This window comes from Cervus elaphus, chromosome 21 (genome assembly GCF_910594005.1).
Source record: "Cervus elaphus chromosome 21, mCerEla1.1, whole genome shotgun sequence".
Taxonomy (NCBI): Eukaryota; Metazoa; Chordata; class Mammalia; order Artiodactyla; family Cervidae; genus Cervus; species Cervus elaphus.
Window position 1 is genome coordinate 20,564,549 of NC_057835.1, and position 56,138 is coordinate 20,620,686.

At 41.5% G+C, this 56,138-nt stretch overlaps 2 protein-coding genes across 5 annotated transcripts; both read left to right on the plus strand.

The window, feature by feature from the left end:
- Nucleotides 1-1,957: 1,957 nt before the first annotated feature.
- Nucleotides 1,958-25,227, plus strand: ZHX1 (zinc fingers and homeoboxes 1). Of its 4 annotated transcripts, XM_043879862.1 has the most exons (5): nt 1,958-2,362; nt 8,816-8,932; nt 12,800-12,849; nt 17,919-20,770; nt 23,336-25,227. In XM_043879862.1, exon 4 carries the CDS (start codon nt 18,146-18,148, stop codon nt 20,765-20,767), a length of 2,622 nt encoding a protein of 873 aa, XP_043735797.1. In that variant the 5' UTR covers nt 1,958-2,362; nt 8,816-8,932; nt 12,800-12,849; nt 17,919-18,145; the 3' UTR covers nt 20,768-20,770; nt 23,336-25,227. The 4 variants fall into 4 exon arrangements, with proteins under 4 accessions (XP_043735797.1, XP_043735796.1, XP_043735798.1 ...); XM_043879861.1 differs by lacking the exon at nt 12,800-12,849; XM_043879863.1 differs by lacking the exon at nt 12,800-12,849 and having other exon boundaries at nt 1,958-2,275.
- Nucleotides 25,228-34,397: 9,170 nt separating this feature from the next.
- On the plus strand, nt 34,398-49,193 carry C21H8orf76 (chromosome 21 C8orf76 homolog). Its single transcript, XM_043880451.1, has 6 exons — nt 34,398-34,921; nt 37,695-37,790; nt 38,510-38,653; nt 42,635-43,083; nt 44,974-45,106; nt 48,897-49,193. Exons 1-6 carry the CDS (start codon nt 34,679-34,681, stop codon nt 49,092-49,094), a joined length of 1,263 nt encoding a protein of 420 aa, XP_043736386.1. The 5' UTR covers nt 34,398-34,678; the 3' UTR covers nt 49,095-49,193.
- Nucleotides 49,194-56,138: the final 6,945 nt, after the last annotated feature.

Sequence of the window (56,138 nt, forward strand, 5' to 3'; positions counted from 1 at the left end):
TGTGGGTTGGCACAATCTGCTATGCTAAACATATATTCATATTGCTTAGGTCTGCAACCAGTTTTTTCTTTTTTGAGTGATGATAACAGTCTTGCTTTGTACAAGGATACCAAATAATTGGCAGCAATTCAGCTAAGGACACTGTTCTCAGCACTGAGCTATTGAAATTGTTTTCCTGGACAGAACTGCCCTCTGGGCATGGCCCTAAATTGGGAGAACTCTGGGCTGCTGGCACTGGGCAGTGAACCAGGCAGACAGCTTATAGAGAGAAGAAGGCCACACTATAAAATGATGCTAAAGAAGAGGGGGAGGGGAAGGAGGAGTGGGAGAAAAGAGAGAAGGGGGGAAGGGAGGGAGAGAGAGAGGGAAAGAGGAAGGTAAGATTTATATTCATTAATCATACCCTTAAAGGGGTCTCTTGATACATTTCTCCTTGATCTTTCTGACTGCTCACCTTGCTTGATGTTTTTATGCTCAACGTTTTTTGCTTGGTTACTAAACTGTAATCTACTTGAAGACAGAAACGTTGCCTGACTCAACTTTTCAGCTTCACAGTGCCTGGCATACACTGGTACTCAAAAACCTAGTTGTTCAATGCTCCAACAAAAGATGAATTTCCCTTTCTGAAGCATTTCCTTTCCTCAGATAAATCCTAAGCAGGTCTCGGGGGGCACAGTACTGCCCCCTAGGGGGCGTGTTGAAATTTTGTGGGGGCATGTTTTGTATTGTAGTTCTCATACTGGTGCCCGGTTTCCCCACAGTGAAAAATATTTTCTGATTTTTATTGAAACTAGTATAATATTTTATAATACATTACTTTTGCTTATCTCACCTTTATATTATTAGACTATTACAGTGGTTTCTTGTACATAGTTTACATGTCAATAAATTGAATTCCAGGAGAGTAATGTTAAATTTTTGTTTTGTTGCATACAGGGTGTGGACTATGGCAGGATTGAATGCCTACGTTTACAAGATTAAGCTTTGCTTGCTTCTGCTTCCACAAGTTCTGGGGTTCTAAGACGAACCATATAAGTAAAAAAAAGCTGGTGTACATTGATTTCAACCATCAAGCTTTCACTTTAAGCAACTGCATGTTTGGGGATTAATGTGGCTCAGCGGAGCGCTGCTGTCAAAGCACAGAGGGTCCAAGACAGGGGTGGCGGCTGGGAAGGAACACTAATCCACCAGAGTTCTCACACGTCCTGGTCCGTGAATCTGAGCCGACTAGCTTGAGGGTGAGCCGTTTCTCTTTGCTTTGGTCTGACTTTTCTCCATTTTAAAAATGATGTGGGGGCGGAGGGAAGGAGAGGGGTGGGGAGGGGCCATTTTCCCCAAAGCCTGGGTCCCTCGCTGCGGGGCTGGTTCCCATTGAAGCTATCGGGATTTGACGACCACAGCTTGAAAAGAAAGCCCTTCAGAAGAGTGACTCGTGAGAAGGCAAAGGAGGGCTTTCGGGAGCAGAGGGTGGCTTGGTCTTGAACGGCGGTTCCAAGTGAGGTTGAACGGAACTTTCGGTGTCAGACGGTGGAGGGGAGGCTTTTGGCCGAATAGGAGGCAAGGGGAGGCGGGGCGGCAATTGACAGGAGGTGGGGCTTCGGGCTAGAATCAAGAAGGGTCTCAGGAAGGCGGGGCTTCTATTGACAGTAGGTGGGGCTCCCGCCGAAAGGGGCGTGGCTTGGGGTAGTATTGCCACCAAATGGAGCTCATGATGACAAGGGGCGTTTCTCGCGATTCAGCGGTGACACTAGGAAGGTGGAGCGCCCAGGGGGCGGGGCCACAACTGGCAGAAGGCGAGGTGCCTTCTGGATTGACCTGAGTGAAGATCAGGCTTCTGCCAATAGCGGGAGGAGCTATCACCGGCAAGGGGGCGGGGCTGCTCCGAGACCTGGAGAAGGCGGGGCTTCTGTTGACAGAGGGTGGAGCTTCCGTAGACGGGGGCGGGGCTTCTGTTGACAGAGGGGCGGGGCGGCTCCCTACCTCCCGCCGTGCGCCAATCCCGGGGGCAGAGACCCGGGTCGAACCCCAGGGGAGCAGCAGGGTCCCAGGGTGGAGAGCCAGGCGTGGAGCGGGGTGGGGGCGCGCGGAGGGCGCGCGCGCGGGAGGGCCCCGCCTTGGCCGGCTCTTCCCCTCCCCCCTCCCGCCCCCGGTCGGCTCCTGGGGCGCGCGCCTCGCCTCGCACCCCCACCCCCGACTCTCTGCGCTCCGCCGGGTCCGCCGCGCTGCCGAAGCCGTGAGCCGGCCCACCGAGCGGTTCCGGGTATAGGGTTCACAGGTCAGAGTTGACTCCCTGAAAAGTGCAGCCGGTTTGAAATGCAAGATGGCGGCGGCGGGGCTCTGAGAGGCGCGGCGGCCCCTGCAGGTAGCGGCCCGAGCGGGCTCCGCGACGAGCGGCCCAGGGAGTCCGGGGCTACGGGTGGGAACCGGCAGAGCAGAGCTCGCGGCCGGCGCGGCGGGCCGGGAAGGCGAGCGGCGCGCGGGCGGGACGGAGGAGGGCGGCCACGGGGCAGAGCCCCCGGGGGGCTGAGCGCGCTCAACGAGGCGGGTGGCAGGACGGACCGGCGCGGGGCGTCCGAGGGGCAAGGACCGGGCCTGCCTGGGCCGGGATCGCCGTCGGGGGACAGACCCCCGAGCCTCCTTTGCGCTCTCGGGTCTCTGCGGCCGTGGAAGGAGCTGGGGGTGGGCTCTGTAAGGAAAAAATCTCAGCCCGCCTGCGTACGAGAGGACTGAGCAACTTGGGATTGTTGACGGGAGTGAGAACGGGGTCTCCTTAGAAGGGGGGCAGGCGCCGCGGGGATGGACCACCCTAGGATGTTGAGGGTCCTAGGGGAGGGAGATCGGGTGTCCTGACCTGCGGGGGCATGTGGCCTCGTGGGGACTCAGTCTCCCCGAGAGGAGAGGTTCTCTTGCTGGAGCTAAGCGCACTGGCATTGGGGTTGGAGCCCCCAGAAACCCTTCGGGGAGAGGCTGTACCCCACTTCAGGGAAGACTGGGCACCCATTTCAGGACAAGACTCAGAGTTGAGTCCTTAACTATGTTATGTTTTGAAGAAGCCCTGGGACTTAAGGAGAAGTTGATGAAAGGGAATGGAAATGTTTTCCGTCCCTTTCGGGAGGGAGACTGGGAAACTGACCAGGAACTGCTGCGAGCCTTAGGGCCTGAAGGGAACATGCTCCTGACCTTTGCGGGGAATGAGGGGCTAGGAAGCAGCTCTGAGAGGAAGGGGGTCAAGTGGCAGGAAAGAAGAGCCCTGGGGGATGCCCTTTCCCTGTGTATTTACACCAAAGTTCTAGAGAAAGGGACTTGAAATTCTTTGTTCCAATATACCCCTCCCCATCTCTCTGTGGGTAATAGTAAGGGGAAAGCAGAACCCCAAGAAGAAAAAGGTTCCGTTGCGTATCCTTAGTTTAGGTTAGGGAAGGATCAAACTCTCTGGAAGGGCTTCAGTGAGCGATTCGGGATAGGAGGATTAAGAAGCGGGAAAGCGGATGGATAGAAGAGGGATGTGGGGAAGAGATTGGGCAGAGCGGGTATGCCACCGCGCTTTTCTGTCATCTCACCCCAGCTCTAAAGAAAAACATGAGAAGGGGCTCATCTTTGCTGGGAGAAAACATGCCTGGAACACTACTGATAGAGAATTTGTATGTAACATGTTTAAGTTGGGGTTCCATGTAACTTGAAAGGAAGAAGCAGTTCTCTTGGAGAGTGAGAGTTTATCTGAAAAGGGAAAATCACAGGATTGAGAAATAAGAGTGGTTCCCAGTGAGGGAGGGAGAAGCAGCTTTATCCCAGGAACAGTGGCTGTTTGTTGGGTTGGAGTGTTTGTGTGTGCCTAACCTACAGGCACGCACCTTAAGATTTGTTGGTATTGGTCATTGTTTCTCAGTCTTTGTCTGAAAGCTTTAACTTGTGTTATATGGTGCTGTGTGAATTATCCTTGCTTCTGAAAAATTATCCTGAAAAAGTCGTTTGTTTTTATGCCAGTTGGTGAGGGTGATGGAATTTGGTTCTAACAGCGATATTGACCCTAGCACATTCTTAGATTTTTTTTTTTTTTAATGTCTTGAGTAGCAATTCTGACTCTTGATCTTAAGCAAAAGAAATGTAAGTGCTGCCAGAAACAGTAATGCCGTAACAGGATGTAAGAGAAAAAAGGGCTTTCATGAGTATTTTTTTCTCTTAGTTTTCCCCTCCTTCCTCTGAGCATTTTAAGGCTAAGCAGACTAATTTTGTGCAAAGTAAGTTGCAAAAAACCTTGGGTCCTTTCATTATAGAATTGATAGTGTTTCATTTATCAGTAACTCTTTGTAGAGGAATCTCTTCAAATGGTTTATTTAGTGATCAGGATTAAAATCAGAAAAAAGAATTTAAGACTTGGGTAACTGATGACAGCAATGATTCATACAGATTTCTTGAACCATCCTAGTATTTTTAAAAGAGCTTTAACATCTTCAATAGAAATGTTTTTAAAAACACCTTTCAAGTATAAACTAGTTTAGAGCTGCACATTTAGAACATTATTATTCATGTGTGCTGTTCTTTGGTTTCCCCAAAGTGCACGTAGGTCTAGTTTTTTTGGTTTTTTTTTAGGTCTAGTTTTATATTCAGTTCTGAACAGATTAGGCTGGGTGAACCAGAAAGGCATTGCTGCCAGATGGTTTCAAAATATGGTAAGGCTGAAAACATAAATGTCCCTGTGCTGGTGAGCTCTCCTTAGTAGACGTCACTCCAATCAAGTGAGTTGATTATTTCACTGGACTGGAGGACAGTTCATGAATGATGTCGAACTATTTCACCTTTAAGGATACTTCTGAGTTCTTTTTTTTTTTCAATAAATGTAAATTAAGTTTTACAATTCTTTATGTTGTTTTGTTGTTATTGTTTTTTGGGGGGTTTACAATTCTTTTGTTAGTAGGTGAGGTGGCTCACTTTGGAGGTTTTTTTCCCCTATTAGTATATTTCACATTGAGACTGAAAGGTGATATTATGACATACTATACATTTTCTTTCTTGTAATGTTAAATAGGCACAAAAATGTGATATTTGGGAACTAGTTTGCTTTCAGTTATTGCTTTATACTCAAATGGAAGTGCTCCTAAAATTACTAAAATTATTTCAAGTGTAGCTTAGGAAATAACCTCTTTATGTATATTACAGCATTGTGAATTTGGACTCAAAAGACTTCTTATTTGAATATTAACAGTGTAGAAATTTCAGTGCCTAAGCTAGTTTTTAATCTAATCATATTCGATCAATTCAGGGAGATGTCCAGAAATATCTGTTATACTGTTTGTAGTAATAGTCAGTATGGCACATTCATTTGTATGTTTAAATTTTTTCTGACTTAAAATCCTCTTAAATCATTCTGTGTAATTTCAAAAGTAACTCGAATTACATTTATTTGAAGGAAAAAAACTATGGTACTAGCCTTTAGTTCTTAATATTATTGTATCCTGTTGCTCTAATATAGTCATAGTGGTAAGTAACAAGATTTGTATGACTGAAGCTGCTGATTTAGATTACCAATCAGGATATACACATTTGCATTTATATTTTGGAGATTTGTATTTTATACGGTTAATTTATTTTTAAAGCAAATACTTAGGTAAGTTTTTATGTAGGTTGCCAGGTTTTGGTCTTAAAGGGTACTTGATCTTTGCAATTTATATAGTCAGTATCCTGTAATGTATTTAAAAGTTATAAACATGGTCTTATGTACCTTTGGTCTAAACAAATAAGATGATATACTTTGGAAAAAGAAGTATGTGTGAGCAAATTAAGAATGACATTTATTCAAGGGAGTCAAAATTGAATAAATAATTTTTTATGCAGGATTTTTGTTTTCAGCTTTGAAATTTAGATTTAAAAATCATATTAACAAAGCTTATCTAAAAAATTAAAACATTAAAGTTGATATATCATATACATATTTATCATTTAAAATAAAATAACTTTGTCATTAAATTTTAGTGATTTAATATTTCTCTTAGTATTTCTGGCTCCGTTTTTCCCCTTTCTAAAGGTCTTTCCCTTTTTTGTTGTGAAGAATGAAAAGACATAGGAGTATTCTGATATTTCTAAGCACTTCACTAATAATTATGTTTTTCTTCTTTACTAAGTTGATTCCCTTTACCTTCGAACATTGTAAAAAAAAAAAAAAGAAGCTTGTTAAAACTTGGCTGGACTTAGACTATACTTGGGAGTGGGGGTTGGTGAAAAAAGAAAAAATTCTCTTTATTACTATGACAAGATTATTTATATCAAAAGCTTGTTCCTTCTATGAAACACCCCTGAAATGTGTCATATATTAATGATTCATCTTGAGGCTTAGATCACAGAAAATATGTGTATGTTGGAGTTAGGGGCATAAATTATGATTGATCAATGTCTAACTGTTAAAGCCAGCTTATTCTAACACTGCTTAATATGCTCAAAGCTATGAAATGGAAAATAAAATTGTTTTGTGGACTTTGAAAGAGTTTATACTGTTTCAGCATTTAGCAAATTGTGTGTATTTGTGATGAGAACTCTTAGGATTCAGTCTTTTGACAACTTTCATATACGTACAACAGTGTTAGTATCTATCATGTTGTCAGTATATCCTTAGTACTTACTTAATGGCTCAGCGGGTAAAGAATATGCCTGTAATGCAGGAGCACAGAACATGGGTTTGATCTCTGAGTCAGGAAGATCCCCTGGAGAAGGAAATGGCAACCCACTCCAGTATTCTTGGCTGGAGAATTCCATGGACAGAGGAGCAGCCTACAGTCCATGGAGTCACAAAGAGTAAGACACGACTGAGCACATGGCACATTTTAAAACTGCAGGATTGTAGATTTTGACCACCTTCATCCAATTCCCCTCCCTGAGTTCCCTACCCTGCCTCAACAACCACAAATCTGACCTTTTTTCCTATGGGTTTGTTTGTTTTTTGAAGTATAACTGACCCAGAACACTATGCCAATCTCAAAATTTAGCAAAATTTAAACAAAGACTTTCTTTGTTGTATAATTTAAAGGTTATTACCCTAAATAAGAGTCAGAAAAAGTCTAATTTGTAGGTATACCATGTGCCAGCAAATATTCCAAGCCCTTTACATGTATGATTCCTTTCAATGCCTATAGCAACCCTATTAAGTAGATAATATCATTAGTCCCATTTTACAGATAAGGGCGCTATGCCACAGAGAGGTTAAGTGGCTTATCCAAGACCACACAGCTAGTAAGTGACAGAACTGGGATTTGAACCCATTCACTCTGATTCCAAAGCCCAAATCCTTCATCTTTATTTCCTGTCCATCCTTTCGTGCCAAAGTAACCAATCTGTTTTATTACATAATGTATATGGTCAAGATGACTTCTTTAATTTTTGAAGTTTAATCCCAAATTTTAAAAAGATACTTTGAATTAGAGAGGTGCCATAAAGTAATCCAAGTATCAGAAACTGAAATAACGTCAGGTAAGTATGCTTTTCATCCAGAAACACTGAGGAACTCGTTTGTTGATTCTCTGCTTGCTGTGTGCATGTCTTGGCAGCTCTTCTCAGGAGACTCTCGTTTGGTAAAACATCTTGCTATTACTGTGTGATTTAAGAATGGATTCAAATAGGTTATCAATTTCCTATAATATTATCAATAACTCATTTTGGACAATAACCTCCCTACTTTTGGCAGCTGTTTCCTATCCTTTCTTCTACTCCACATCCTGTGGATGGCTGGCTAAGGAGTGTCCGAACAAGGAGACACCAGGAAATGAAATTGTAGAATCCTAGGCTACCAACAGAACAGGATTGCTCCACTGGGCCCACCAAGAGAATGCTCTTTTGCTTTCATGAAAGCAGTGTTTCAGCCGAAGCTTTAACTCACCGTACAAGTATTTTACTGAAGGACTGGTGTGTTTACATGATTTCTTATCTTAAAAGGGCTCTTCATAAAGGTGTGTGTCATAATGGCAGGAATCAAAAAGAATAGGTACTGAGGGAGATCACCCTACTTCATATTCATTCACTGTGGTTTACAGAGCTTCAGGGCTTCAAGAACAATAACAGAAATCCTTCAACTCTTCAAAAGCATGATTTACTGTTATTTAATATGACAAACAATAATAGTTTTTATTTAATTCTCCTGATTGGTTTACCTCCTCTGAGTAATATACCACAGCATTTTTACACACAAATCTGAGTTTTCAGAGAATGATTTTCAGTTTGTACCATCTAATGTTTCACAATGCACTGATTAAAAAATCATTTAGTAGTAACTTTCTTGCTAAAACAAATACCAATCATTGTATCAGATATACCATATGTTTAGGAGTGGGGTACCACTAGTTTATTTAAGTAGTATTGGCTTGTCCCCAGCATTAATGATCCATTCCACTTAATACATAGTAAATTAGGATATAAATATAAGCCTAGTGAGGCTTATATATAAACATATAAACCCACCTTCTTCCCACCTCTTAGTTTAACTAAGTTTTCTTTCATAACTTGTGTGGTACTAATTTTTTACAATTCTCAATTTCTTCATCTCAGCTTTAATATTATACCCTGCATATAGTCACATTTTGAAATTTTTTTCACATTTTGAAAATCTGTATTGAAGACAGAATAATAGTGACTTTATTATTTTATAAAATATAAAGTTTTCAGTTTTGCATATCTTACTGAGTTTGGCATTTCGATGATTCTTTTAAAATTTCTAAGAGGAGAATAATTTTTTTAAGTTACTTGCTTTTAAAAACCCAAGGCATAGGCTTTAAGTTTCCTAATAAGACTGAATCATATCTAGAATAGTAAAGCAATATTGCTTTTTTTGTAGGTGATGGCAGATAGGTACTTTGGACCTGTTGGTAATGATGGCCTGAGCTAAACACCTCCTAATTTGAAGGGACACCCTTCCGTGTCAAAGAACAGAATGGGGAGGAGACTGTGGCAGGTATGTGTTCCATCCTTCTGTTGTGGTAAAACTTGGAGACGGAATTGCTCAGTTAATATAGTGATAACTATATTTGGCTAAAGTCTTAAAAGGTTTCCTTTAAAAAGCAGCAGATACATTCTTAACTCTTTTTTAAGAAATGTACTTTCAAACTTTAAAAATGTAGAAGTATTGGCTGCTTTAATTTGAAAGGAAACAGCATCACACTTCTTAATAAATCTATGTGGTATATTTAGAAGTGATTTTTCAATTAACATTTGCTGAAATCCATTGTGTATCAGGCACTGGACCTGTGGTAATTACAGTGGTAAACCAGACAAATGAAGGGTAGAGACCTTTTGTGTGGGGGAATTTTACTGTTCTTTTCCTATATCCAGAAAAATGCTTCCAGACGTCAAGAACAATTCCTGAAAACACATTTTTAGTATACAGATCTCTAATAATAGTTAATTACAATGATAAAATTTAAGATATTAATAATTAAATACTTTGATTTAGGTTAAGCATACCACTATTTAAATGTATTTGTACATAATTACTTTTATATTTTACTTACTTGATATAAATTGGCTTTTTGAGAAGCATTAGATTACATATTATGCTGTTTGAAATACTTATACTTTAGTCCATTTGTTATTGCAGATGATTCCAGAAAGTACTAGGAAAGATTCCATAACTATTAATGTGGTGGTTCACTTTCATTTTTGTGTTTTTTTTACGAGTTGACATTACCAGTGCTAATTACTATTATCCTTCAAATTGAATTATTGTATCCTGAGTAAAATAGGTAGCAGTTACTTTATTTTATAAATGGGGAAGATAATGGACAGATGAGTGACTTTTCAGCCTTTCAGTGATAATGTCACTTGGAATCAAGAATAGCATTCTTGTGTTAGACTTCTGTGAAAGATTTAATACACTACCTTGAGAAAAGTAGGGGGAAGTTACTTTCAGCCAAAAATTACTTTTGAATCATATCCACAAACTTTAATGATAAAGATAAGATATTTCATTATATGACTAGTTTGTGTTTCACCGTCAAATTATGTTACATAGTTACCTATATGCCAGCAGAAGGTGCACCACCAGGATGTTAGTGGCCTAAAGATCTTTCAAAAAAAACATTTCACTCCTCAAATCTGGGGTCAGAGCTTCCCTGGAGAAATCTGTCCAACTTAGAGGCTTTTAATCTTTAGCAGCATTAAAGTCCGTTTTCTCAGGTAGAAAAAACAGGTAGAGAGGATAGAGTTTCTAAGCCTCTAAGCCTCAATTAGCATTAGCAAAGGGATCTTCTGAAATTAGATTATCTTTGGCCACAGTTTCTTAGATGTTGTTACTTGGATCACATTCACTCCTGTCTGTATTCACCTCGATACTTGAATCTGTATTATCTTGAGACCATTTTGGCAATTTTATTGAAACTTGTCTCTCAGGTAATGATTCCAGCTTACAGTAATTTTTACAAACTCTTGTTTTGGATACAAATTTGGGTTGTCAGATTTCTCAGTTAATTTTTTTTAAGAACTTGACTATTGTTTCTAAATATTTTAACATTAACGCTTTGAAAAATGCCTCTACTATGTAAAGACCAAAAAAAATTTGTAATTAAGAAAAGTATACTCTTGGATACCTTTTTTAAAAAAAGTGGTAGCTATCCTTGTCTTCATTTGGATTCATTATTCTTTGTTGCTACTATTATTTCAGGCATTCTGTGATTTTGGTAGATTTGTAACTTTTAGTTTGAATACAAACATGTAAAAGTAAGTATTTTCAGCTGGCTAAACAGAACTCTGACTCACAGAGGGAGAAGTGAAACTAAATTGAATACAGAGTCCTAAGAGTTCTCAGTATATGTGTGAATACAGATTTCAAAGGATTCTCAGTTTGTGTATTTTAGCGGCCTTAAGAACGGTTTATTTAGTTGGTACTAAGTCAAAACTAACATGATACTTAAAAATTATAGTTATCTTCTAAAATCTTCTAAATGTTCTTATTTGACCCAGAATTGGCATAAAAAACAAAGTCTGTTTTTCTAAACATAAAATCTTACCAAAATAACATGCTTTTGTGGCTAACTAGGCCAATAAAATGTTAATCATTTAATTTAAAGTACAAGACAGCCAAAAAATAGAGGCTTAGAAATTCAGTGTAGCTATGACCCTGTATAATTATAAAATTTTTTAGACTTTTTTTTCTGTGCCAAGCATACAGTTTGAAACAATCCATTAACTTTATAGAGTGTATTACACTGAGAACCTGTTTTTAAGTCTCTTTTAAAATATAGAACATCATTAAAATATAGTTTTCTCTTATAGAGAAATAATGGTTCTAAGTTCAGATTTGCACTTGTCTATCTTTATAAGAAGTATGTCATTTTCTCCTGAATTCCACCGCAGAACTAATTCTTTGAAATGAATTTGTCACCTATATAGACTACAAATTTGTTTTGTTTATATATAGTCTACAAATTTAGGTGTACCCTATTCAGACATAAAACTGATTTGTTACAATAGAATTACAGATAAATTGGTAAATATTTGTTGAACATCCATCGCTCTATTTTAATAAACAGAATGTTTTATATGAGACTGTTTTTGAGCATGTTTTAATGTTTTAATGACTAAAGTACTTTGTTAGTAAGAATTTTACCAGTGAAAACGAACTCACTTGTTTTGTGTAGCTCCTCAGTAAATGAGTGCTTAATGAAGGAAAATGTATGCTCTAATACAAAATACAGATATAGTTTAAAGCTTTTTCCCCCCAACAAATATTAATAGGCACTGTGTCTGGCCCTGGGGATATAGTAAAGAGCTAAATAGACATTCTTACTGATCATGTAAGAACTACTTTTAGAACTGCCCCAAAGTTTTATACTGTGATGAAATAAATTTTGTTTCCATTAAATGCTTTTATGCAGAGAAAATATGATGTAATTCTTTTGATGAATTAAGAATCGTGAATTGATTAAGGAGCATCTGACCTTCAGGACAAGAGCCAATACACAGAACCATGAAAATTGGCTTGGCCTAAATCTATTCTCTGGAGACTAGGGGTGCTCTTGCGGGCTGTTAGAACCAGTCTGATTTCTCTACCATGGGACAGCAGCCCTCCAGAATGTGGGGAATACACCTGAATGCTATACATACTCAGAGATTCCTCCTCCCCCTGAAAAAACGTTTAGGTAGCACGTGTTTTTGCTTTAAAAACAGAAAGTAAATTTTGTTTCCAGCTTGAGACAAATGACCACAAAAATAGTTTAGCCTATTTGCAATTTTAAGACCTTGAAACTATTGTGTTTTTTTTTTTTAGAATATTTACTGATTTATTTGGCTGCTTCCAGTCTTGCAGGATCTTTAGTTGTGGCATGTGGGATCTATTTCCCTGACCAGGGATCGAACCCGGGCCCCTTGTGTTGGGAACATGGAGTCTTAGCCACTGTACCACCAGGGAAGTCCCTATTTGTTGTATTTTGTAATCAAGCAATGTCATAACGCTATTAAAGAAAATGTAAATACCACACACACCATAAAAATTTCACCCATAATCTCAAGTGAAAATTTCATTTTTTAATGTTTTCATCTAATCTTTGTCCACCATGCATACATATTCTCCCATAGGTATTTTATAGTTAGTATGAACATTTTGTTCTGATTATTAAAATTTAACAGTAAATGGATACTTTGCCGTATCCTTTACTTTTTTGAATGTCATTTTTAATGGCAGTATAATGGATTTGATTATTTTTTAACATCTTTCTCTACTGAAAATGGCATTCAAACATAATTATATTTATAGTGCTATATGCATAAAGTGTATAGTTTTTTCCTTTTATGGGCAGATTTCACTTTAATTATGTTTTAACTGCAGAGCCACCTAGCTCCTCAGTTGTGCAACTGGACTCTAACCCTCTTTTACAGGTAAATAGTGCAAGGTTTCCCAAATTGATTTTAAGCTGTTTTGACTTGACCTTCAAAGAGAGGATGAGTTGCCTATCAGCTAATAGTGATTTCTGTGTGGCAGTTTTCCTGTCTCAGCCCCATTACACTCACTGTAATGAGATGTATTGAAAGCACATCATGGCAGTTCTTACTCTACATTTTTACCCCTTTTGCTTTTACATTCAATTTGTGTGCCTTGTCATCTGATTAAGCTGCATGAAAGATAGAAAGAAAGAGAATAATAGTAAATAAATGGTATTTATTCGTTCCCCAATTAATTTTTCAGGGACTGGAACGTAGCATTAATTAGGCACCTACTGTATACTAGTGTGTATGAAGCGTTTTTATTTGATCAGTATCTGAGGTGGGATACCTTTATGTTTATTTTCTCCAGAGCAGCCTTCTCTGCTTCTTTTCTAGAAGCCTCCTGTAATGTGCTTACATAGTTCCCAGTACCTCCTCTCATTGCGTTGATCATAGTCATTCTAAGTAATCGCTTAAGCCTGTTTTCCTTGTTAACAGCTAGAACCTGGCAGACCAGAGACTATCTGTCCTGGTGACTGCTATACCCGAGTCCCCAACACAGTGCCTGGCACATGGTTGACCTCCAACAAATAGTTGTTCAGTGGATTTGTTGAACTGAAGAATCTTGGTTTTATAGATGAGAAAGCTGAGGTTGATATTGAGCAACTTTTCCAGACACCTAACTACTGAGTACAGAGGAGACTCTCAAACCTGTGGTTTTAGCCTTTACCCCAAAGCCTCTGTGAATTTATTCCCTTGGGTGGGTTTCTTCTTCCATGAAGAATGGGAAGATTGTACTGAGATCCCTGCTTCCCCTCAAATTATGACTATAAAATAAGGACCACGAGGCTGCCTTTATTTGTGCTTTGACTTATTTTTAGGTTGTATACATAATAATAGAATTGAGTCATTGGGCCAAATCTTGAGGCACTTTTGGAAGTTCTCAGTCTCCCTTTAGAAATATGTTAAATAATGTACTGATTATGGTTTTGTTAGCAAAAGATGGGCAGTTTTAGGAATAAAGAGGAAAGAGTATTTCCCAGGTCTACGTAGTTGGGTATAGAACTAACCCAGGTTGAGACAACCTAGGATACCCAAGATAATCAGATTTTAGTCTTTTGCATTACTGAGGAATTTTTTTTAAAGCCTTTCTTTTAAGTAACTTATTTATAGCTTTAAAATTATACATTTAATGTAAAATTTTAATTTAAATAAATTTAATTTATAATTTAAAATTTTCAAATTCCTCAAAAACCAATACTTTCAAAGGGAAAAAGCACAACTGTATGTATATATCATTAGGTTATAATATATGCATATTTTATTATTTTCATGACTTTAGCAAAGATACTCTGAAAATTGTATATCTGTTTCAGTTCTTACAACTTGACCATTCTGAGCTAGTGAGCTATAAGGAAAAGAAATAAAAGTAACAACTTGGTAGCATATTCCCATATTTATACTGGATATGATGAAAAGTAAGTTTAACCCAAGAGCTACAGAACCAGAATAATAAAATATCTTAGCTCCTCAAGTTTCTCTTCTGTATCTCTTATTAGTAGGGGCTACTCTGTTCTATCTCAGGGTGCTCCAAGCCTGTCTTTTACAGTAAAAAAGCCTAAAAGGACACATTATATTCACTTTAGTTATCACATTTCATGACTTAGCACTGGCAAGCTGAGGATTTTTGATGAAACTATTTATGTTTTTAAGGCAAAGGCTTCAAACACATCTCAGAACCCATCAGAGGTGAAAGCAGGGATTGTGGGGTCCATGGGATGGGGTCAGCAGGTAGTTTAGCTTCTCTACTCTCCAATCAGATAGCTATTTTCTTTAATCAGTTATATACTTGGGTTCCTCATAGAATTTTGTTTGAAGAAAGGGCTTTTTTGCTTATAACAATAAGTTTCAAAACCACCACTTCAAGAAATACAGTTTCAAGAAAAACTCCTCCATTAAGACTTTTAGCTCTTAATATACCCCATCTAAATATCATCTAAGGTTCTAGGAGAATAAGTCAGGAAATAGCTTACCCCCTGCCTCTCATAGTTCTCCTGCACTGTCAGAAATGTGAGTGATGCTCATTTGTTACTCTTCCACTTACTTAAAGCTATTTGAGGAAATCCTTGTTTCTAATGAGGAAAAAATGGTCAAAAATAGTAGTGTTCCCTATTAAATTGAATAGGAAAGATGGAATTATCTTAGTTTATAGCAGTTAAGAAATCATTTTAAATCTCATTATTTAAGAAATCATTTTAAATCTCAGTGATAGATTTATGTTCCCTTAGAAATCAAAGTTTTTTTTTATAGAAAAAACAATGACACTTTTAAAAATTAATTCTTTTTTGGAATCTAAGGCTTCTCTGGTGGCTCAGTGGTGAAGAATTCACCTGCAGTGCAGGAGACAGGGGTTCAGTCCCTGGGCTGGGAAGATCCCCTGGAGGAGGATATGGCAATCCACTCCAGTATTCTTGCCTGGGAGCTCCCATGGACAGAGGAGCCTGGTGGGCTACAGTCCGTAGGGCTGCAGAAGAGTCGGACACCACTTAGCAACTGAACAATAGTTTCTTCACAATGTCGTGTTAGTTTGTACTGTATAGCAAAGTGTATCAGCCATACATATACATATATCCCCTCTTTTTTGGATTTCTTTCACATTTAGGTCACCACAGAGTACTGAGTGGAGTTCCCTGTGCTGTTTGATATGCTCTCATTAGCTATATATTTTATACATAATATCAATAGTATATATATATGTCAATCGCAAACTCCCAATCCACCCCACCCCTGCCAGCATTGACAGCTTTGAGAGTGGGTTTTGGACTGTTGATATTACTATTATTACTAAAGTGATGCTCTTTATTTTGTAATACGGGAAATCGGAGAACAAGTGACAATTAGTCCAACTTTCCGACTGTTGCTTGGATGCATCAAATGGAAATGTAGTATGATTTGAATAATCCTAGTAAGAAGGATCTTAGCACCTTCAAAGGTGCAGGACATTGTCTCTTTGGACAGCTCTGTTTCCTAAAAATATTCCTCCTTTTACTGAGTCATGGAGACTTAGTTTTGCTTTATAATCTTTGAAATAAACTTTTTGTCCTCAGTTCAGCTAGGACAAGGACTATGTTAGTAAATGAAAATAGTTCCTTTGTGGTAGAAAATAAGTGATACCATTTATTGTATTCATTTTCATTTGTTTTAGACTTTAGAAGCACACCAACTTTAACCGATTTAGCATCAAAATTATATTTTAACTCTTTTGGGTGCAAAAGTATTAAAATGTATTTGTATGAAAATATTTACTTTTTCTTGATGATTCAAGGTTTTTCTTGTGAATTTCAGCTTTGTTCGCTATAGTGATGCTTTTAAGGCATTTTGAGTTTTATAGGACTCTTTTTCTGTTCATTCTAATTCAGGTTGGAGGTAACATTTTTGGGGGGGTTGGGAGGGGGCCATGCCACTCGGCTTGTGGGATCTTAGTTCCCCAACAAGGGGTTGAACCTAAGCCACGACAGTGCAAGCGCTGAATCCTAACCATAGACCACTAGAGAATCCTGTTTCAGGTTAATAAGCTTTTAGTGAGTCCCTACTTCCAGGCTTCTTTTTTTTTTAATCAAAGATTTATTATTTCTTAATGGCTGCACTGGGTCTTTGTTGCTGCGTGCAGGCTTTATCCAGTTGCAATGTATGGGCTTTTCATTGCAGTAGCTTCTCCTGTTGTGGAGCATGGGCTTTAGGCACAGGGGCTTCAGTAGTTGTGGGTCCTGGGCTCTAGAGCACAGGCTCAGTAGTTGTGGTTCTCAGGCTTAGTTGTCCTGTGGTGTGTGGGATCTTCCAGGACCAGGGATTGAACCTGTGTCCCCTGCATTGGTAGGCAGATTCTTTACCACTGAACCACCAGGGAAACCCCCTTCCAGGCTTCAGTATACCAGAGGGGATACAGAAATGAATGAGCAGTCAGTCAAGAGAACTCAGCTGAGAGAGCTAGATTGATGGTATAAAGGAAGCTGGCTCCATTCAGAGTTTCTGGAGCTTTGTTGTGTCTCAGTAAAGCTATCCCTTTAAAAAAGAAGAAAAAAATAAGGAGATTGGAGGTTTCAGGACAGAAATGCAACATTCCCCTGGTACAATACAGTAAGTGATAGGAAATAAACCGGAAAAGAGGTTGGCCGAAGCTAAGGGTGATCTATAGGACAGATCTGAGAGATCGTCACACCCAATGTGTGCACAAACAAGTGTCCATACACAAGGAATGGCCTGCATGGGAGTCCCTGGGACAGTGATCATTTCTGCTCTGTGCCTAAAACATAAGGGAATAGGAGTCAGGGGAGAGATGATAGAAAATTGAGGTTGCAGCCGGGACGTGGAGGGAGCTACATGGCGAAGTTTGAACTTCATTCTTTCAGCATTAGGGACCCATTAGAAGCTTTGAGTCAGGAAACTGATATGATTAGACATGTTTTACAAATTCTGATAGTGTTGTGGAGAATGATGAAGATAATATTTCTGAAACCTTGATCATTTAATATTCTACCTTTGCTGCTTTTGCCATACTTGGGCATGCTTTTGGGGTGGTAAGACAGACCAGGAAGAAGAACAGGGCATAACTGATGGACTGAATTCCTTATACACTTAGTGGTCATAGTTCTGAGTATCTGTGGCTGCTTTTTATAGTTTTAAAGTTCCTCCCCTGTTAACAGATTATCATTTCACATTGAGAGTGCCTGCCAAAGGAGACACTTTCTTCCCTTTCCCTTCCGATATATAGCCAGCTGGCTGAAAAATCCAAATACACACCAGCCTGCGGGCTGACCCATCAGATACAGTACATGACCTTCAGTGAGTTGGCTTGGAGACATCTATTCTGATCCTCAGAGAAATTTTTTTCTGGTTCTAGTTTTATTCTACATCTTTACAACTGAGCTCTCCAACAACTTCACGTAAGTGAAATAGAGCTGTAATTTGTTGAAAAGATCATAACCACTCATTTTAAAATGTTTTTTTAATTTATCTTAATATAGGTGATTGGAGTTGTGCTTCAAAAATTTCAGCAGTTCTGCAGTATTTTATTTGCCAACCATAAGCTCTTTACTTGATTGCACCATGAAAAAGCTGCTAATGAGACTTGTTGAGCACAAAGACAGACTTGAAGAACCAAAAGCCATTGTTTTCAAATGAAGGATACTGAACAGTTTTAAGCCCCAATGCTTTATAATCACCACTGAGATTTTCCCCCCATAACATCAGAATGGCAAGCAGGCGAAAATCTACAACACCCTGCATGGTCCTTGCCAGTGAACAGGATCCAGACCTCGAGTTGGTATCAGATTTGGACGAAGGTCCGCCTGTACTTACACCTATAGAAAACACCAGAACAGAGAGTGTCTCAAGTGATGAAGAAGTTCATGAGTCCGTGGATTCTGACAATCAGCAAAATAAAAAAGTTGAAGGTGGCTATGAATGTAAATACTGTACTTTCCAAACTCCAGATCTAAATATGTTTACTTTCCATGTGGATTCAGAACATCCCAATGTTGTGCTAAATTCATCCTATGTTTGTGTTGAATGCAATTTTCTTACCAAAAGGTATGATGCACTTTCTGAGCATAATCTGAAATATCACCCAGGAGAAGAGAATTTTAAGTTGACTATGGTGAAACGAAATAACCAGACAATCTTTGAACAAACAATAAATGATCTGACTTTTGATGGTAGTTTTGTTAAGGAGGAGAATTCAGAGCAAGCTGAATCTACAGAAGTTTCTTCTTCAGGAATATCTATCAGTAAAACTCCTATCATGAAAATGATGAAAAATAAAGTGGAGAACAAACGGATTACAGTTCATCGTAATTCAGCTGAGGACGTTCCAGAAGAGAAGGAGAATGAAATCAAACCAGACCGTGAAGAAACTGTGGAAAATCCAAGCTCTTCAGCTTCTGAATCGAATGCAAGTACTTCTGTTGTAAACAGAATCCACCCACATGCCGCCAGCACGGTTGTGGCCCCGGCAGCAGTTCTTCCTGGGTTAGCACAGGTGATCACGGCAGTATCAGCTCAGCAGAATTCCAGTTTGATTCCCAAAGTCCTAATCCCTGTTAATAGCATTCCTACCTACAATGCTGCCTTGGATAACAACCCCCTTTTGCTTAACACCTACAACAAATTCCCTTATCCAACAATGTCAGAGATAACTGTTCTTTCTGCTCAAGCAAAATATACAGAGGAACAGATCAAGATATGGTTTTCAGCCCAACGTCTAAAACATGGTGTTAGCTGGACTCCCGAGGAAGTAGAGGAGGCAAGAAGGAAACAATTCAACGGAACAGTACACACTGTACCTCAGACCATAACTGTCATTCCTACCCACATCTCCGCGGGGAGTAACGGTTTACCATCCATCTTACAGACGTGCCAAATAGTTGGCCAGCCAGGTCTGGTCCTCACACAAGTAGGTGGCACGAACACGTTGCCAGTAACGGCACCTATAGCCTTGACAGTGGCAGGGGTTCCAAATCAAACGAATGTTCAGAAAAGTCAGGTCCCCGCTACTCAGCCGACCGCAGAGACCAAGCCAGCAACAGCAGCAGTCCCATCCTCTCAGCTGGTCAAACATGAAGCCACGTTGGCAAACCCTGATTCTTTTGGCATTCGGGCTAAAAAGACTAAAGAGCAGCTGGCAGAATTAAAAGTCAGCTACCTGAAGAATCAGTTTCCCCATGATGCTGAAATTATCAGACTGATGAAAATCACAGGACTGACCAAAGGAGAGATTAAAAAATGGTTTAGTGACACAAGGTACAACCAGAGAAATTCAAAGAGTAATCAGTGCTTACATCTCAACAATGACTCCTCTGCCACTATCATCATAGACTCGAGCGATGAAACCACAGAATCCCCAGCTGTTGTGACTTCACCGCAGAAACAGTCCTGGAATCCTCTTCCCGACTTTACTCCCCAGAAGTTTAAAGAGAAGACGGCAGAGCAGCTTCGTGCCCTTCAGGCAAGTTTTCTCAACAGCTCCGTACTTACAGAAGAAGAACTAAATAGGTTAAGAGCGCAAACCAAACTCACCAGAAGGGAAATTGATGCTTGGTTTACAGAGAAGAAGAAATCAAAAGCTTTAAAGGAAGAGAAAGTGGAAGTAGAGGAAAGCAATGCAGGTAGTTCCAAAGAAGAAGCTGGAGAAACTTCTCCTGGAGATGAATCTAGTGCACCTAAGTCAGGGAGTACTGGCAAGATATGTAAAAAAACACCCGAGCAGCTGCACATGCTTAAAAGTGCATTTGTCCGAACACAGTGGCCGTCACCAGAAGAGTATGACAAGTTGGCTGAAGAAAGCGGGCTTGCTAGAACAGACATAGTTAGTTGGTTTGGGGACACCCGTTATGCTTGGAAAAATGGAAACTTAAAATGGTACTACTACTATCAAAGCGCCAATTCCAGTAGTATGAATGGTCTGTCTTCTCTTAGGAAAAGGGGGAGGGGGAGACCAAAAAGCAGGGGGAGAGGAAGACCTCGCGGGCGGCCCAGAGGAGGCAAGAGAATGAACAACTGGGACAGGGGGCCGTCCCTCATCAAATTTAAAACTGGAACTGCAATACTTAAGGATTATTACCTGAAGCACAAATTTCTTAATGAGCAAGACCTCGATGAACTTGTTAACAGATCACATATGGGTTATGAGCAGGTCCGAGAATGGTTTGCTGAAAGACAGAGAAGATCGGAGTTAGGTATAGAATTATTTGAGGAAAACGAGGAGGAGGATGAAGTTATTGATGATCAGGAAGAGGAGGAAGAAGAAACAGATGACAGTGACACTTGGGAACCCCCACGACACATGAAGCGGAAGCTTTCTAAGTCAGATGACTGAAATGTAAGTTTTTAACCTGAGTGTATATTCACCGACCACATACATTTAGATCAGCCACCTTGTATCTGTCATCTTCACCTTTGACAGTGTTTTTTCTAAAATAGTTTCTCTGATGCCCAATTAGAGGACTAGGTGCCATGAGTGTAGCCCAAGAGATACATGATTATCATGTGTAGCCTGATTTTTATGTTGATTATGTTTATTATATAGAGTTTAATGTTGCCTGAATTATTTATTTTTTATGTGAAATGTTTTTTTGCTTTAAGGGAAAGTTACCCATTCTCCAAGAAGGAAGACTGGTGGCGGGTTGGAGATTAACACGTACTAAAGATAACTAAAATGTACATATATCTTGCAACGCTCCTTCACTAAAGCTTCACTTTTTGCTTATTTAAGGAAAGAATTTAAAAATGAAAACTAAAAAGAGGGAAGAAAGTATACTGAAGGAAAGACTTACCACAGGGGTGAGAATTGCTCAGCTTTAGGGAACTAGGTGAAAATGGGTATCTTTTTTAATGTTTTATTGCCCCCAAACTATCAGATTTTTAACTAGAGTTTAAAATGCTTTATGTGTTAAAATTACTCAATATTTTTCTATTAAAGGCCAAAGGTCTGTTTTAAGCAATATATAATTTCATATTCACTTGGGTGGCATCTGTCTTTGAAAACTGTGATATAAATTAGTTCTGTTTTAGAGATCAGTGGTGAATAACAGATTTGATATTAACTCAGTTGCCTAAAATGTCTTTTCATTACTTAATATAAAACAAACCTGCCACCAGCAAAAACATATCAGTAAGTTAAAAGTATCTCTCTGTGGGCATAAAAGTGCAAGTAAATGTGCTTTAAATTTGAAAGGTTTGGCATGTTCCTTGAGTCTTAATTCTGTTACAGATTGGAATAATTAAAATTTCACTGTAGTTGCAAATCGGATACCTGATTTGGAATTAGAACTTCAATTCTGAATACTTTCAGAATTCAGTAGCACAGATTGTTTCTTTTCTGCTCTCTGATTTGGTGTGTTCTAGGATAAGTCTGTACTTCTTAAAAAATAGTGCAGTTGTCATGAAGTGTTTGTATCTGTCCATCAGTTGTTCAAAAGCATCTTGTTGACAGAAATCATTGCAGTATTTTCAAATATCAGGGGAGGGAAAAAAGACTTAGACCCCCCTCATATGAGCATATTTACTTATTTCCATAGCTTTTTGCATCTCTACCCCATCCTCTACTTTTATGCTCTTATTCTGCACAGAATTTCCTTAATTTCCCCACACCTTCCTCCATGATTTTATTTATTTTAACAGTTATTTATAGAGAGCTTATAAGTACCAGGCACTATTCTTATTGCTTAGCAATCTTTCTCCAGCTTTTCTTTCATTAATAGTTTTTTTTTCAGATAGAAAAATGCACGTATTTTAGAATGAATCTTATTCCAGGTTTTAGAGCATAAATATATCCTTATGAGTCACAAGAAGTTAAGCAGTCTTGTATGGCTATATCCTGAAACACCGACCTTCATTTCCTTATGTCAGAAACCTTCAGGACAGGCTTGCTTCTAACACAGATGCAGAAAATATTTTTAACAGGCTCTTTTTATTGCTAAACATAAGAATGTGCACTCAGCCAAGATTACATCAACAGATTTGTTGCTGCAGTGAATTGTTGTTGTTGTTGTGCTGTAGTAACCTCTGCGGTGATTTTGGAGGGAGGTAGAATCTTATTCTAAAAATAATGTGAACTTTTTTCTACAGCTTAGTTTGACCTTTTAAGTTTGTGGATGGTTCTTAAGTTGTATATGAATATGCTAATAGACCCTACGATCAGAAGATTCACACAAAGCCATGGTTTTCAAAAAAGTTGTATAATGTATATTTACCTGACTTTTGTGGTACATATATTGGCATGCTCTGCTTTTAAAATATGCAGAAGTTAAAACTATAAAAGCCATTAATCAGCAAGTTATCATTGGCTTAACAAAATAATTTTTCATCTTATGAAATGATACACCATAAATTTCATTTAAATACTTCTTCATTTAAGTATGGTTTATTTAGAAATAAAGGTAACCAAAAAAAAAAAAAAAAGAAATAAAGGTAACCAAAACCTTACCAAAATAGTTACAGGAAAGAGTGATAAATATATGTCTCTTTTGTACAAGCTAGCCCTGTATATAAATAGAAAAGAATGTAAGAGTCTTTAGATTTCATAGTCTGTTTATTATAAATATAGTACTTATTTTACTAACTCTATAGTAAATAGGATTTACTACATATTATATCACATACATTACAATCCTATGAATATTTTTTTATAAATTATTACATGTAGGTGAAAAATGTCTATAAGCAAATCTGGTACATGCAAAACATATACACTGGAGTTACACAGAAAATCTACTGCATTATATGTTAATAAGATACATGTGGCAAGTGATCTCAGGATTAATAAGCAAATACAGAGGATGCATTTTAATGGCTAATTTATATCACTTTTGTTCCTAAAAGTGGAAAATGTTAAAATATGGTTATCTTAAAAAGTTTAGTTTTTTATTATGTTTTTCTTTTATAGCTGCCTAAAACGTTGGAGGAGAATCAATTCTTCAACTCCAGATGTCTGATTTACTGTGAATGGCCCAATCTTTGATGACATTGAAAACATTTGGGGGCATATACAATCTCAAAAAATAGGATCCAATACCCAAAAGAAATGGAATTCAGTGTTGTGCCAAAGTAAACTACTGCAAATGGCAGAAGTCCTGCGATGTACATAGAACACTAATTAAAAAACAACTTGTAAAAATTCAGATTTTAATACAGTACATTTTTATTCTGATATGATGGAGACATTCTGATTCTTATACTTTCTGAGGGAGTTTAATGACCACTAGAGCTTGTCCTCATATTTTTTTCAGCTTAATAGTGTATGTCTCGTAAGATGGGCCTTATTGCCTGTATTCTTTGATACGTGATTAAGCCTATAGCTTTCAGTGACCAAACATTTTACAGAGTAAAAATTGTTAGAAGCAGGAAAAAGAAAAATCTGATTTATTTCTATGTCTCATTTATCTGGCCCTGCACTAAGATTAAGAGTTGTGCATGGGTTTATATAATTTCAATGTAAGTAAAAAACTATTGACACATGTTGGAGCAAAGAGGTTTTGTGGTATCATTGGCACTTAATGATTGGACCTTTCATTGAAACATTCATGGATACCACGATTACTATTTGTAATACTCCGTTACTATCTTTCGTTAGAAACTGAGTTAGCTTTTTTTTTAAACCGAACATAATCAGTACTGAAGAAGGGAAAGAAACTGGCATAGGAATTTCAAGAGGGTGAAACTCTGAAATAAACGTTGTACCAGAAATGTGAAAAGGAATCATGTAGTAAGTGTTAACTTACTCTTTTCTTACAATCATAGAGAAATCAGAAATGTTTGTACAGGTGTCAGATCACAGCTTTCAAAAATTATCTTTTGGTGAAATTCTACTTTGTGTAACAATTTCAGTGAATAAAGAAAAAAAATTCTGAACTGATCAGAATAAGTTAAAACTTAGCTCTTCACTTATGAATTATGGGAGTGTTAACTGTTAACTCTTGCCATTTCAGGAGACTGAAAGTTCCTCCTAACTCATAAACTTTGTAAAGACCGGTGCTGTTCATTCGTGTTGAGAAGGATCCTTTTCTTTGTGACTATAGGACCATTTTTCAAAATGTGCTTTCTCCATAGAAGAAATGTTCAGTTTCATTAGCTTTGGATTTTAAGATGTTTTTCTGAATGACCAGATGTAGTGGGCTTGGCCAGTTTATTTTGTCTAATTTAATGAATAATAAATATTAAGCTCTTGTTTTTACCTTAATGTTTTGTCAGCTAATGAAAATGTTATGAAAAAGCCTTGACTATGCATGCTGCTTTCATTTTTATAAACTTTTCATTTTTAACTATAGCTTTATTAGTAATTCCAAAATGCTGCAATTTAGCTGATTTCTTCACTCAGACAGCTGGCTTTGTGGGTGGCTTTTTCATACTACTGTTAACTTTTTAAAGAGAAGCAATGTAAAGACTGTAACAATTTAATGCACTAAACTGTTCTTTCTTTTACACGTTTAAAAACTTCTTAAAGCACTCTGTATTATAAAGATTAAATTGCTCCCTTTTTTAAACCATTGCCAATGTGGTCTGAGTTTTGTTTGACAATAATTTTAATGTTTTCAAAATTTGAAATGTCAAGTATTGGAAATGAAACCTTTGAATATATTTATATTATGTTTCCCTTGCAATATGTTAATTTTGTATAGCTGTAAATAACTATTAGTAGTTTTCCCCCTGTCTCTTTTATAGATTTGGCACTTTGCTCTGATGTTTGCTAGCTTTTAAATATATTTATTTGACAGAGCAAAGAACTTTTCTCTCCTGGTTGACTGTGTCCTTCAATACAAAATAAAAAATTAGCAGTGATTAGTAGTTTTCAGTGATTTTTTCATTTTATTAACTGAATTTTTTAATGTGGTAAAATATAATAAAATTTGCCATTATATCCATTTATAAGTGTACAGTTCAGTGACATTAATTATCTACACAATGTTGGGCAACCGTTGCTACTATTTCCAGAACTTTTCATCATCCCAAACAGAACTCTGTAACCATTAAGCAATAACTTTCCATTGCCCCCCTCCCCATAAACCCTGGTAACCTTTAATCTACTTTCTAGATTATCTATGAATTTGCCTATTCTTGATATTTCAAATAAGTGGAGTCATACAATGCTTGTCCTTTTGTGTCTGAATTATTTCATTTAGCATAATGTTTTCAAAGTTCATTTGTATTTAGCATATATCAGAATTTCATTCCTTTTTAATGGTTGAATATGCACGCACATGTATGTGTGTGTGTGTGTGTGTGTGTGTGTGTGTGTGTATTCAGCTTGGGTTGTTTCCATTTTTGACTAGAAAATTGCTTCAGTGACCATCAGCATACAACTCAGAAGACGAGTCCCTCTTTTTAGTTCTTTTGGGTATGTATCTAGGAGTGGAATTGCTGAATCTTATAGTAGTTCATGTTTAACTTTTTGAGAAGCCATCAGAATATTTAGTACAGTTGTTTGTAGCCATTTTACATTCCACCAGCAGTGTATAAGGGTTCTGATTTCTCACTATTCTCACCAACACCTTTTATTTTCAGTGTTGAAGATTATCATTAGCACCATCTTAGTAGGTGTGAAGTGATACCTCACCTGTGGTTTTGATCTGCATCTCTCTAATGACTAATGATACCGAGCATCTTTTATGTGGTCGTTGATCATTTGTATATCTTCTTTGGAAAAATGTCTATTTGAGTCCTTGGCTACGTTTTTAATTGGGCTGCCTTTTTGTTGTCGAGTTTTAGGAGTTTTTCATATATTCTGGATGTTACACTCTTATCAGATACACAATTCATAAATACAGCCAATTCTCATTCACAGGTTCTGTATGTGCAAATTTGACTACTCATTAAAATGTAATTGTAACCCCTGAATCTATTCATGGCAGTTTTGTGCTCATTCATGTGCTTGTCCATAGTAGCAAAAAATTTGAGTTGTCCCATGTGTATGTTTCCAGCTGAGGTCAAAAAAGGTAATGCTTTGCCTCTTATTTTAGCTGTCAGGATGTAAAGAACCATCCTTTTTGAAATCTGTTTAGTGCCACTTTTAAAATAGTTTGTGTTTCTTTGTTGGTAATTTTGCTGTTTAAAATGACTCCCAAGTATAGTGCCAAAGTGTCTTCCAGCATTACCGAATGCAAGGAAAGTGTGACACGCCTTGTGGAGAAAAACGTGTGTTAGATAAGCCTCATCCAGACACAAGGAATATGCTGTTGAACGTTAATGAATAACCTATATGTATATCATATATATATAATATATATAATAACCTATTTTATATATATATATATAAAATAAGGTGTCTAACATTAATGAATAACCAATATATATCAATATGTATTAAATAAGGTGTCTTTAAGCAAAAACAGGTTTCTCAGGTGGCACAAGTAGTAAAGGATCCACTTGCCAATGCAAGAGACAGAAGAGGAGTGAATTCAATCCCTGGGTTGGGAAGCTCCCCTAGAGTAGGAAATGGCAGCCTACTCCAATATTCTTGCCTGGAAAATTCCCTGGGCAGAGGAGCCTGGCGGCCTACAGTTCATGGGGCCACAGAGAGATGACACAACTGAACGTGCACACACACATACACACACACACACAAGCAAAAACACATGAACCAAGGTGTATGTATTGATTGATTGATGAAACTTATGACCGGAAGCTCTCAGGATCTTAACCCTACAAGCATTTGTTCAGTGTCTGTGGTGACTTTATAGAATACAACTGCTGTGAGTAATGAGAATTGACTGTATTCACTTCTGTGGGTTGTCTTTTCACTTTATTTATAATGCACACAAAAAAGAGGCACACACAATTTTAATTTTGGTGAAGTCCAATTTATTTTTCTTTTTTTTGCTCATTCTGAGCAAATGTTTTGTAGTTTTTATTGTATAAAAGAGTAAAATGCCTATAAATAAATGCAACCAAGTCTTGCTTTCATCTCCGTGGTTGCATTTATTTATAGGTATTTTATTCTTTTAAGATGTTACTGATACTGGAATTGCTTTCTTAATTTCTTTTTCAGATTGTTCATTGCTGCTGTATAGAAGCACACAAAATTTTTGTTTGTTGATCTTTTAACCTGCAACTTTGCTGAATTTGTTTACCAGCCCTAGTTAACTTTCATGTGGATTCTTTAGAATTTTCTATTTGTAGCATCATGTTATCCATAAATAGATATAGTTCTACTCCTTTCCAATGTGAAGGCTCTTTTTCTTGTCTAATGGTTCTGTTTAGAACTTCTAGTACTGGGTTGAACAGCAGTGGTGATAGAGGCTTGTCTTGTTCTTGATCATAAGAGAAAACTTTCAGTCTCACATCAAATATGATGTTGCTGTGGGCTTTCATTAAATGCCTTTTATCATGTTAAGGAAGTTCTATTCCAAGTTTTCTAAGAGGTTTTATCATGAAAGGGCATCAGTTGAAATGAGCTTATTTTTACCCTTCATTCTATTAACATGATGTATTACATTGTTTAATTTTCTTTTGTTGATCCACTCTTATATTCCTAGGATAAATCCCACTTGGTTATGGTGTGTCATACTTTGAAATATTCTGTTGTCTCCCATTTGCTAGTATTTTGTTGAGGGTTTTTACACTTACATTCATAAAAGATATTGGTCTTGATGTATCTCTTCTTGTGATTTCTTTATGTCATATGATAAAAGTATGTTTAGTTTTGGAAGATATTGCCAAATTATCCTCCAAAGTAGTTATACCATTTTATATTCCTACCAGCAGTGAATGAGATTTCCAGTTGCTCCATATTCTCACAAGCATTTGGTATTGTCAGTATTCTAGATTTGGGCCATTCTAATAATGAAGAAAGCTGAGCACCGAAAAATTGATGCTTTTGAACTGTGGTGTTGGAGAAGACTCTTGACAGTCCCTTGGACTGCAAGGAGACCCAACCAGTCCATCCTAAATGAGATCAGTCCTGGGTGTTCATTGGAAGGACTGGTGCTGAAGCTGAAACTCCAGTACCTTGGCCATCTCATGCAAAGAGTTGACTCATTGGAAAAGACCCTGATGCTGGGAGGGATTGGGGGCAGGAGGAGAAGGGGACAACAGAGGATGAGATGGCTGGATGGCATCACCAACTCGATGGGCATGAGTTTGAGTAAACTCCGGGAGTTGGTGATGGACGGGGGCCTGGCGTGCTGCGATTCATGGGGTCGCAAAGAGTCGGACACGACTGAGCTACTGAACTGAACTGAATAGTGTGTAGTGGGATCTCACTGTTGTTTTAACTTACATTTCCTTGACTACATACTAATGTTGAACATCTTTTCATATGCTTTTTTGCCATCTGTATATCTTTTCTGGTGAAGTTTCTGTTAACGTCTTTGACCTATTTTTTTAATTTATTTATTTTTAATTGAAGGATAATTGCTTTACAGTATTGCGTTGGTTTCTACCAAAGAGCCACAGGTGAATCAGCCACAGATATACCCATGTCCCCGCCCACTTGAACATCCCTCCCACCTCCCTCCCTATTCCACCCCTTTAGGTTGTTACCAAGGGTCTTTGACCTATTTTTAAAATCAGGTTGTTTGTTTTCTTACTGAGTTTTAAGGGTTCTTTCTATATGTTAGATAACAGTCCTTTATCAGATTTGCCTTTTATAAATATTTTCAGCTGAGCTATAGCTTGTCTTCTCATCCTTTTGAAACTGTCTTTTGTAGAGCAGAAGTTTTTAAATTTAATGAAGTCTAGTTTATCCATTATTTCTTTCATGGATAGTGCCTTTGGTGTTTTATCTAAAAAGTCATTGTCATCCTGAAGATCATCTCAGTTTTCCCGAGGTTATTTTCTAGGAGTTTTATAAAATGCATTTTACATTTTGCATTTATGGTCCACTTTGAGTTACTTTTTGTGAAGGGTGTAAGGTCTGTGTCTAGATTCTTTTTTTTTTTTTTTTAAAAACATGTGGATGTCCAGTTAATCCAGCACCATGAAAAGATGATCTTTAAATATAAAGTACCTTAATGGAATTAAGTTCTCTTTCTTTTAGACTTCCTTTGCACTTTATATTTCTCTTAAGGGGTTCATTACTTTCTATCTTGTATTATATTCAGTCTTTTGTTCATTAATTGCATTTTTTTACACAGTAGGTACACAGCTGCTTTGACTGAAATAATGTTGTTATTTAGTCACTAAGTCGTGTACAACTCTTTGCGAGCCCATGGACTGTAGCCCACCAGGCTCTTCCGTCCATAGGATTTCCCAGGCAAGAATACTGGAGTGGATTGCTGTTTCCTTCTCCAGGGTATCTTCCTAACCCAGGGATTGAACTTGTATTCCTGCATTGGCAGGCTTATATGAATGTTATTCCTTCTCTCTGACTTGTCCTTCTGATGTCACCACCATAGTTGTTGCCTTGCCTCAAGGGCCTCCCTCATTCCTTTCCTGCTGTAGTCAGTACTAACTGCCTCCCCTATGTCCACCCAACAGGTCTTGGTTGACTCTGTATGTACATCTATTTCATTAGCTTACAGCACTTTGAAGGCAGAAAACATTTTAAAAATTCTTTTTAAAGCTAACATTTGCTGAATACTATGTCAAGCACTAGAATGATAGAGTTAAATGATCTATCTGAATCCCCATGCATGATGCATGAAGTTGCTCAGCTGCTAATTCCTGTCTGACTCTTTGTGACCCCATGGACTGCAGCACACCAGGATTCCCTGTCCTTTACTATCTCCTGGAGATTGCTCACACTCATGTCCATTGAGTCGGTGATGCCATCCTACCGTCTCATCTTCTGATGCATGAAGTCGATACTATTATTACCCCCACAGTACAGATAAGGAAAGTGAGCCTCAGTTCAGTTCAGTTCAGTCGCTCAGTTGTGTCCAACTCTTTGCGACCCCATGAACTGCAGCATGCCAGGCCTCCCTGTCCATTACCAACTCCTGGAGTTCACCCAAACCCATATCCATCGAGTCGATGATGCCATCCAACCATCTCATCCTCTGTCGTCCCCTTTTCCTCCTGCCTTCAATCTTTCCCAGCATCAGTGTCTTTTCCAATGAGTCAGCTCTTCGCATCAGGTGGCCAAAGTATTAGAGTTCCAACTTCAACATCAGTCCTTCCAATGAACACCCAGGACTGACCTCCTTTAGGATGGACTGGTTGGATCTCCTTGCAGTCCGAGGGACTCTCAAGAGTCTTCTCCAATACCATAGTTCAAAAGCATCAATTCTTCAGCACTCGGCTTTCTTTATAGTCCAACTCTTGTATCCATACATGACCACTGGAAAAACCATAGCCTTGACTAGACAGACATTTGTTGGCAAAGTAATGTCTCTGCTTTTTAATATCCCATCTAGTGCCTCACACAGGTTCAAATTCACACACCTAGTAAGTGTTAGAGATGTCAAACTGTCTCCAGAGCTCTCACCCTTAACCACTGCCTCTAGTGCCTAGCCAGTGTCCTCACAAAGTTGTTCAGTAAATGTTCATCAAATTGAACTGAAGATTACGAGTCCAGGAGCCAGGAGAGAAAAAAGCAATGCCGGCTAGTTGTGCCCATAGCTGGTGTTGGCAGGCAGTGTTTGTCTTTGGGACAACAGCCTGTGACACTGGAATGAAATAATCTCAGCAAGAGACAGTACACTCCACAAGCCCTGAGAAAATTTCATTTGGCTCAAGAGTTGCTGACCTGAATAAAAGGGCATGAAATTGAGTTTTGTAGCGGAAAAGAGCAAAGAGGCCAAAATTCAGCTACTAAGTCAGATCATATGACAACCACGGGGGTGATGGGAAAATCCTGTGACATCATGGGCACCAGACACAGCAAATACAAGAGATACAGCCAAGAAGCTAGTAAGATACAGTACTTGAAATCTGGGGTCATTAGATCATTTGTTCATTCAGTAAATGTGTAAGGAGCACACGATTTGCTACTACCTGCTTCACTCTCCTGTCTCAGGCCACACACCAAGCTCTCCTGCGAGCTCACTTGGCCTCAGGACTGAGGCTCACTTCCCACTCCTCATTCTTGCCTTTCAGTTTTTCAGATGCTCTTGTTACAGATGTTCTCTTGGCCAGCTCCTTCTCTTCACTCCTGACTCAGCTCTTCAGAGGTACCTTCTCTGACTACCCAGTTACCTGAAGGAGTCCCTTATACATCATCCCCCAAATTTTCTTTGTAGAACTTACCATGGTCTAAAGCTACCTCTTTCATTTACTTGTTCATTATCTATCTATTCACTAGAACCGAAGTTCCATGACAGCAAGAATTTCATCTGTCTTATTTATCACTGTATCCTCCACTCAAAACAGTCCTTGCTTATAGTAGGTACTCAATAAGTTTTAGTTGAATCAGTGACTGTACCTCCTATAAAAATTTACAGAGACTTTCCTGACTGTCCAGTGGGTAAAACTCTGTGCTTCCACTGCAAGGGGACATGGGTTCTATCCCTGGTTGGGAAACTAAGATCCTGCATGCCTCTCGGCATTGCCGATAAAAGAAAAAAGAATGCTAACTTTGGCAAAGGCTGTTACAAATATTGTTTCCTGGGTGCTAGATAAGTGCAAACTAAAGTCGCTTTGTCTCCTTTCCTGCCGTCCGAGTGTCTGTCATAGGCACTCCCTACCACCTGGCATTTCCTAGGTGTCTGAGGTGTGTTTAACAGTTCCAGAGCACTCTTATACTGGTTTGCACGCCTCTCTCTCTTTTTAAAGAGATTTATTTTAAAATTTATTTTTGACTGCACTGGGTCTTCGCTGCTGCACTGGGCCTTTCTCTAGTTGTGGTGAGCAGAGGCTACTCTTTGCTGCAGTGCATGGGTTTCTCATTGCGGCTTCTCTTGTGGAGCATGCGCTCTAGAGCATTGGCTTCAGTAATTGTGATGCACGGGCTTAGTTGTTCTGTGGCATGTGGGATCTTCCCAGACCAGGGATCGAACCTGTGTCCCCTGTATTGGCAGGCAGATTCTTAACCACTTGACCACCAGGAAAGCCTTACTCTCCTCTTTTAAAATATTATTCCAGGGTCTATCAATTGAGGTAGTGGTTTACAACTTGGGTTACCAGACCCTGGGTCCTTGATAACAATCTTTGAGCTGTTTTCATTATTGTCAATGACCTAACATCAATCATATTTAATCTTTCCTCAAGCTTCCCAGGGTCCTTGGCAGTTACTTCTTTGCTTTCATAGAATCCTAACACGTAGTGGGGCAATGCTAAAGGAAAATGAAGCAATCGTTAGTTAGCATATGCAAATCCTCCATATGCAGTTTTACTGCATATGCAAATCCTCCATACTTTGGAGGAAAATAACTAAGAGGGTTCTTAGCGGTAAAAAGGCTGGAAACCCCTTAGCTCAGGGAGCCTGAGTTCAAAGGGCAAAGAACTCTCCTTTACCCATAAACTCTCCTTCCATGACCTCCTGATCATTTCAGCAAAATATCTACCTCAGTTAGTTGTAGGGCCAGGAAGAGGCTAGACTGGAGGCATCTCAGAACAGGGGAGAGCAGAAGTTCCAAAAACCAAGCAGCCCTAAAAAAGGGAAAGGGGGGGGGGGGCGGGAAACCCTGCCTGCTTTGCTCTTTGCACCTGGGACAGGAATTTTGAATGAACATGCATTACTCAGTTGCTATCCAACCGGCACCTTACCTGCACTCTTTTATTCAATGCCTACTTCACAGATCAGGTACACAGCCAGTGAATAGCTGAACCAGGACCATGAATCTAGACAAATCTGGCGCTTGAGGCCCTTTGACAACATGCTGTACTGTCTTTGTTAGGACAGAGCATTTTAGAATTAAGGCAACTAGCTCTTCCTTCTTTTGACTCCATTGCTTCTGGGTGATAATATTATGGATACCTCTTTTCCATAATTTCTAAATTTTTCCTAACTAGGACATTTCCCTAAGGGTCCTTATATAAATGAATTCATCAGTGGTTAATGTCTGTAGGCTGTTCTGGTGGAGATTTCCACCAAGGATACAGGAGCTGGTTCTAGATTTGGGGAATCATCAATAGAGAGGTGGATTTTGAAAAACTGAGGAGTGGATTCGGTTCTCCTAGAGTTAATGTGTGGAGTAGAAATTTGGGTTGAGAAAAGAACCCTGGAAGAGAAAACCTCCATGTCTATGACCTGCTGTGTAATATGGTGCCATAATACTATGCTTAATACACCACAACTATTTTGTCAACAATTTGTACTTTTTTGTCTCAAGGAACAACTTGAAAGGGTAAGAATTCTAGTAAATGTTGTGTTTAGAGTTCTGGGATCTAGTGTTTTTCTGGGCAGAATTAATGCTCCCTGATTGAGTCCCCAGAAGAAATCTCTATGTCCCCTGTTTTACACGCCCTTGAATTACTGTGTTGTTGTTGTTCAGTCACTCAGTCAGGTCCGACTCTTGGTGACCCCATGGACTGCAGCACACCAGGCCTCCCTGTCCATCACCAACTCACGAAGCTTGCCCAAACTCACGTCCATTTGAGTAGGTAATGCCATCTAACCATCTCATCCTCTGTTGTCCCCATCTCCTCCTGCCTTCAATTTTACCCAGCATCAGGGTCTTTTCTAATGAGTCAGCTCTTTACATCAGGTGACCAAAGTATTGGAGTTTCAGTTTCAGCATCAGTCCTTCCAGTGAATACTCAGGATTGATTTTTAGGATTGACTGGCTTGATCTCCTTGCAGTCCAAGGGACTCTCAAGAGTCTTCTCCAACACCACAATTCAAAAACATCAATTCTTCGACACTCACCATTCTTTATGGTCCAACTCTCACATTCATACACGACTACTGGAAAAAAATCATAGCTTTGACTATATAGACCTTTCTTGGCAAAGTAATGTCTCTGCTTTTTAATACACTGTCTAGGTTTGTCATAGCTTTTCTGAATTACTGTACCCCAATCTTTATTATTGGTGTGGCTCTTCCATGAAGACACACAGAGATTATTGACTCAATTCTTTATTTCCCAACTCTTAGCGACATAATAGTTCATCCTGAGCAAATTACTTAACCTTTCTAAGGCCCCAATTTTTCATTTGAAAAATGAGAATCACTGTGTCTTTCAAAAGTTTTTTAAAAAGGTACAATAAAATGAAAAAAAAAAAAAAAGCTTAGCACAGTTCCAAGAATACTGTCAACAGTGAAAAACTGGTTTTGAACAGCTACCCTGAGGCCAATGCTTTTTAATGCGTTCACATAAGGATCGCTCTGTCCATCTCCAGAAACGGAGAAGTCAAGTTCTGTCTGCACCTTGTGAATTAGATAAAATCTCAGCTCAACAACTTGAAACTAGCCATGGGCCAAGTCGCGGTCTGGCCTCTGCCCCAAGACTACAAGTCCCAGCATGCCGCGCGCCGGATCTTGCCCGCCCCTTCCGCTCCAGGCACCACCTCCTCTTCATGCGCCGGTGTGGGGCGCGCAATGGAAACGGGATGCTGGCTGCTCGGGGGGGAGTTCGAGGACTCGGTGTTCGAGGAGAGGCGGGAGCGGCGGCCTGGACCACCCGAGTCGTACCGCGCCAAACGCTGCGAGCCGCAGGTGAGAGAGCCTGTCTGCCTCACCGCCGCCACCGGGCCTGGTGGTCCCGGCCCGACAGCGCTTCAGACGCCCTACGCCCGCGTAGCCTGTCCCCCGAACCCAGACCCTCTTGCTGCTCTGCGCTCACCTGGGCCTCCCTGCCATCCCTCACCCAACAGCCACACCGGCTGAGCCCGACATCCTCTGCACCCGAGGGAATCCCCGCGCAGTCGGCCATCACGTCACATCTGGCGTTCGGCCGGTCTCACCGCGCCTCGCTGGCTTGACTCCCCTACTCTGACTTCCGCTGCTTCTGCAGCCGTACAGTCAGGGCCCCTGGAAATTCAGCCACCGTCCACTTTTCAGACCTCAGTGTTGTCTGCTCTCCGAACCGGGCCTGTCCTTGTTCACTGAGTTCCCCTTGCCCACGTTAACCCCGCTCAGGTGGTCAAAAACGTTCAATTATATCCCTTTCTCAAGGTGCACCTTAAATTCCGCCTCCTCCAGAAAGTCTTTTCTAACTCCCCCTTCCGACCGCATTATTTTTGTCTTTGACTCCTTTCCCCTCTTTTACCTATTAACGCAGTTGTCAGTATCTCATAAAGCTCTTAAACCCAGAATGCTGAATGATCACAGGATCGTGCGTGCTTAACCTTACGTCCTCCACAGTGCCTACCAGTTCTTGTTCATAGTAGGAACTCTGAATATTTTGCGTAAGTAGAGTATTACCTTGGATTTTTTCTAGTCTGTAAACCTCATCTCACCAATAATAGTTCCTTTTTATTAAATAGTATTCCAGGCACTGGGCATATATTGTCTCATTTTTCCTTAAAATCCCTATACATACAGATGTCAGGAACTCTGAAATAACTGGATTGGATTGCATTTTTGTTTTATTTCACTTACATTTCCTCCTTGCCACGTGTAGTCTTTCAGAGTGGCCTACTTGATCCTGTAGACTAAAACCAGGAAACGGACTTTTGAAGTCCTGTGGTACCACGTTAAAAAGCCACAGTTGTGAGATAGGACGCTTGGATTCTAGCATTGACTTTACGGGTCAGTAAACTGACTTTCAGAGAAATTGACTTTCAGAGTGTCAGTTCCTTATTCGTCACTTGACAAAAAAATAAAATAATGTTTGTTGGCTTACAGAGTGGAATGTTGGCTTGTGAGAGTGGAATGATATAATACTTTGCCAGGTGTGATGTGCTGTTTACTTATAAAGTAAAATCCCCGAAATCACTTGTCTTTAGAATTTATTTATTTGGCAAATGGTAACTCTCATAAATTCAGAGAGTTACCATTCACACCTCATTCAAGAAATGAATTCAGGCTTCATTCAAGTCCTGTTGGTTTTCCCAAGTGTAAAACTAGGAGTTTGAGCTAGATTGGTTTTCCCTTAAGGCTCGGTGTGGAATCAGGTGTTTGTCTTACCAGCACTTCACGTCCTGGTTTTCACCCTTGTTCACAGCTTTTCCCTCCTTTTCTTATCAGAATAGAGTATCAGGGTAGTTGTGATACCCGGGCATCTCTCTTAGAAATAGAACCGAGAAAGTTTGACACCATGGTGGAACCATCACAAATGCAGTTACTTTTGAATTAATAATAACATTTAACTGGGGACAGACCTCATTCAACTTCAGTGTGTTTTACTGTGAGTAAAAGAGAGGACGAGATACTTCTTTGGAGCTGGAAAACTGGCACATGGAGCACTTTTTGTCATCCCTGTTTTCTCATCTTAGCATTGTTTATGCAATAATTAAAAAAAAAATCTCAGTCTCACTTTTCTTTCTATCCCTAGGGCTTAAAGCAGTAGAAAAGTGAATAAAATATTCCAGATGGACTTTTCCTGAAACTTTTCTCCTACAGTACGTTGGCATTTGATTGCATGGAAGCCTCCTTTCAGCCTTAATTTCTTTTCTTTGCTTGGATTCTGCTTTTGGCTTTCACACTTTCATAATAGCACTATAATAGCAGTTCTTTCCTATGTCATCTCTGTAAAGAGTTGTCAGTCCCAGTTCCATCCTCTCTTAAGAATTTCTCTGCAGGAAAACATATCTCAGTCTAAAGAACCACTGTGAACTGTGCTAGTTAAATGTAGATTCCCAGGCCCAAATTGGAAATGCTATGGAAACGAAATACTTTCATGCTTGTTTAGTTGAGGTATCTTATTATTGATATAACTGGTGATAATTTTCATCAAAACTGAATCACCATAAAAATTGTCATTCTTGGGACTTCCCTGGTGGTTCAGTGGTTAAGAATCTGCATTGCAATGCAAAACACGTGAGTTCAACCCCTGGTCTGGAAACTAAGATCCCACATGCTGCAGGATAACCAAGCCTGATGGCTGCAACTGCTGAGTCCACTTGCTGCAATGAAGACCCAGCGCAGCAAAAACAAAACAAAAAACTACTTGTCATTCTTCTTTGTCAGATATTTTCCTGAGTCTTATCCTGGAAAAGTATGTCTTTTTTGAGGTTTAATCAGTTATATATGGGAAATTGCCCCTGAGTCTGGGATGGAAAGGGCTTCTTAGGTGGCACTTGTGGTAAAGAACCCAACTTCCAATTCAGGAGACAAAAGAGATGTGGGTTCAATCCTTGGTTCGGGACGATCCCCTGGAGGAGGCCATGGCAACCCACTCCCATATTCTTGCCTGGAGAATCCCACGGACAGAGGAGCCTGGAGGACTGTAGTCCACGGGGTCGCACGGAGTTACTTAGCACGCCTGCACATGGGGTGGAAAAACATAATCTCCTTCTCTATAATATGCTGTTTTCACAATTTCTAGTGGTTTTATGAAGAAACAGGGAGCAGCGATGATGTTGAAGCTCTGACTGTCCAGAAATTCAAAGGGGACCTGGCCTACAGACGGCAAGAGTATCAGGTAGAATTTAACACATAGAAGATTGTGCCACTTGAAATGTTCTCTTGTCCGCCGCCGCATATTTAAGTAACAGTGTACTATAATAAGTTATGAGTGTGTTGCTTTTGAAGATGAATTTAATCTTTTGTGAGATGTGTTTGTACTCTGAGAATCCCAAGCTTCTGGCCTTCTCCACACAGCTCTGTATGATTTGTTTTGTTTCCTGTCACTCCAGTATAGAGAGCTTGTTTGGATCCTTGTAGATTCCTTATCTCCTCAGTATGCAGAAGCCTCTAGCTTGGATACCTTGTGGGGCCACAGGAGCAAGGCACCCCAAAATATGTTTTAAAAAAGAAGTGGGGGAAACAACTAACAACTAGCTATCAGCTTGCTTTTTATATCGACTTCATGTCATCTTCACAAGGATCCTATTGTTGTTTTGCTCATGTGAAAAGGGTCTCCAGCAAGTTAGTGACAAAACCAGGAGTCACATCCTGGTCTTTTGGGCTCCAGAATGTTTTAATTATATTCTGCAGCCATTTCTTCTCTACCTCTTAGAAAACTAGTACTGACTGAAATGCTCAAGTCTTCCTTTAGTTCTTTGTAGAATCAGTTATAACATTACCTACTGCCTAGGAAACACATCACCCCCATGACTGAATTCTCTTTTCCTATTGTGTTTTCTGCCTTTCTCTTCATCCCTTTGCTTCATTTGCCTGTATTTAACAATTATTTGCCAGAAAGCACTGCAAGAGTATTCCAGTATCTCAGAAAAACTGCCGTCTACAAATTTTGCCATGAAAAGGGATGTCCAGGAAGGCCAGGCTCGATGCCTTGTTCACCTGGGAAGGCACAAGGAAGCCCTGGAGATTGCCACAAACTTGGTGAGTGGTTTCTGTGCCCATGCTTTCTTAAGATGACTGAATAGTTTATTTTCTTTTAAAAAAAAAAAAAAGGACAAAACAAAAAACAACTTTTTGCTGGCAGCAAAATCTGTGGGTTTGGATAAGCAGAAGGAAATTGTCAGTGGTGGAAGAGCTTTATTATGAGGAACAGTTTGGAGCTCCAGACATAATCATTTCCTTGTAATATTTTTTCCTATGTTATGCTCAAAATTCTTCATTGCCTGAAAACCTCACTTGCAAAGGTTTTATTCTTGTTAGGAGTAAATAAATACTCAGTAAATTACCAGTGATCTTTTTTCTTCTTTAGGTGTTTTGTTGTTGTTTAGATTTTTGTTTTCCGAAGTTTCCACAATGAATATATATTACTTTTATAAACAGGAAAAAAAAGGCTGCCAAAAATTGAATAAATATCATACTAAGCCAGGCTTAATCCTTTTTATTGCTGATGGAGTCTGCAGGATTTTTTTTAAGCAATAAAAAAGAGCACTGCTAGATTCTGCTTATTTTTGTTTTCAGATTAAAGCACCTGTAGGTTTTTTGTGAATATTTTATATGGGAGTGAGTTTGAGTCAACCAATCCCAGTTTATAGATGACCAGTTTTCTTCCCTAGAGGGACTTAATGAGGCACCAAGGCACTGACCTTGAATCCTTCGAATCTTGTTGGCCAGAGGTGAGCCTAAAGTATGCACGCAATTGAATTGTCCTCCTCTATCTTGTTAACTCAGAGAAATCCTTAAATTTACTTGCCTGGGCTTCGTTGCATAGGACCTCAGCCTCTTGCCGTGAGAGGAAACCTTGGTGGTAATGTCCTTCGGAACATGGAAAACAGCTGTGTTTTGTTCTTTCCTTTTCTCCCCTCTACTAATTATGGGTTAATTCTGAAAACCGGAAGATAAGATTACCCTGTTAAGGAAGCACATGGCGTGAACACAGTGAACTTCGTGGGTTTTAACAGTGTTCAGCCTCCCTGGTCTGCAAATTAACAGCAACTTGGGTTCCTCCGGTTGCTTTTTGTAGACATCAGTCAGCCGTCCTGCCTTGCGACTTGGCTCTGCCCTTGCCTCCCTCTCCCTCTCATCTCCTGGTGTCACTATTGTGCTTTGCCTTCCCCTGAGGGCCCCTGGAGGCAGCAAGAGTGATGTCAAGGCTGGGCTGTCTGGTTCCTTCTAGCTTAGTGAGTCTGTTTCTGTGTCTCAGAGAATACTGTGTTGCCAGTCAGCAGACGCCACCTGGAGCCCGAGAGCCAGGCAGGAGGAGGAGCCAGCTGAAGCCCTTCAGCTCCTCTCTCAGGCCCTGGAGGACTGCCCGTTGGCCTCCGGGGCACCCTGACAGGCAGGGGTATTAGGGAGGAAACGGCACCAGAGGCTCGTGGGTCTCACCCCTTGCTTTGGGGTGCAATCGCTTCACATGATCTCAGTGAACCCTGCCTATTTGCATGCTTTTCTCATTTCCTGATACCCTGTGTTTTGTTTTCATTTTAAAAGTTTCTCCCTTCTTATAGACCCTCTTTTTTTTGTTTGCTCTGGCTCATTTCTGGGTTTTGTTTCAGCGGTTACTGTCCCCTCACACTCTGTAGGGAACAGGTCAGCATTGAACAAAACAGACAGCAAGTCCTAGAGTGCCCAGCATGACATGAACATTACTACTGAAGTTTATTCGTCTTTCTTCTTAATGATTTTGAATAAAATTTGTAATAGAACTTATTTCTTAATTTAAATACCTTGTAGTCTCTGGGAGGCTCATGTGATAAACTGTGGTAAGGAAACTGCTTTTTGACGGTTAATGACTTTTTTTTTCTCATCTGTCACTTCACAAACATTTCAGTCCTACCGTGTGCCCAGTTCTGGGTTCAACGCCAAGGAGAAAGAACCCTGTCCATACCCTGCGTTTACATCAACTCACCTAGTAACTAATGGGAGACTCCTAAGCCCACTAACACGCATCAGCTCTTCTGAAGTACCTTTATTCTGTGACTTCTAGCAGGAACTGTTGTAGCTCTGCTACTTACTAGCTGTGTAACGGCAGGCAGCTTATCTAACTTCTCTGTTGTGACTCGGTTGCCTCATCTCTAAAATGGGAATAGCGATAATCTATTTTAAAGGATTGTCATGAGGATTCCATGAGTAAAGCAGTTAGAGTAGTGTCTGGCATATGGTGAGCATTCTGTAAATGTTAGCAATCATCATCGTCATTGCATTACAGGACTTGCCATATTCTGGGAAGAATCACACAAACTCATAAATGGAATTTAATTTCCAGAGAGTGCTTTACCAGTTGTGCTCAGTCATGCCGACTCTTTGTGACCCTGTGGATTGTAGCACGTCAGGCTCCTCTGTTCATGGGATTTTCCAGGCAAAAAGACTGGAGTGGATTGCCATTTCCTTCTGTTCGGTAGTTAGGCCACCCAGAATCGGTGCATCGGAATCATGGTTTGTATGCTACAGACCCCAACACACACTTGCTTTCTCAATGTGAACATGTTTTTATTTGTATTTATTTATTTAAAAATCTTCATTGAATTTGTTACAGTATTACTTCTGTTTTATGTTTTGGTTTTTTTGGCCACAAGGGATGTAGGATCTTAGCTCCCTGACCAGGGATTGAACCTCTCCCTCCTGCACTGGAAGGTGAAGTCTCATCCACTAGACCACCAGAGAAATCCCTGGAAATGTTTTTAAACAGTATAGAGCAGTATGGACTGGTTGTAGAGGAAAGGTTGCGTTTCCTGTAGACAGTCTATACATGTTGCTTTTCTTACTATAAATAAGAAACATGAAGATGTATTTCCCAACAGTTATTAGGTATCTGCTATGTCTGAGGTGCTGTGCTCGGTACTGGGAATTCAGCATTGAACAGAAGCTCTTTTGGAACTTAATGGTCTATGGGGAAAGACAGAATACTGAATGACAGTGATAGTGGACCGGAGCAGTTCTGTCTTGGGAAGGTATAGTATGACCTGACAGGTGACATGGGGCTTGAGCTGCTTTCTTTTCCCTCGACGTATGGATATTCAGAGTCCTCCCCAAGCTTTCACTCACTGCTGTGCCAGTTCCTCCCGGCTGCATGCTGGGTAGTTTTACTCTTATTTCTTGCTCAGTTCTGTGCAGGAGCTTGATCCAGATACTAGTAGGCCAGATTTTCCTTAGACTTAAAGTCAACTGAATCTCTGCAGACTTTGACTTTGAAAAAGAAGCCCTCACCCACAGGGCTTTTGCCATATGGCAAGTTAGGCAAGAGGCGGTGCCTCAGGTTAAGTAGACTTGAAAAGGATTTTCTGATCAGAAGGAAACCAAGCAACCCCCTCTGGCCAAGAATAACTGGTCTTGATAATGGTTACCAGAGAAGGCATTTGGATTCAATTACGATGCATCATGAAACACAGAGAGCTTCAGGGCCGTCCTGTTTAAGATGTCTAAGCCAAGTAGAATTTGGAAATAGAGTCCATTTGAATCCTCAAGGAAATTGCCATTTGGATTTTTAGAAAGCCTGGAATATTAAAATGGAACCATTAGCCCAGGGTATAAAAAAGTTGGCTTGGTTCTTTCAGATGTCTGGCTGAAGACAATTAAGATTATAATGCACAATTGAAAATAAACTGACGCAGAGGTTTTTGGTACTGAGCTTTGCCAAGCCACTATCACCTGGATTATGTTACTGCTGTGACATTAGGATGTTTGGGAAGGACTGGTGATGTTTTCTCGGCTGGTGTATATTGAGGAGCCTGACGGGATCAGGGAGTCACAGAGAGTTGTAGGCGACTGAACACACACATATATTTCTCTAGGTTTATGGTTTCAAATGAGATCTAGTGAGAAACACTTAGTTTGCTCTACTTGTGTGGCTAATGAAAGATACTTGTGATTTAGGACATGCACAACTTAGATTTTTTAGGCATCTTCATTTTTATATGGGAAACATCTTGTAGTTTAAATGTTGTAACCTTTGTTTTTTCTCCTTAGGAAAATAAAGCAACTAACACAGACCACTTAACCACTGTACTCTACCTCCAGTTTACTATTTGTTCCAGTTTGCAGAACTTGGAGAAAACCATTTTCTGCCTACAGAAACTGATTTCTTTGCATCCCTTTAATCCTTGGAACTGGGGCAAATTGGGAGAGGCTTACCTGAACTTGGAGCCAGCACTCTCAGCATCGCTTGAGTCATCTCAGAAAGAGAACAGTTTCACCTCAAGTGACACGGCTATCAAATCCTCCTTTCCCCACTCAGGAAAAGACTATCTTTTGTGTTTCTCTGAAACTTTGCCTGAGAGCTCTGTGGAAGTAGGCAGGGGTAATAAGCAAAAGAATGAGAAAGCTCTTAAAGATATTAAAAACCGTATGACAGAAGAGAGAGCAGCAGTGTTGCTGGAAACTCGGATGAAAGCTTGTGCCTCTTTTATACGAACCAGGTAAGCTAAGAGTGGATGAGACACACATGGTACTAAGGTCAAAATAAGGATTTTATTTTTTCTGATTTTAAGCTTCTAAAAATTCTAGGCTAGACACCTGATATATGTTTTTGAGATTCTTCTCATGGTCTTGATGGGATCCTTTGAATGTGCCCTTTTAGTATGTAAGATTTAAAAAAAGAACTATGCTTGCTCAGGAATACAGCTCATATCACCACTCAAGAGATTAAGGTTGGCAGATGTTAAAATTGGGGGGCGGAAATTAAATGTATAAAATATTGACGAAGGAGGAAGTGATATTTTAAGCAAGAGATTTTCCACAGAAAGCTACCAAAGAAGAAAATCAGATGACCCTGAAGAATCTACCTTGTGGGTGAGGGCGGATGGTGGTGCCTCCCCTGAGACAGGACAGCAGTGGGCGAGCAGAACCGATCGAGGGTGGAAGTCCAGCTGGAGTCTTCCGTGAGGAGGTGGGGGGTAGAGCTAGAGGAGCTCCAGGAAGGATTAGTGATCAGAGGGAGTGTGAAAAGGCTTTGAAGGCAAGAGCTCTTGTGTGGCCTCTGAGAAGGCAGTTTCAGTCGCGGTGGTGACAAGCAGACGGCAGAGGATGGAGGGGTAAATGGACGTGAAATGGAGGGAGCCAAGTGTAAGCAGTATTGTCCAGTAATTTCAAGAGCACAAGAGAGAAAGCGAGGACATAAAGGGATCATGTGTGTGAATGTCTCCAGAGGCCAGTAGATGATCTGAACAGTCAGAGTGAAGGCCAGTCAGGTCGCGTGTTCTTTTGTAAAACTCCAGCAGCTTCCCGTTGCACTGACCTAATGTGAGTTGGCCCTGCCTGTCTCTCTCACTCCAGTTTGTTTTCTTCCTGGCTGTATTTCGGTCACAGAGATCTTCGTGATTTTCGAACATTTGAAGCTAGTTTTTGTGGCCGGGCTGCCTTCCCCTGGCTAAGCCCCTTCTCCCAGATGTTCCTATGGCTGCTTCCTCACTGAGCCTTGGCATGAATGGTGGCTCAGAAAATCCTTCCGGCATGGCCCTGTCAGAGGTAGACGCCTCGTCCATCCTGTCTTGAATGTTTGCTTCATGCCCTTCATCACTGCCTGAGGTTAGCTTATTTACCTGTGATCTTTCTCCTTCCGCTCCTTGAGGCAGAAACCTATCTCTTTTGCTCACCAGTATCCCTCAGTGCCTGGAGTAGTATGTGCATTTCTGGAGGCAGGAAATGAGTTGAACAGGACAGCTCTGCTTCCGGGTGTAACAGTGAGGCTGGAGGGAAATTGGAACAATCTGCACACTCAGTGTTTTAGAAAACAGCAAAGAGAAAGAGCTGTGGGAGGAGAGCAGGAGGAAGAAGAGAGGGGACCAGGGCACGACCATGATGGGGAGGTCAGGGGTTAGCCGACTGCAAAGTGGTCATCAGAGGGTCACTGAAGGTTTGGCTCTGCTTCAAGTAATTGAAGCGTGCTGGAGAACCTCATTAGTCCTTGAGGTCGGGCTGCTGTGGCTTCAGGGAGACCGAAGGGTCACAGAGCGCCGACTTCAAAGGGACTGCTCCTGGCACTTCTGGGGAGGAGCTTCTGATGGGGAGGCTTGTTCTCTTCACTCGAAATCGTTTGTGCTTTCAGTCACCCGACTTCTACAGGAAGCCCTTGCAAGGTCTTTGCTCTCTAAAGGTTCCTTTGGAAGCTTGGTCTATGAATTGTAGAAAAGATGGTTCTCCAGTGTAAAGTTGTGCAATTCGTTGAGGGTAAAGAGCTTTAGGGATTCAGATGAAGGTGAGGACCTTCTTTGCCTAGAAGACTTGCTTCCAGCCCAGTGCCCATGCTGTGTGTGAACGTGTCCTCATCCTTCTTGGGTGCCTCCAGACTAGGACCTGCTGTTTTTCAGGCTTTTGCTTCAGCTTGCCCAATCTCAGCAAACATCGTTTGCTTTGGAGAGGAACTTGAGGACTCAGCAGGAAATTGAAGATAAAATGAAAAGGTTCAGCTTCAAAGAAGACACTTTGCTGTTGATAGCAGAGGTGAGTGTGTCCCCCAGGGTTTATGTGAAATGAAGCATCACAGATATTTTTCCTGGCTCCGAGACCATTTAAAGAAAAAAACAAAAAAACACAGGGCTAAATCGCATCTTCTAGAGGACTTCTGTCTCCCTTCTTCCCGTGCCTTTTGATCACTTAACTGCCGAAAGTGGCCTCTTCCTCCTCTGTCCTGCAGCAAGCTCATTTACTTGTCAGTGCTTGTTAGCACCTGCCTGCTTGAACATCAGAAAGGCCCCGTAATTGTTTCGTGAGTGCTGAATGAATGAATGTTGACATCTGGGCAGCTCTTTTGTCTGTCTTTCCCCCCATTTGTCCTCATAACAGCCTGTGGGAGAGGCTCACAGAGGCTGTGACTTGCCTAAGGTCAGATTTTTAAGTGGCAGAACTAAATGGGAACCCCTCCAGCTTCAAGTCCATTTTCTTTCTGCTCCACCCTGTTATTACTTTGACAGTTGTAGAGAAACTCAAATGTCAATTTTGTTTAACTGGTATTAGCTTTTTTAAAAATATGCTAATTGATAAGGATTTCTCTGGTGGTCCAGTGGTTAAGACTCCGAGCTTCCACACTGCAGGGGACCCGGATTTAATCCCTGCTGGGGAAACTAAGATACTGTATGTTTTGCTTTGTGGTCAAAAGTTAAAAAAAAAAAAAATGCTCTTTAAATTTCTAAACATGGCATTTGGAGATTTTATGTTATTCATGCTAATTCCTTTTAATATGTAATTGAAACTTGACAGCTCAAGCACTTTCCCAGGAGAATAGCTCTTTATCCATATACCTCCTAACATCATTCTTTCAAGAACTGCTGATGGTCTGTCTGTCCTGTCTTCCTTCCCCAGGCTAAGCTCTCAGCTGGACCCCTTTTCCCTCTTCTGGGGTCATCTCCCCCGTCTGTTCTCTCTGAGCCTTTTTTCTGCCTTCCCCTTCCATGGGCTCATTCCCTTGGACCCTTAGACACGTATAGATAGACCATCTCTCCTGAGTTTACTGAGGTTGCTTTTCCTTCCTCTCTGCTTCCCATCTTTCTTAGCATTCAGCGCCATTGACCACTCACGTTTTGTTCCCTCTTCCTTTTGCTTCGGAGCAGCAAAACTGCTAAAAATACTCATCTGTTTTTCTCCTTTATTTCTTACCATTCCTCTGCTGTCTGGGACTCTGCTAGTTTCCCCTGTGTCTTAAGTAGTGACATTCTGTGAGCTTTCACTCAGGTTCTCTGTTCTGTCTCTTTTTCCCACACAAATCATAACCATGCTTGTAGTACCTGTTGTCACCTCTAGGTTGATGACCCTCCAGTCGTATCTCTGATCCCATCTTTGGAACACTTGTCTCCCATCTCAGATCAGTGATTTATGGAGTCATTAATCCAAGGTGATTATTGATCTGCTGTCACTTCGAGTACAAATGTAAAACGAGGCTACTTGGCAAAACCACCTTTAGTCAGTCTCTGGTCAGCGCCCAGCATGGACTTGGCCATCAGTAAGTACCCGCTGAGAGGAAGCAGAGGGGAGCTAGAGAGAGCCGTGCCTTTGTTCTAGACTTAGTTTCTTTCATCGATCCTACCTGTCTTTCTTATTTCACCCAGACCTGGACCGTCCCTCACCGTGGGCCTCTCCTCTCCAGTCTCACTCCTGCGGGGCCCACCGCCAACACCCTAGTCCCATCGCCTCACGTCTGCTCTCATGGTGACCTCCCGCCTTGGCTTCTTGCTCTCCCTGCAAATCTGTCTTCAGCTGTGCTGCTGGGCTCATCTTAAAACATGGCTTTGACCATGTTACCTGCTTACATTAAAAACTAAAATTCAATGTGTCATCATTACCTTAGAGACTGGGTCCAGTTCTGGTGCCTTGATATGATGTCTGAGGCCTTCCTGAGAGTAATCCCAGACTTAGGGCCTGGTTATTCCTTCCACAAACCTTTTGCTTCCACTGGACTAGTCTACCGTGTGTCACACACCTGTCACGGGTTTTCTCATCTCCAGCTACTTACTCTTCTCACCCTCAGAGGCCCAGCCTGTGCCGCACATCCTCCAGGAACCTTCTCCTGAACATCCTGGTCTGTGGCAGTCTCTCCCTCTGAGCTCGATAGAGTGATTGCTGAAAAAGGTAGCTCTTTGGGCCGCTGAAAATAGAAGAGTGTCTTATCTTTGCAGCTAGATTTTAAGTTCCTTTTAAGACATCCTTTGTTGTTGTTATCCAACTCTTGCGATCCCGTGGACTGTGTAGCCCGCCAGGCTCTTCGGTCTATGGGATTTCCCAGGCAAGAATACTGGAGTGGGTTGCTATTTCCTTCTCCAGGGGATCTTCCCAACCCAGGAATCAAAACCGTGTCTCCTCCGTGGCAGGCAGATTCTTTACCACTGAGCTACCCAGGAAGCCCTGTTAGGCCTCCTTAGGAGATGTCTTAAACATCTTCGTGTTCTTCACCATGTGTGACAGATTGGTATAATAGTTCTCTGTCTGTGAATTATGCACCTGCTGAGCCCTTTTTTTGGAATATTGCATTGCTTGAATATTGCTATTATTCCATTCTCTCTCTCTCTTTATTTTTTAATAAAAAAATACACTTTTGGTGTTATATCTCAGATTTTAAAATACTACATTTTATTGAGTCCAAGCAGTCATCAGTTGTAAGACACATCATTAGTTGATGTGCCACTAAAAGAAAAATAAGGTGCTTTTTACACTGTGACACAGCAGTGGTTATAAGATACAACTTGGTTTTTAGAAATGTCAAGATAGAAAAATAGAAATTGTCTTCGAATTGATGAAATTACCATGCTTTAATAAATCCTGACAGTTGCTACTCATCCTGTCAGCCTTTGCCTCAAACAGTAAGTAGTCTTTGAAGATTTAAAGCCAGTGGAACCCATTGTTTCAGTGGGTTTCTAATCCATTATGATTTGAGTATTCACGAACACAGAAGACCTCAGGGTTTGTAGGAAACCTAGAGATCATCTAGTCCAAATCCAAGTGACTAGTTCCCTTTACCACATCCCTGCCAAGTGGCTCCCTGACTTTTCATGATGATTGGTGGGAAATGTGGGGGTGGGAAATGTTCACTCTCCTTACCAAATGTGGTCGGATGGCATAGTGGGTTCAGATGCGAGCTTCCTGCAGACGTAGCTTTGTGGGTGCCTTGTCGAAGAGAAGCTCACACAGAATCTGGACCTGGTTCTCACCAGTAGGGGGCAGTGTTGCGCCTTCAGAGAGCTGGCGTGCTCGAAGGTCTCGGGTTGCTGTGGTGACCATCCTGGAGGGTTGGAGTCTCTCTGGGTCAGGAAAGGGCGGACTCAGCTACTCGCTGCTCAGCTGTTGGCTGCCTTTGACGTCCCTGGAGAATGTCATAAGAAGAGGTCTGTGCTCTGCACAGTAGCAGTTATGTTCCGCCCAAGCCTACTCTTCTGTCGCTTGTAAGGAGGAGGAACCCCTCACGGTTGCGTTCTTGCCCCCCGAAGATGCTCTGTGATACACGAAGGTCTGCGCGGCACTCGCTGTGGCCTGAGTGGTACTCCTGCCACATTTGTGCCTCCCTGATGTGTTCACTCAGGGAGATATGCGACTAGCAGTAGGGTATTTACACATGTGGTCTTGGATCACTACCTCATAAACATCTTTTCATATGTTGAATTGTCAGAATTGTCCCCTGACTGCTGAGGAAGGTCTGCTTTTGTGAGAAATCCTTTGCACTTGATGACCAGCATGGTCTTCTATTCTGTGTCTGCTGCACCTATTGGGAAAGAGTTTTATCTTTCTTCCCCCCATCCTGTTGCAGGTTATGGGCGAAGATATCGTCCCAGAAAAACTCAGAGACGAGGTTCACACGGAGGTCAAGTGTGTTGGCCCCGCGGCCCTGACTACCTTGGTGATCGGGTCTTCGAAAGAGTTTGAAGACAAGTGGTTCAGAAAGATCAAAGACCACGTCCATCCCTTTGAAAATCAGTTCCACTCAGAGATACAGATCTTGCCTTAGTGGTCCCTATAAAAACAAAAAACATCTTGTACTTCAGACAGAATCCTCTGCTAATCATGGAATATACTGAATTAAAAACAATCATCTGTTTTATAAAAATGGCTTCTCTCCCAGATAATTTCTACTGTGTTCAATTTCTTGATTTTTTGTTTTCTTTTTAGATTTCTGTCATTCACTTGTGTGAGGCCTACTGCCCCTTTAGAAGATACCTGTTGGAAAAGTGTTTAAAGGGACTTTTAGGAACTTGCCTGGCAGTCTGGTGGTTAAGACTCTGCCTTCCAGTGCAGGGGATGCAGTTTCAGTCCCTGATGGGGCAGCTAGGGTCCCACATGTTGTAGGTGCAGCCAAAAATTAAAAATAAATACAACATTATAAATTAGCTATGCTTCAATTTAAATGAATTTTTTAAAATAAAAGAGACTTTAAGATTTTATAATCTTCTAAAAACAGTTACTGTATTAGCAGTGTAAGTATCCATGTTGTTTTGGTAAATTCATCCTGAGTGTCCAGGAATACTGAAATGTGATAGGAAACCATTTCTAGGAAGGGTGCGTTGAAGGCTGAGATTTACCACACCTCTAAGCCTGCACATTAACCTGCCAGTGTCAGGGAGGCTGCAGAAGACTTGATTACTCGGGGCCCAGGGAACAGGATTTATTATTGTTGTTCCTTGCTCAGTCATGTCCGACTCTTTGCGACCCCATGGATTGTAGCATGCTAGGCTTCCCCGTCCATCACCATCTTCCAGAGTTTGTTCAGACTCATGTCCATTGAGTCCGTGATATCATCCACCCATCTCCTCCTCTGTCGTCCCCTTCTCCTGCCTTCATTCTTTCCCAGCATCAGGGTCTTTTCCAATGAGTTGGTTCTTTGCATCAGGTGGCCAAAGTATTGGAGCTTCAGCATCAGTCCTTCCAGTGAATATCCAGGGTTGATATCCTTGCAGTCCAAGGGACTCAGGATAAGCTTCAGCCTATTTGGTTCCATTCCTTTGCCTCCAAGTCCCAAGGCAGGTGACACATACGGGCCCAGACGAATGAGTGTATGTGCAGTGAGGTGTGTTAGCGGAACCCTGCGCTTAGGAGAGTCGGCTCCTTTGTAACGAGCAGTAAGCAGGCCTGCCTTGTGCTCCAGGGTAGGACAGTCTTTTCTAAGGTTGTTTGCTTCACGTGCGTCTCTGAGAAGATAGTCTGGAATGAAGGGCCGTAAGTGCCTTGCTCACAAGCTGTATAGAAACGAGACCCGTGGAGCTCTGTCCCAGGTGATTATCCTCTCTCTTCAGCCACACAAACTATACTTGGTCCATAACATCATCTTCAAATAGAAAAGGCTTGCTTGAATTATCAGGGATGGAAGAGCTCCCTTATGAGAAACAAATTTTAATAATAGACCAAAACATCAGATATTGTCCCCCACAGCTTTTGATTTTATTTTTCTCAGCAGAACGAAGAGAATTCCAGCCCTGGGCAGAAAGGTGGAGTCATCAGTATCTCCCATCCACTTCACTGTTCATTTCTCCCTTTCCCAGGCCCCTTCTCAAAAGAGACAAAGGTCTGGTTTTGTTTATAGTTTGAAACTTTTAGTATGAGTGACTGAGAACATGACTAGCAACTGCAGGTTTAGTCATTTATCTCTAATGTGAAACAAGAGACTTTGTATAATTAACAGACATTTCAATTTTTAGAAACCATTAAGAATGAACACCCCCCCCACACACACACACACACAAATCCTCCCTATTGCCCCTCTACCCTCTACCTGAGTCATCAACAACCACTTACTGAGGTCCTGTATAGGACAGGCACTGTGTAGTTGCCCTGGAGACACTGGTTACTGTGGAGTTTACGGTCTAGTTGTGGGTGGCCTACACGATAGAACCCAAAGGGAAAGTAGTTGCCAAGCCCTTCCTGACACAGCCTTGGGCTCCCAGGGGCTTCTCATGTGTCCCCTCTCTCCAACTCTGAATGTGCCCTGTTTGTCGCTGTTAGTCTTGCAAGTGGGCAACTCAGCCCAGAACCCCCCACCCCTTCGTGTGGCTAGTTTGTATTGGGCTCACAGGTCTCCACCTGGTTTCAGCTTCCAGAAGTCTTGAATCCCCGGTGGTCAGTTTCACACTGTGCTCCTTCTCTGCTCTTTTGCCCCCATGTTGGCCCTTATGATGCTATCTTGTCATCGCCTGTTTTCCATGAGACAAAGCTTAAGCTTTGTAAAATTGTGGACTCGGACTGTCTTGTTCATATTTGTATCCCCAGGGCAGAACATCTGGTCTCTTGCCAAATGTTTGTGGAAAACAATCACTGAATTAATTGGCCAGCATCTTGCTTTGTTTGCACAAAAGGTTAATACCCCAAAGGTCTGACAGTGCTGAGGCAATCTGCCTGGAAATGCAATCCATTTCTGTCTCTGCAGCTACAACTCCTTCCTCCTGCTCATCTGGGGCCTCCTGGAAGTGGCCTTTTCTCCCCTCACTTCTCTGGGCTTCCTGTCTCATCCTGGTCCCCTTCTAACTTGGCCCAGACTTTTAGCTTGCAGCCCTCTGGCTGTTCTCCCAGGCCCACTGTTGACGCAGTCCTGGACAGCTGAGTGGTCTGCCCACACCCTCACTCCCGCCCCACCTCCCTTTCCTGGCAGCGGCGTGTCCACACATGTGAGAATTCAGTCTCCTATACCCCGATGCCCCGGCTGTAACGCAGGGCAGGAAAGGGCACCCAGGAAGACTGGGTGTCATCACACACAAGTCAGCTTGGTTATTTCCAGCACAGATGGTGAAGGTAATTAATTGAGCAATGATTATGCTAAAGAAAAATCTCAGGCCTGTGCTGTAACCCCACCCTCTTGTTAATGAATGAATCACTCAGAAGGGGAGCAGATGTGAAGCACTGGGGTGTCTGTCTGCACCCCATGGGTGGGTTGGGAACCAAGGGCAGTTCTTCCTCTCGTGACTCTCAAAAGGCCTGTCTTCAGTGTTTTCTCCCAAGGTGGGTGGGGGGACACTTGCCCAAAACTTGAGCTGGTGAGAGTCCTTTGTCTTTATACTCCTACACCCCTGCAATTTTATACTGTAGCCAAAGGGATCTAACAAAAATACTGCTCTCAGAATCCTTCAGTCATTTCCCAAAACATGAGGCCTGGGAGGCCCTATGTGGTCTGGCCCTGGCCCACATCACTCCAGCTCACTCTGATTTTTTCTCATTTCTTTGAAATCCGCAAGTGGCCTCCCACCCAAGCCCTATGCCCATCCAGTTACCTCTAGTTGGAACACTCTTATCGGCAAGCCTCCAACCCTGCCATACACTTGCCATTCCTACAGATCCCAGCTCAAAGGTCACTCTCAGACAAGGTGGTTCTGAGTCCAGACTTGCTCAGGTTCCCCCTTTAAATGTCAGAGCGACTGCTTTTTTTTATTCCCCAAAGGTACTTGTTGTTCAGTCACTAAGTCATGTCCAACTCTTTGCGACCCCATGGACGACAGCATGCCAGGCTTCCCTGTCCTTCACTATCTCCCAGAGTTTGCTCAAGTTCATGTCCATTGAGTTGGCAATGCTGTCTAACCATCTAATGGAATTGACATTGAATCCTTCTTGCAGAGCATAGGCTCCAGGACTGTCTCTGGTTTGCCGCTTCATGGTGGAGCTCAGCTTCCTGGACACGCCTTGGCTTTCTGCCCAGTGCTGCCTTTCTGCACCCCAGGCCCTGGCAGAGACAGCCTGAAGCCTGAGGAGCCAACAGCCCATTCCCCCGGAGCCCCACTGTCGGGGTTGCAGGTGCCCCGCCTACCTGTGGGGGACCACATTCCCACAGAGACGTCCTTCATTTTAGGAAAACCTGGGGTAGAAATCTATGAAACAGATCCAAGGCCGCTATTTACAAAAGCAATCATTTTAAATAGCAGCTCTCTAGTGCTTTTGAAATTTCATCTATAAAAGTAGTTTCTACACTACTTCCAAGGTCTTCATATAAAAACAAACAAGCAAACAAAAACCAGAGAAGATTACACGAAAGAATCCAAGGCTCCAGAAACAAGGGTTCTGAAGAGGGACAGCCTGGGGCTGCTCCAGACCTGTTGTCCCGATTAAAGCGTGTCTACCAGGCGACTTTGCTAATGAGGTCAGACAAGCAAGACAGGCCTTTATCTGCTTGGGGCTCGCTGTTCTTTGTGTCCTTTCTCCCTCCTCGGCACAGGGTGACTTGGTCACTGAAAGCTTTGATGAGATATGAGTTCGATCCCTGGGTTGGTAAGATCCCCTGGAGAAGGAAATGGCAACCCGCTCCAGTTTTCATGCTGAAGAATCCCATAGACAGAGGACCCGGGTGGGCCCAAGTCCATGGGGGTCACTGAGAGTCTGACACGACTGAGCACGCAGGCAACCAACAAATCCTGGTATGGACCACTTGGGTCCTTTCAATCTTGGTTTTAGAATAAGGCGTTGTTTCTCAGAACGCCACTCCTTTGTAAAACCTTGACAGAGCATCATTGTAAGAGATACCAAAGATAAGATGCTTCCATCACTTTCAAAGAGCTTCCATTTCTAGTAGACGTAATAGGACATCCACGTAAGTTACAAATAAGGGTCTGGAAGGAGCATGGACAGTGCAGAGGGAGGGGTATCGAAGAAGTTTCATGAAGGAGGTCATATCTGAGTTGGGCCTGGTGAGGGGGTGGTTTGTACCAGGCCCGCATGGTTTCTCAGTTGAGGGATGAGAGAACGTGAAGCCTGGTCATCCAGGTTAGGGGTGCATTGGGATGTGAGAGAGACGAGGCTGGGCAGGTTAATTGGCGTCTGATTATGGACAATCATGAGCTCCTTGTAGGAAGCTTGACTTGTTGTGGGGATTACTGAGCTATGGAAGGTCCCTGAGCAGGAGAATGGCTGGTTTAGGGTTGTGCTTTAAACCCATAGATCTGGCCTTACTCTCCACATGTTAAACAATCTTTGTGATTCCTGCAGTATGTGTTTTCTGGGTCTAGGAGATATGAGCACTAACATGGAGGGTGGAGGTGGGCTCAAGACACTGAGATGTCCCAGCGCCCTGGGGAATCCACACTGTTGCAGAGTCGGTTACCCTGAAGGGCTTCCTTCATGTAGAAAAAGCCAAGTGCTCGCACCAGCCCACCAGCCTAGAAAGTGTCTGTGTGAATTTGCCTGGCACGGGGAGCGGACCGTGGAAGAAAGCGGGCTTGGCAAACACGCTGAGAGCACTGGCTTCCAGGCTGCGCTCGCCCTCGGCCTTGTGCGTACACTGAACCTCGCACTGCAGCCGCCCCCTCTGGGGCTTCTCCGTGCACTCGGCTTGGAGCACTCTTGGGAGGACCCCCTTGCTCACCACACCCTGCAGAGGCGTGAAGGATGGCGCGTCTGGGTGTGATCTAGCTGTGCCTGAGGAGGCAGCTTGTGTGTCTCAGTGGAAAGACAGTGAACAACCAGGAAAAGGATGCCGTTTATACTTGTGCATATGCCTGCAATATTTACATTCTCCGATAACAGTTTTTCTGACACACATACGCTCTTCAGGAGGAAGCTGAGAAAGTGAGTGACAGTCTCTCATGTCCAACAGCTTCTTGGACTTAGTCCAGAAAATACAGCACGGGAAGATGTGACTGTGGCACTTCTGGGCCAGGCCAGCAGGGCCAGCAGAGTGGACGCAGGGAGCCAGGGTCAAGGTAAGGGGCAGTGACAGTCGTCCTAGGGTGTCTGAACGTTCAACCCTCTCAGGACCACCGACTTTCCTTGACTAATCAGCATCCGTTGCATCCAGGACCATCCCAGGGAGGCTTGTAAAGATACCTTGACCTCTAATAGGACGAATAGGAAGATAAAAGATCAGTATATAGTGAGGACCAAATGAACACCACAGATCATTTCCAGAAGGAGGAGGCCTGGGGGGGCAGAGGTGATCATTCCAATCGACACCCCGATCAGTCCTGGCTGACAACCTTACAGGTGGGTAATACGATCCCTGGTTTGGGGACCACATTTCCACTCTGTCCCCCAACATGAACATGACCATCATACAATTTCTTTCATCCCTCGTGTTCTTTCCTAAATTTATTTTTGGCTGCACTTGGTCTTCGTTGCTGTGCACAGGTTTCTCACTGCAGTGGTTTCTCTTGTTGCGGAGCCCGGCTCTAGGGCATACAGGCTCAGTAGTTGTTGCCTTGTGGCATATGGAATCTTCCTGGACCAGGGATCAAACCTGTGTCCTGTGCATTGCATTGGCAGGCAGCTTCTTAACCCCTGGACCACCAAGGAAGGCTGCATGTTCTTTTTTTAAATTTTATTTTATTTTTATTGGTTTATTTTTCTGGTTGTGTCATACAGCTTGTGGGATTTTAGTTCCTCAACCAGAGATCACACCCAGGCCCTCGGCAGTGAGAATGCAGAGTCCTAACCACTGGACCACCAGGGAATTCCCATCCTCTCAGGTTCTTCACCAGGGTGGTTCACGCGGGTGCTGCCCTCAGCTGACTCTGGCGCGCTCCAGGATGGACGTGAGCCTGTTGCGGTAAGGTGTCTGACACTTGGTGGGTGTGCCACTGCTGTGGCTGAATCCCACACAGTAGGAGAGACTCTGCATGCCTCAGGATGGCCCCCAGCAAGATGGCCTGCCAAGGCAGGTGTAGGTGTGAGTCCTGCCTGGAGCAGAATTAAAGCTGGGGCAAGCCTGAGTTTAGGAGGGTTGGAAACTTAGATAAGGACTTGCTTTGGCTTTCAGCCACTCCCTTGCCAGGTGTGTAAAGCCTACCTAGTTCCCTGGTGGAAATGGCATCTTGGAACAAGAATCCAAGGCTGGGGGCCCTGGGTGGTCCAGTCGCACAAAAAGGAATGGCCCAGCCTCACATCAGCAGGTCCCGAGATTGTATCAGTCAGGCTAGGCTGGATCATGGTGCAGTTAGAAACTGCCCCAAGTCTCAGAGGCCTAAATAGCAAAGGTTTATTTCTTGCTCGTAACTGCTTATCCATTGCAGGTCTGTGGGGAAAGCATATCTTTCTCTTCATAGACACTTAGGGAGCTGCGTTGGTAGAAGGGGGCTCCATCTTGAGG

Bases quoted from the DNA above. Each gene is read 5' to 3' on its own strand.
- ZHX1 (XM_043879862.1), top strand. From the start codon at position 18,146: ATGGCAAGCAGGCGAAAATCTACAACACCCTGCATGGTCCTTGCCAGT.
- C21H8orf76 (XM_043880451.1), top strand. From the start codon at position 34,679: ATGGGCCAAGTCGCGGTCTGGCCTCTGCCCCAAGACTACAAGTCCCAG. The intron at 34,922-37,694 runs GTGAGAGAGCCT...CACAATTTCTAG, and splicing joins CCAAACGCTGCGAGCCGCAG to TGGTTTTATGAAGAAACAGG. The intron at 45,107-48,896 runs GTGAGTGTGTCC...ATCCTGTTGCAG, and splicing joins CTTTGCTGTTGATAGCAGAG to GTTATGGGCGAAGATATCGT.